This window comes from Poecilia mexicana, unplaced genomic scaffold (assembly GCF_051168715.1).
Source record: "Poecilia mexicana isolate PSO_F unplaced genomic scaffold, ASM5116871v1 scaffold_13, whole genome shotgun sequence".
In the NCBI taxonomy this organism is placed as follows: domain Eukaryota; kingdom Metazoa; phylum Chordata; class Actinopteri; order Cyprinodontiformes; family Poeciliidae; genus Poecilia; species Poecilia mexicana.
The window spans coordinates 19,416,743-19,472,747 of record NW_028263382.1 but is presented as its reverse complement, the minus strand read 5'-3'; the positions used below and the strand labels follow the sequence as shown (position 1 = coordinate 19,472,747).

General features: G+C 40.1%; 2 protein-coding genes and 1 long non-coding RNA gene across 3 annotated transcripts; 1 reads left to right on the top strand and 2 right to left on the bottom strand.

The window, feature by feature from the left end:
* Positions 1–9,077: 9,077 nt before the first annotated feature.
* LOC148155808 (uncharacterized) lies at positions 9,078–10,347 on the bottom strand. Its single transcript, XR_015764974.1, has 2 exons — positions 9,701–10,347; positions 9,078–9,549 (listed from the first exon to the last, which is right to left on the bottom strand). It is a non-coding gene; the product is annotated as an uncharacterized LOC148155808 (long non-coding RNA).
* A 15,773-nt stretch (positions 10,348–26,120) lies between these two features.
* ssr3 (signal sequence receptor, gamma) lies at positions 26,121–28,724 on the top strand. Its single transcript, XM_014974762.2, has 5 exons — positions 26,121–26,346; positions 27,517–27,643; positions 27,810–27,908; positions 28,072–28,203; positions 28,476–28,724. Exons 1-5 carry the CDS (start codon positions 26,214–26,216, stop codon positions 28,540–28,542), a joined length of 558 nt encoding a protein of 185 aa, XP_014830248.1. The 5' UTR covers positions 26,121–26,213; the 3' UTR covers positions 28,543–28,724.
* Positions 28,725–29,392: 668 nt separating this feature from the next.
* Positions 29,393–54,722, bottom strand: kcnab1a (potassium voltage-gated channel subfamily A regulatory beta subunit 1a). The gene is made up of 12 exons (XM_014974760.2): positions 54,366–54,722; positions 49,790–49,869; positions 46,171–46,215; positions 43,956–44,000; positions 42,667–42,710; positions 42,459–42,545; positions 39,442–39,527; positions 36,440–36,560; positions 35,564–35,658; positions 35,219–35,339; positions 34,809–34,897; positions 29,393–33,705 (listed from the first exon to the last, which is right to left on the bottom strand). Exons 1-12 carry the CDS (start codon positions 54,435–54,437, stop codon positions 33,616–33,618), a joined length of 975 nt encoding a protein of 324 aa, XP_014830246.1. The 5' UTR covers positions 54,438–54,722; the 3' UTR covers positions 29,393–33,615.
* Positions 54,723–56,005: the final 1,283 nt, after the last annotated feature.

Sequence of the window (56,005 nt, the reverse complement as noted above, 5' to 3'; positions counted from 1 at the left end):
TTATTGCTGACCTTAGATGCCAGGAAATTTAAGACATCTTATCCGTCCTCTTCAGGATCCCTGTGTGACTCATTTTGCAGGAAATTGACAACACCTTTTTGACAAACAGTGAACTCAACAAAGCAGTTCCAGCGAGGCTCATTTACTGGTACCTTCCACGTTCGCTGCTGAAAACACTTGGCTGCTGACGTATGTGAGAGTAATTGCCTGATTGCATACCGATGAATGGTGAGCATTCCTCCCGGCCTGACAAGCAAAACGAAGTCCTATTGTTCAAGTCATGACTAGCTTCAGAGGACGCCCTTTAAAAAGGGAGACCTGTCTGCCAAATCCGGCTAGTTTGTTGTCTCACTAAAGGCTGTACGGGATGGCAGCACATGAAACAACAAGTACTGCAAAGATCCTTTAATCCATGTGAGAAGGAGTGCCCTAATTAAAGCTGGTACAAAGCCGTAACCCAACGAAACATTACAAGACTATTATATCATTAGAGATGAAACAAGGAATGTAATGTGCTTTAGAGATCTGGGAGCATAATGAAAAGATCTATTTGCCAAAGCTCAGTTATGCACACACTTTTACAATCTTTCTCTTGCTCAGGCACTTGCATTCGGGCTAAACCGGTCTCTGCAGGTAAAGCTCTTGCTTCCTTTTTTTTTTTTTTTAAGAAAAAGGAGGTGAAAGGTCAGGAAAGGCATGTGAGAGTGATCACATTCAGAAATACAAACCTAGGTATTGTTTTATTTAGAAAGTCAAACTATTTGACTGTGAAGAACTTCAAAAGTTTTGTTTGAGTCTTATCAGTTTATATGTCAGAATATTATAGAATTACTGTGGCAAATCAGTGACAGGCCTTCAGTGTTGACACGCCTGTCTCACAAAACCAATCCAGGGCAGGGACACATAAACGCACATCTTTATGGATCTAATTGGCTCTGGAAATGTTTTATGAAAAATCGTTGCCACTTTGACTCAGGTGTTGTGGATCCTATGTTTAACAACCTGTTTTAAATGATAATGACCCGCTTAATAACGGATTAGCCCCTCAGAAATACTAGTAACATAGGGACAAGTTTAATCTTTGTCAGTATGGATTATTGTTTTGTGTTACAGCAGATGTGGCAGAAATGCTCTAAAATCCATGATGGAAACATTTTCGAAATAACGGCACAAACGTGAGTCCCATATAAAAACCGTTGGTCCTGGTTTATGTGGCATTTGGTGAAAAGTTTTCATTTTCATGACTAGCTCCTTGGTAAGCCTCAGGTGAAAATCACGATTTGGGCTGTCACTCAGGTGAACACTATGCATGGATATTATTACTGTTTGTCAATCAGGTGGTTGCTGCCTGGTGTTCAGAACATTTGTTACCACATCCGTTCAGCCCTGGTACTTTCTGTACCACTGACACATAGTTTCAGCACACTGTGTGTCCTAGATAACCTGATAGACATTACAAAGAAGGGGATGGCCACTTCATTGACATCTGTAGTTAGTGTGCTACTTATGAGACTTTTTAGTGACACTGAAAAAGGAAAAATAGTTGCTTTCAACCCGACTGCCAATGTCGTGTTTTAAGTTTTGTTTTATTTTAGTTAAGTATCTTCACATAAACTTCATAAATTACCTAAAATTAGAATGAATAAAATTGCCTATATAAGAAATCGTTTAAAAGTTTGAAAATAATCAGTCTTGATAAATTACATTGGGTTACTACAGTTTCTACATAGGCTGCAAAGTGATTCTGTCATCCCATTCTTAAGTTTTACAGTTGTTTTTTTTCAATGAGATATCTGACGAGGAGTGGAGTGACCAAAGATTTATGTGGCTTAAGCTGACTGAGAGCTGCCCCTCCCTGGCAGGTTGCTGTGGACTGCCAGCCAACTGACTGAAAGAAGGTAACTCGATTTGGCTGTTTGGAAATACTGCACGTCACGAAAACCAGGGACAGGCACAGTCCTATTAAGTGTCGGTTAAAACCAGCTTTGGGAAGGGCTTTCTTTCCTGGGAGATTGCCTGACTAATTAACCAGCTAATATAAGCGTGGTATACTTCGGTTACTCCAAGCAAATAGGATGCACCCTTTTTGCTGTCACTTTGTAAAGCAAAATCACTGGTTGGGCAAGTGGGGGTATTTTCCTACTGTTTTAAGGATACAAAAGATAATAATGATTCTTTAATCACTGCTAAGCTTTGCTGGTATGACAGAAAGCACCGTGAATGACCTGCGACTGTTTGCTTTTTATGACTAATGCTGCAGATATGTGTAAGCTCCAACGCCCAGAGCAGGTGTGCTGCTTTGTGATTCAGCTCCTGTCATTGTCAGACTGAAACTGCTTCTGCTTGTCTCTTAAACCTGCTTTTGGATCAGATTTTCTGTATGTCTAATAGTTTTCGTCTTCACACAGAATAAAAGTGAAAATAAAAGCTCTTGGATTAACATCTGACTCTTTTTAAACAATTGCGGTAACAAAACACTGGATGGAAACTTTATATTTTCCACCACAAAGTGCCTTTAAGATAATAATAATAAGAACCTGTTCACAAAATGCATTTCTTAGACAGCCTGCTTCCTTATTCCTGAGTACAATAAAACCTATTCATTTTGCAGTTATATCTATAACTCATTTACACACAATAAAAAGTAATGGCTTTTGAATGCAAGTAGAGCAAGCAGGGCAGGAACACTTCTCTTCAGCATTTCCAACAAACCTGCGTGTTTCTATTAAGACAACAGCTAAAATGTCCTTACAGGGAACCTCTAATTATATGAACACATTCAGAGGTAATTTTAGAGCAATTATGTAAAACAGTATTTGATCTTGTCTTTGGGTAGCTGTTGTGTAACATACAGTCTTGGTTTTCTGGTTTCAGTCACAATCTCTTTGTCTTTTGTTAGTTCCTGCCAGTTTTGATAGGCTCTCCCCCTGCATGTTGAATCTTGTTTGCCTTCCCTGGTAGCCTGCCCTGTAATTGTCTGATTGTTTTCACCTGTAGCTTGTATGTTGTCAGCCCTGATGTGTATTTATAGTTCCTGTTCTCCCTTCCCACATTGATTGTGCATCTGTTTTTTATTTTTCCCTTCCGCGTCCTCGGTTTTGCATCAACTTCCCAGATAGATGAAAATCTTTCGCTCTTCTTTTATTTTTTGCCTCTCGTGCCCCGTTTTTAGGTCCTCATTCAACCCTCCATTTACCACACCCAGAGGGAAGTTATTTTATCTTCTGCTCTGTCAGAGCCAGTGGCCGCTAGGGGGGACTAGGCTGGCAAATCAGCAGATTAGGTCATCCCTCCATAAGAAATTCAGTCACAAGTACTCCTTTTTGGATCAGTATTTTCACTCAAAGCATGCAGACCTACTGAGTCAAATCCCTGCTTGTGTCTTCTTTCAGAACATGCAGCTGGGATTGTGTAGTTAAAGGATCGTCACCTAGACGTCAGTGACTTCTGGTCACTGGATTCTTCTGACGGCGTATCCACAGGGCTGTGTGTAGGTTGTTTGCGCTTTGCCTCCTTCTAAACAACATTCATGTGTGTGAAATTTGAATCTTCTGATTTTCAGTCAATAAACAAATAGGAATCCTTACAAAAAATTGTAAATTCTCATTAAAATCTGATTATTTGCTGGCAACAAAGTTAAAATATAGAAACCAAACTAATGATTTGCATTTCTGTAATGCTAAACTCATTGCGTCAGTCACAAATATGGTAGTAAATGTTGTCTGAATACTTGAAATGCAGACAAAGGCTTTATTGGCTTGTATTGCTAAAAATAGCCTAGCTACGTAGAACAATAACTAGCAAATCAAACTGGTTTTCAAAGTGCAGCATGCGTAAACGGAATGTGTTATGTCCAGATAACTGTCATAGTGAATGCTTATGCTTATTTGCTGTCGTGGCACAGCTGTTCAGATTGGTTCTCCACATCAGATGAGTAGATGATTACCTGTATTTATTTTATCGCAAGTCGATACGCTTGATTTTTCTTTTTTTTTTTTTTTTTGATTGAACCCAAAAGTTCATCGTTTTAGTTTTAAAATAAATCCTCAAAATGCAAGTGGGACACTGCATGGCTCAATGGAGACATGTTACTGAAACAAAACTAGTTCAGCAGCTTTATTTGTGGATTGAAGTCGCTACAATGTTTATGAAAGCTCATTCATTCTCATTGCAGGCGATACAATATGTGAACTTTCATCTGTTATTTGCTAAATATCAAGCCTGTATTTACCATGAAACATTTAGTGTGTTCTGTAGTTCGGTTCTTTACAATAATGATCACTGTCAGTTAATATGGAAAGATATATAGATTTGATTAGTTTGATTAGTGACAGTGAGAATGTATATAAGATAACCTTAGATCTTAATACATTAATTGCTATTAAGTTTAAGTTTAACTTTGAAAGACAAACTGGAAAGAGGAGAGAAGGCAATAAGTCAGATAATGGTTTAATAAGTTCAGTTCAGTCGGCTGCTGACGGCTCCATAGTGCTCAAGGGAACGCAGGTGCTGTGACCCATTATGGTGTTTCCTTCCCTGGTGAAGCTCAGTGACACCAGGAATTTCTCTCATCTGCTGAGGCTCCTTTAAGCATGTCTTAAGATCACTCCTCACACTAATTGTATTACACATACCTCACTCTTAAACACAAAGCATAATGCTCCACATGACGCCAGCGGCCAGGTTAGCTCTAAATGTTTCACACTCTTTGTCTTCGACGGTGCTGGAAAATGCGACCTGAAATAGCTTACAGGGCGATGACATGAACTCACCTTTAAAGGGACTTAGTGAGATCTTATAGTACCAGCTGTACTTCTAAAGTTTATTTTGTCCGTGCGTGCGCGTGCGTGTGCGTTTAGGTAATTAGCTGTGTACATACATTCCTGACTACAGACCTGCAATTGCTCAGGGATAGATGCTAACTTTCTTGCACAGTGAGATGTGGGGACCTAAACATTTTGAGAGCTAGAACACTTGTGGCAGCATGTGGATCTTTTTTTGTTGTTGTTGTTGTTGTTCTTGAAATTTCATCACTGTTTTGTTTTTCTTTAATCAAGTGAAGAATTTAAAAAAAATGGACAAATCAAAGGTTTGGCCAGAGAGTGGTGATTAAATGTAATGATATCCAAAGTAACAATGAAGTGCAACAGCTATTTAATATGTTATAAATGTCAGTTGTACATCTAATTGTTTAGATATCCTGAGCCAGTCACAACTCTGGGTCATTTAGAGTAATTAGTGTGTTCATCCCATTTGGAGCCAAACTGTAGAACAACTTTTCGTGGCAACTACAGATGAAAGTATGCATGGGGATGTAAAATTAAACAACATTGTCACAAAATAACACATTTCCAGAAGTACAACATTTCCAAAAATATCCAATCCTTCAAAGAATAACTGGATGTACACTGAACTTTGCATAGTGATTTACGCATCTACCAAGTACATATTTTCTGATAGCAGATGGTTGCAGTGTAAAGGGATCTTGATACAAAAGCACACCACAGATTTATTTGTGGAAATATTTGCCATTTACTCTTGATGTATCGCTCTAAAGGCCAATATAATACATTAAGGTTCAAGTTGTCTGCATAAATGTTTTTGCGAGGCTCACCGCTACAGTTATATAAAAGTAAAAGTTTCAAAGAATTGTTCCAAAATCACATTTAATCTTTGCGAATCCTCTTAAGGTGAGAATAACTCTCTTTCTCATAGGTTCAAAGCATGGTTTCAGGGCTATCTGCTGCCAAAAAGCAGGAATGCGTGTGTGTGTGTGGGTGTGTGCGTGTTTGCATGAGTGTGTGCTCTGGTGGTCGCTTTGATGATCAGTCCCAAGAGTTTGGCATTAGTGTATGTTTGAGGTTCAAGGAGAAAGAGGAATAAAGGACAAGAAAAAAATAAAGAGAAAATGGAGAGGAAAGGGAGACAGGGAGGGGGAGAGACGAGGCTGAGGGTCAGCCAGACAAAAGGCTCCTTTGGCTGCAGTTCCCTGGGTCAGGGCTTAGAGGGCAGGAAGTAGCGGAACAATATCCGGCACTTCAGGTTAGGACCTCACACCCCCAGCAGACTTCAGACTCTCCCCCTCACACACATGCGCTTGCAGGCACACAAGTCACCCAGTGTGCCTTGACAATGTATTTTGATCAAAGGCAGACTCTATTCTGAGGTGGGGGAGAAGTGAGGGAGATTAGCCACGGAGGGAGTTATGTGTGTGTGTGTGTGTGTGTGTGTGTGCGTGTGTGTGTGTGTGTGTGTGTGTGTGTGTGTGTGTGTGTGTGTGTGTGTGTGCTGTGGGTCAGCTGGTCTTGGGTTATTTCACCAAAGCCTCCCATTTGTGAATGCCTCAGATCAGCAGGTCACATCTATGATTATCCACATCTCTTTCTAAAAGCTTTAGATGAAGGTACAGTTGCATATTTATTATAGCTGCTGATTTACTCTGATTAGATGAGATCCAAAGTTTAAGCTTGGGATCTAATTAATCCAAAGCTATTAAGTGTTTGCATTAAAGAAATTAAAAATTGAAGATATTTATGTTGGGTGTTTATCTTATGACAAAAGATTTGTCATGTGAGCTGATCCACTTTAGTTTGCCCAAAGTTTACCTTAAGGCAATTTGTAAAAAAATAAAAAATAAAAATTTCAACACCAAGCAGGGAGTGTAAAAAATAACATTGGTGCATTGTTTTATGTTTTCTAAATTTCGTGAACGTCTAAATGTGCAGAAAGGAATGTTAATGAGAACTGAACACCCGCTGCACATCAAGCCCGCTACATCGCTCTCTAAAGGACACATCCTTCCTCTCTACAACACAATAATATTCAGAGCATTCTCGTCCCAGAAACTACAGGACACCCTAAGATTAATTTAGCGTCAAAATGGACCCTTACGATACTGGGCAGGGATTTTAGCTGTTTGTTGTTCGTCTTTAAAAACAGCAGGTTACTGTGTGTTCTACAAAACAGCTTGCAATAAATTTGATTTGTAGTTTTCTATGGTTTGTGTCTTTTAAGATTAAAAAAAAAAACCAAACACTTTGTTTCACAAGGCTTTGTCTGTATATTTCAAACTTGAAAGCATGACACAATGCTTCTAGGTTAGCTCCTAGAAACAAACAGTCCAGCTGCAACAGCAGCTTTTGACATCTTATATGTTAAGATGTGGAGATTTTCTTTGATTTTTTTTTTCCCATATTTTGTTTAGTAATTTTGTTTTTAGATCATGAATCAGTGTGTTTTAAATGAAGGAAACTGAATTGGTAACACTTTATTTGGCGGGGTGGGCGTAAGACTGACATGACACTGTCATAAACATGACATAACATCTGTCATGAACATGAAGAAGTCTATGAATGCTTATGACAGTTGTCATGAAGTGTCATTCGGTAAATAATGACACTTTTAATGCAAAGTTGCTCTAAAAGTTGCATTAAAAGTCCATTAAAAGTGCCAACTTTGCATGATTTTCTAAATTATGATAATTTAATGCAAAGTTGGCATTTTTAATGGACCTTTAATGCAACTTTTAGAGCAACTTTGCATTGAAAGTGTCATTTACCGAATGACACTTCATGACAACTGTCATAAACATTCATAAAGACTTCTTTATGTTCATGACAGTGTCATGTCAGTCTTATGCACACCCCTTCAAATAAAGTGTTACCACTGAATTTGATAGGAGGGTCAAGGTCAATTGCAAAGACATAAGGAAACTGTAATCATATGATGGTAATAAAAGCACCAGGAAACAAAGAGCAAATCCCAGAATTGAGGGAGAGCAACAAGGAGATGAGTAGGGCTGAAACGATTCCTTGAATGACCTCGATTACTAAAATTCCTCGAGGAAAATTTACCTGCCTCGAAGCTTCGTTAATTTATGTTTTATTAGTTAGCGCACCGTGTTCCGGCCGGGACTTCATTTGCGTTGCGCGGAGCTCTCACTTCCGCCTCTGAGTTGTTGACAAAAGCTAAGTCTCAGCGGCATAAAGTCCAATCTTCAAGATTGGCCCGTGGGGATTTTATTGATTGATGATAATGCCCGACTTTTTATCGTTTTTGGGGAACCAATAAGCATCCTTAAAATGACTGGGGGAATGCCTGGAGTACGGCAGCATTTCTCCTCCGGGGCTGCTGGTTGAAAGCGAACGGCGGGAAGAGCGCTGAGGTGAGCGGATAGACTGAACAGGGCGGGCGGCTGAGTAGCTGATGCTTACCGTGTAAATGTAGCTTTACCGACGAACCGCACAATAAATTTCATATCCCGGTCTGAAGAAACGGGTGGCGGAGCGCATCGTACATGGCTGGTAGATGAGTTTCTGAGTGTGACCAGTGAAGGTGTCGTAAATATCCCGTATTGCTTCCCCCCGTGTTCGTCCCCCGGTCTAACGGTTCGTCAGTCCGCTGGTCCATTTCCTCCCCATCTTACGTTCGTTCATTCGCCCTCTCCTCCCACTCCAGGCGGCATTTCCCGTATTTTCAAACCCAAAGCGTGACAGGTTAGGTGGCAAGGTGAGTTTAATTAATATATTAAACTCACTGAAGATGAATACATAAACTAAAAGCTGGATTGTAGACATTTTTTATAAGCATATTTGTGAGCCTGCCTCTTTGTTATTAAATTCAATATAATTTCAGATTTTTCTATAACTTTTCTTCTGGTTAACTTAGAAAGTGAGCTATTATTGTTACAGATTAGTTTTCTAAACTACAAAAAAGCAACTGTTAGGGATGCTCAAATATGAAAAATTGGACTGATATTGATATCTGATAGTAACACCGGTATTATGCCAGATTTACCAATATTTCATTTTATAATTTTTTTTTAATCCGATTACTCGATTAATCGTAAGAATAATCGATAGATTACTCGATTACTAAAATATTCGTTTACAACAGCCCTAGAGATGAGTGCAAACAATGTAATGGGAAGAACTTGCAAGAAAGGGTTGAATAAAAAAATGGTTTCCACTCCCCCATAAAGGCCTGATGTGATATGCAGAAGTGCACAACTAATTATCCTGATGACAGATTCTCCCACCTGAGCTATGCACTTGTGCAGCTCCTTCAGAGTTTCCTCCTTCTTTTATTTTTGCTCTTTTTGTCAAGTCTGACATTGGTCCATCCGCCTCTTGTTTCAGATGATGAAATCAAAAGCGCTGCATGAGATCTCCAATTGCTTTATAGCAATATTCATAACCCTGCTTTAAACTTTCCTGCGACTTAATCCTTGGACCTCTCTGGTGTGCTGTATGGTCGTTGTGATCCTGTTTGTTCACTGATGTTATCTCATGTTCTTCTCTTACAGAACAGCTATGCTGACATTAAATTGCACACAGGTAGATTCTGATTACCATTTACTGAAAGCAAGTTGTTGTGTAGGATTTGATTACAGAGATTTCAGAGTAAACATGGTCATTTTCCTTCTATTTCACAATTAAGGCCTAACTTCCTCATGTTGTGTTGCAACAGAGAGTCTTCAATCAGTGTTTGCAGTCATCTTTGGAAACTTCATTTATCTTGTCATTTAAATCCACTTTATCTGCGGCTCAGCTGTTTTTAGAAAAAAAAATATTGTGTGGGTGACGGTTAAAATTGAAGACCTGACTCTGTTTATGGTGACGAGTGTTTTTTGTTGTGGTTATTGTTGTAGGCAAAACAAACTTAACAAGAGTTGAGGAGTTGAGCCAGGTTTGACGTTTACCTTGTTTGCCTCATGATCTCTGATTTGAACCAAAGTGACGCTCCTGAGGACCCTGCCAAGCAAGATCTGCTGGGGAAAGAGAAAAAAAGACACAGAGTGAGAGGAAAATGAGCCGGAAGAAAAAAAAAAAGGACGTTTTGATGAAAAGAAGACAAAAACAAGGGATGACTGTCTGGATGTGTGCTGTCAAGGATGAATTATCGTATCAAATCTGTGCACATAAAAATACAAGTGAAGGGAAGAAATGACTTGGGCAGGAACAATGCAGGCTGAAAGAAATCCGCAGAAAAGTTTCAGAGAAATTAATCTTGTGGATTCAAAGAGACAGCAGCGTGCTCTGCAGCAGGGAGATAAGAGACATGGAGAGAGAAGGTAGACAAGAGGGAGGTGGACATGAGCCAGCATGTCGCTCGGGGCAGAAACCATGGCATTGGAGAGGAGAGGAAGAATTTTAATGACCCAGAAACCAGCCCAGCAGGTTTGGAGGGGTGGAATGTCGCAAGCACCTCCCTGGTCCTCCTCTTCCTCCTCCTCCTCCTTCACCCTCACAGGCTCACACTGGGAGACGGAGCCCCCCCACCCCCCTTCCACCACTTCTCAAACCCTCTCTGCTTATCCCTTGTATCATTTACAGGGAACATAAAGTGCCTCGCACACCTATTACCTTTATTCTGATCCGCTGTATTTAAACTGCTACTTTTTATAGTTCTGCTTCCTCGTATGCGGCTTTCATGTGACATCAAACCCCCAAATGCCCGTCTTCTCGTCAATAAGATGAGACAGTAGATAATTCCTTATGGTTTCTGTTTACGAGGCCCCATGTGTTTCCCTTTCCTTTCCCTTTGCGTAAGATACCTCGCTTCACAGCAACCCTTCCCCTCCTGTGGCGTGACTCTGCTGTTTTCCTTACCCCGTCAGGTCCTGCATCACGCCTTCCTCATTCTAATCACTAAATGACAGACTGTCCTGCTGTAATTTTCCTGGCAGAGCTGACTGCAGCAGCGTTGTGCACGTGTCCGGTGAGTGTGTTTGTTTACGTGGGGTTAGGAACGGGGTGAGTGGGGAGAGGTGCTGTTTTGGTTTCATTCTCTGACTCTGCTTTGGTATGAGATGAAGCCGCAGCAGGTTGCACAAGCTTTCTGAATACTTGGGTTTAGATAATTTATTTACCTTTAAGCTATCCTGTAAATTATACTGCAATGATAATCGATGCCTTGTAAAAATGCAAAAATAATACTGCTGGTGGTATTTTTGTGCCTATAGAGAATATTCTAAGAAACGAGAAAAATATCCGGTGAGCAGCAGTTGTATGGATGAAAACGCCTGGCTACGTTAGAGGTTGGTAGCGAATGAACAGACTGGTTCAAGATGTTACAAAGGTAACAGTAGATCACATAATTGCCTGCTGCACCCAACACTCACTAAATGTCAAACTCATGTCAGGCATTGAAGCAAATAGGCTTCAGCAGCAGAAAACCACAACAGAAGAAAGAAAGACACAATTCACACAGGAAAACCGGACAAGAACAGAAAGGAAAACTTTGCCGAGTCAGGTGAATTTTGATTTTCAGGTGCAACACACAGTTGACGAGGCCTGACTTTGGAGCAATGGATCCACCCTGCCTTGTATGAGCGTTTCAGGTTGGAAGTGGCGGGATAGGCTCTTTTCTTGGCTCATTTTGAACTCTGACCTTTTGAATACACTTGAGTATTGTCGCTTATTAACTGACACCTCATCAACTCAGTTCAACTAAGGATTAAGGAAGCTCTAAAAGTTTAAAGTCCAACTTTGCATTAGCAAAATGTTCCTAATAAAATGTCTGGTGAGTATATTTCACCATGCTACATCTCCTCGTAAATGTGTAAATAGTTTCATTTTCTTGGCACAGTTTTCATCACCTGCTTCCTAATATCTGAAACAGTACATTATGCAGGTCTCAGTTGAAGCTAGGATGCTAATTTTTTTTTTGGAGCATCAATTTCTGTCAATAACCTAAACATAGTTTATGAGAGGTCCCAAATGGTTTTAAGCTGAATTAATCAGTACTTAGCTTGGAGCGTATTAGATGGAGCCCAGCGACAACCTGGACTTGCTTTGTGTGGGTGAATTTTCACCAGTGCAGACAGAGAGTCTGCATAACATGGGATGAGATCAAGTAATGTTATTGTTGTAACAGTTGAGTAACACTTTTTATGTAAAGCATTGCTTAAAGTACAGATGAACTGCATTGCTCACGATTCAGAAACTGGGTATGCGGATTCTGTTCTTGTGGATACCTACATATTTTCCTTTTAAACACTAAAACTTTAACAGAATAATTTGAAAAGTATTGTATGAAATAGAGAAATACATATCTTCCTTTTGTTTTAAATGAAAGGTCTTATAATGATTAACAATGGCCTAGAAATACTTATGTTATCTCATAACTCGGAACGGCATTTTCAGCACAAAGGGGGCAAATCCACTCATTTATCCACTCCATTCATATCGTTACTGCGCAGCCTCTTGAGGAAATGCACCACATTTTGAAACCTCAAAGGCTTTTTTTTTTTTAACAATAAACAGGTAAAAAATTAAACCACACAAGGGGAGTGTTGTTGAGGTGAAATAAAAGTGGAAATTACCAAATATTTCTTCTTTTTACTTGTCTCAAAACAAGTTTTCCATTGCAGTTTTTTCTTGACTACTGACAGACTGACTGAAGATGGGCTTCACCATCTTCACCGTCAGTCTTAGGGAAACATATTCTGAATTTCCCCACAGAGGGACAAAGATTTCTTCTATTCTAGTTTTCAAAACAACCACCATGAAACAGTTCAGACAGTGTTTATGGCCCTCAGAAGAATAAACCCAGCTGTTCATTAGATTGGATCAGTCTTGTTTTGTCATTTCTTGGTCCTGTGATCAGCTACCACAGAAACTAATGGGCAAGTAATCATAATTTTTTACAAGGGATACATACTCAAGTCTTCTCTGTAATGAACCACCAATGAAACTTTACCAAATAAATCTCAGCGCCTAGATGGCAGACTAAGCATTCTTCTGAAGTCTTGAAAAGTCTGCAAATCTATGAAAATTGCTCGTATAATTTCACTGGTCTGTGTAATCCCAGAAAAAGGTTTAGGATGCCTCTCATTATTATTTTTGTTCCATCGCCTAAAAGGTACAATTCTGAATTTAAAAAATGAATTAAAAGTCCTTTACTTTACATATATACAGCATACTTTGATTTATGACAGCAGAAGTGAGTTTTTCTCAAGCATGGTCCGTTTTTAGGGTTTTTGAATGAAGGACTGAAAACTCACAGATTAATAGAGACAAGTTCAAAAATCCAAAAACAGGGTCAGTTTAGAAAATGTTCAAAATTTTCCTTTAGGATTTAAACTGGACATGCAGATATGAAAAACTGAAGCATCATCTTTTCTCATGTTTCACAAAGGTATCACACTACAACCACAAAATGTATTTTAAAAACATAAATTTAGTAATGGATCCAGATTTGTCAGGCTACTAACTTTGAAGTACAGCTGATTTGAGCTAATAAAGTTCCCGGAAAACTGTTGAATTTGAACCCAGCTTTGTTGTTACACAGTCAAAGATTACTCAACCTTTGCTATTCTTTGTATAATTAAATATTCCAGAAAGACGCAGGATGTGTAAGAACTGTAAGAATTTCCCCGATCAAAAACATCTCAAGTAAGACCTTATATCCTGGGAGAGATAAACCAGCCAAGGAGAAACTATTTGAATACTATTTTACTGTGTATTTTATGACATTTTTTTTACATTAATGATGCTTAAAGCTGTTCCAAACAGAATAGCCCATAGAACGAGGCGACAGTGATTCTACTGTTCAAACTTCAGTCCAGTTTGATTACTGATCAAACTGGAGCTTGACAGTTTTATGTCAGTTTTCTCTTATCTTTCTTGTCACTAAGCTACATAAAATGGTCCTAAAATGAGCTAAATACCCCATTTTTTATAAAACTAAACAGCAGCTAAGTTAAAGGTACTAAGGGCTGCAAACATAGCTGTTTCCCTGCTTGTGCAGTCAGTCACTACAAGACTGACTGCACAAGCATCTTGTTGATGATTATGCTCATCAACAAGAGATTGTTTAAAAATGTCAGCCTCTTTCTGTCGGTTTAAGCAGCCATTTTGTGAGCATAATGGCTGCACACTAAACACACTAAATCTGCCATCTTAGTAATCCAAAATGTAAAACTAAGTTAATCACTTCAGTGACTGATCAATTATCCAGTTCATTTCAAATTCATCAAATTAAAGAAACGTTTTTTTGTTTTGTTTTTTTGTTGTTGTTTTTTTATAAAATTTTGTTTTAACCTCTGCTTTGCATTGTGAACTGGCTGGCTGAAAGTCGGAACACAAATCCCTGTTTTTTTCTCTACATCACAATTCATGCTAATCTGTTACATCGTTCCACCACTTTTTGGTTCTATTGTTATTTTAATATCTTACTCTTTTACTTTGAGTAGCTTAATTTTCATAATTCTTTCATCTTCTTCTGAGCGATTAGCTCAGTGAGGGTTGATTAGCGTTTTAAGCGACAGCAGCTCTGATAGGAACACACTGTTGTTGCTAAACAGCGTCAAAGCAATGAAGGGATTTACCGAACAGTAACTAAAACACAACATTTTGGTTCCTGACACGGTCAACTTGAACACAACAGAGCAAATGCCAGCGTCATAAAGTTGTGACGTTTTAATACAAATCAATTTAAGTCAAATGAGTGAGGTTGTTACTGACTTCCTGTGAATAAATAAAAACAACTTACTTCGCTCCTTCTGACTGAGAGACTGCAGTTTAGATTTAAAGCATGAAACATTACACACAGAGAGCAGGTGGGAATTACTGCCTTACCCAAGGACACTTCAGCAGGGAGTGTGTTTATCCTGAGAAGGTCATGAACTGCCCGACTGAGGACAGTATGTTGTTCATTAGACCACCCTACCACACGCACTCTGTCATGAAAAGATTACCGACAGTTTTTTCCCCCTTCTGTTGTTGTTGCCCTGGTGGTCCTCCTGTCCTCTCTGCTCTTCTGCCACCCTGTCCTCTTACTGGGAAATGAGCTGATTGATTCAGTTTCAAACCCTCCTTCAAAAACAAAGGCAACTGCTGTGCACAGGCTTCCTGAGCAGAATCTACAGGGAATAAAGTTCAGGTGCTCTGTGAGTCAGCTTTCCAACAAATACACAAACAAACAGTGGGCGAAACATGCTCAGAGTGCTGCCTTAGAAACAAGAGCACATGTGCATAAACACACACTCAAGCCTTCACCTCTAGCTCCAGCTCTTGTTTTAGATAGAACATATTGCTGCTTTATTGAATACCTGCTGTGGTTGCCATGCACAAAAACACACACACACACACACACACACACACGCACACGCACACACACACACACACACACACACAGAGCATGTGTGGATGGTTTTATGCCCTGTGTTGCAGGGACAGAGGGGAAGCCATAAATGAATAACCCATCCTGGCAACAAACTGTTTTTCTGTCAACATTGTTAAAACATGCATGTGTTTGTCTGACTGACTGTTGTGTCAAACTGTATTGTTTTCTTTTATTGTTTCAGGGAGAAAAGTGTCATTCTGTCACCCTCCTCCACTCCTCTGGGCTGTTTAGTCAGTAAAGGTGAAATGTCAACTCAAACCGTCTCGTCGTCCCTCACTGATCATTTTTCCGTGCTTTTCCACCTCTGTGATGTGTCTGTGTATTTGTCACGGATACCAATGCATATTCGGTGACACGGGAGGACAAGCAAAAATGACAGGGTGAGTAGAAGAAGAAGAAAGGGGGAAATATAAGGAGGGATGACAGAGTGAAAAACAGGAGTGGAAACTATGGCAGACAGGGGAGTGGTTGAATTTCAAATAAGAGAGAAGAGAAAGGCAGATGTGATTAAATGATAAGGTTTCAGAGTTATATTCAGTAATTTGACAAGAACTGGGAATCAGAAGGGGACAAAAATCCACTCTGCCTTGTAAAAGCATTAATCTCCATTGAACCTTTTCACCTTTTGTCTTTTTAAAACCATAAGACTGAATGTGCTTTTGGGATTCTTTGTGATAAACCAACACTAAGTAGTTTTAATAACTGTGGAAGAAAACTAAAACTGTAACTGTTTTACAAATAAAAACCAAATGCGACCAATATGCTAACCCTCCTATGCTCTGAAAGTCCCTTATTTAGTAAATGTAGTACAAGGTGTTCAATAACGAAGGGAGTTTCTGTGTGGAGAACTTTTATTCAATTCACTTTACATAACACTACAGACCTACAATTTACAAAAACTTAATATCACTCTTTCCATCTAAAAAATGGAAAGAGTGATATTACTCCCCAGCCAAGAGGCACATGGTGCACTGCAACTCTAACGGAGCCACAGAAATCCACAGTTTCAGGAAGTGAAATCTGAAGAAAGGATTAGTAGTCCAGAAGAAGAAGTCATGATTTTTTTTGGGGGGGGGGGGTTTGCTCCAAAGATGTGTAGAGCACGCAACAAACATGTGATGGCGGCAGCATCATGCTGTGGGAATGTTTCATTCTATTGTCTTCAGCAGGAACAAGAAAATGATTCAGAGTTGACATGAAGATGCATAGATGTGAATACAGAGCAACAGTGCAAGAAAAAGTGCTGCAAAAGACTTAAAACCGTCGCAGAGTGTAGCCTTCCAGCAGCAGCACCAGTAGAACGGTTCATATCAAAGCATATTCACTTATTAGAAGGGGTTAGTTAAAGTTCAACCCTTAATCGTACAAAAAAAATTACAAAAACTTAAAATTACTTAGCAATTAGGGCAGCCAAAATCTTGGTTTGTTCATAAAACAACACAACGGTGACCCATATACAGAGCTTCTATAATCCCTGTCTGTATCTTCATTCAAGAAAATATTATGTTGCAAAACTGTTTTTAAGACCTTGTCATCCAGATCACCGTGTTAGCACACAATGAAATGCATCTGCCCACACTGATAGATTTAAAAACTACTTGTGTTTTGAAAAAAAACAAAAAAACCCTCAAAAAACCAGTCGTCTGTAAAATTAGGTTATTATGATAAAAGCCAGACGTTAACTGCACAGGAGCTGCAAACATGGACATCAAGGTCGGCAGTGCCTGAGAGTCAGCGTTCATGTTGAATTAATCACTGCTGACGATGTCTGTATTTTCCTCTTCAAAAGGGTCAGCAGATAAGGTTCATTAGAATCAGGTCAAAACATGAAGTGTGTGATAAAACCCAATGAGAACACGTCTGTGTGTCCTTGGGGAAATCTTTCCATGTTTTCACATGAACTCATCGGAACTGATGGGTGATGGAAAACATCAGGAAAAGTATTTTAAACCAGAAAATGCATTTGTACCCCTCTCGATAATATGTCGCTTCTAAAACTTATTTGCTATCTTTATCTAACAACACCCAGTTTAATTTAGCCAGGGCACACACTGAGCTTGTGTACAATATTTTCCAAAGCACACTCGCACGCATGGTTACACTCAAGCACGCCATTGTTATTCCGATATTACTTCCTGGTGCATGTCAGGGAGGCTCTGTTGTAAGACCCTGGTGTCTCCCCCTCACGCCAGCAGCTTCATGACCTCATGCCTAGCGTGCCTCTGTCTGCATGCATGCCTGCGTGAGTGTCTGGAAGCTCCAGGATCGCCAGCTGTATTATCAGCATACCAAAGGAAAGCCTGACCCGCAGGAGAGAGGAGACAAAGAGGAGCTTTGACCTGCCTCTTTTACACGTTCATTCCACATGCATGTGTATTTACACAGACATAAGGAGGACATGGGAGTGTGTGTGTGTGTGTGTGTGTGTGTGTGTGTGTGTGTGTGTGTGTGTGTGTGTGTGTGTGTGTGTGTGTGAGACAATGGGACAAAGGACAAAAACATGATTCACTATGGATATGAGTTGGCAAAGGTGACTTGAAGGGTTTTCACATTTCATTAGAGCTCCTGCTGGAAGCACGCATACATCTCACACACTCGCCTGCCACGTCCATTCTTCATTTAGCATCTGATTCAGTAACGTGTTTGCTCCCGCACGCTCACATACAGGCACGCACATGAGAAGAGTGCCGAGACCTTTAGCTCCTGTCTCTGCTGGAAGCTCACAAAGACGCTACACACAAAAACGGACATTACAGGTGACACAGATTCACACACACACACCGTGTAGTCAAAGTGGAATGTCGTTGACAAACTGTATTTGTGTACTCATATTTTACTTTACATGTTCAAAAAAGTGTGCTTTGTTCAGCTCAGACAATATTAGAGCTAAGCTAATTTGCTAGCTTGGCTCGTGGTCAGGATACTGCAAGTTACAAAATCAGGTTTTTATGGCCTTTAAAACATCTGCTTTATAACCCAAAATATTTAAATGCACATTACTGGATTTTACTCATCAGTACATTTCCATCAGGTATTTGCTCTGTAGTCACAATTAGCATGTTCCATCTTTGCAATTTTAGTTTCACATTACACATTACTCTAAATAATCCTAGATTTCATGTTGTCTAACCATCTAAAAGAGAAATAAAGAAGCATTTGCGTGATGACATTGAACTCCCTGGTGACTTTTAAATTCAAAGTAACACAAAGAAACAGGAAACAAATAAAAAGGAAACTGGGGTCTTAAGTACTAAGCAGCAAGTGAACACAACAACAAGAAACGCAGCTAATTTAAAACCAGAGAAACGTGACAAATCAAGTGCTAACGATTTCAGAGAAATTTAAGAGAACAACCCTAAAACTATGAAACCAGATGACAATCAATCCCACTTCTACATAAAATCTTGAGAAGTGGTTAAAAGGAACAAAATAAGAAAAACTGATATCATTCACTGAGTTTATATCAGAAAGTTATAAAACACGGTTAGATCAAGAGAGCTGAAACGGACGGTATGACTCAGTAGCATGGTGTGCAGCGGCATAGCTTTGAACCTGGATCCTAATATGTAACACAGTCGGTCCAGGAGGAATCCTTGTTATCTCACACATGTGCTGCAGCCACATGTCCAATCATTTATGCTCTGGTGTGCCGTGCACAAACACATTAGAGATATTCTCTGCAACATGTCTGTTCGTGTCAAAGATGTTTATTGCATGCCTTTTCCTTTCATTAAGGGCTTAATAAAAATAAAACTCTCTGCTCAACTCCACTTCTCTATTTTTACTACATGGATTCCACCTTAGTGTGACCTTTCTAAACATGGTCCTCATCATTACCTATTTCAAGACAAATGTTTTCAGTGAGAAGAAAAGGTCAGGATCTGTTTTGTTTTTTTTTTGTTTTTTTTTTAATATCTTTTCCAGGAGCTGACCTCCAGTTTCAAAGAGCTTGACTTGAAGCCAGGAAGTGTCACACACCACGTCTGTAAAGTTGGATTGAACTTAGAGTTTCCACACTTCAGCCACGTTTTCATTGCGAAGTACGTTTGTCTTTTACAGATCAATAAAACAGTGTGACAGCATGAGCCAAGCTCTGTTTATACATGTATTATCTTTGAAACTGTGCAAAGCTTGTGAATAGTGACATCATTAGAGTGGAATTCAAGTCTATTAAAATAAATGAGGCTTTGTTCTTGATCTTGAGCTCTCCGACTACTAGGCTGCAGAGCGCTTATTCCACGGCAGACCAGGACAGAAGCTACTACGAGTGGGAGGTAACGTGTTTTGGATGCTGCTTATCTTAGCTGCTTCCACAACACCAGATCATCTGTCAAGATTTCTTGGCAGCCTTGCCTTGAAAAAAAAAAAAATTAAAATACATTTGAATCAGGCATTCCTAACATCCGCACAGAAGCCTGCAGTCGATTAACTAAATATTTCTGAAGCATATCACAAAAACGACCTTGTTCTCAGTTGCTTTAATTCAGTTGGTCTTTATAGAGAAAAGTTCATCCTGATTTCATCTCGTCTCAACAGTAAAATGTTCGGTGCTTGTCCCGACATCAACTCAGTTTGAACCGAATGTGCAAGAGTTGTGCTAGCAAAGGCAACCATTTTTTTGGTTTGTTTTGGTAAAAATAATAATAATAATAATAATAATAATAATAATAATAATTGTCAAAAGAGCTGGATTAATGTCTAGTTTGATGTCTACTGGCAGATATTTACTTTGTTTATTTTGATGTATAATTGGTCTCTTTTTATTTTATCAAGAGTCAGGTGTCAACCCCTCCTATCCCAGAGAAAAATCTGCAGTCTTTGTTTAGCCCCATTTAACATAAAATGAATGCAGTAAAATTATTCCCCACATCTGAACCTGTAAACACCCTCAAAGCAAGAATGTGTGAATGCCATGTGTGTGTTTGGTGAAAGCGGTGATGGTGGCGGTGAAGGGGTGGTGGGGGGGGGTGGATTCCTGCTACTCTGTTTGCGCTATGCCCAACACTTCCAGCATCTTTTGCTTGTAGTCCTCCTCTGCTCTTTTCACATGGAATTGATGAAAAAGGCAGCCACATTAAGCGCATCGCTTTTGGCGGTCACGGAGGCACAAATACATGCGGTTGGGCGCACACTGCGCTCTAAAATGCGCTGCAGTGACCTTTCAGATGCAGATGGAGCAGCAGATTCCCTCCACTGAGAAAATGTCAACATCTTCTGCACTCACTCTGCTTTTTAGAACAACCAAGTTGGCAGCAGGTTAGCCTTCGTGTCTTTCCACATGGGCTCACCATAAATGCACACACTGTTCTGGGCTAAGTGTTCACATTTTTTTAATTTTTTTTTTTATTTGGGGCTATAAATTCCTATGTCATTTAGTCAAAAACAAACAGTGTTGTAAAGAGACAACCACTGGGACACAACTCACTCCCGATGTGTGTGTGTCCACACATCAGAGCACAGCAGAGCGCTCTTATCTGCATGTTTCTGTGTGGTTACACTGTAAAATCTGGGCCATATTAAGAGTGAAGGAATGGATGCATGTGAGCATTTGCTTTGGGACTGAGGTCTGTCTGAAAGGGCCACCATAACGCTACCAGCTCTGGAAGGAAAAATCATCCCAGTCCGGATAGCTTCGAGTTGTCACGCCTGGGCCTGGCTGATCTGATAAATAACTGTCTGTCTTACTCCAGCGCTGCACTTCAACACCTACTATATGACTCACAGTTCGTCACTCCTCTTTATCGGTTTATAAACAGAGCGAGCCATAAATCCAATCACCCCGAGAAAAATTCAAACTTTGATGCTTCAGATGCATAATTGCGTCTGCCTCTGTGGATTCCAAGAATTTTCCAGAAATTTGCTTCTGTAATAAAAGATGAAAGCAGATCCAGAAATGATTTTCAGAGAAGCAGTGGCCCGATGGAAACAAACACAGCCGACAGACGGTTAGTGACGATTTCATGACTATTTGTAGAAAACTAATTTTTTATTCTTTTAATCAAGAACTTCTTGAAAATGTTATGACATACGAGATTGCATTTTTGTTTTGTTGTTTGTGTCAGTGCATTTTTATGAACTAAAAAAATCTTTACATCAAAAAAAGTAATTCTCATTAATAAAAAAAAAAAAAGAGAAAACAAATTGGTGAACCCAACAAACTTTCCACGCTCCTTTTGACTCAGTCACACAGTCACATGAAGGTTAACATGCAAGCGCACAACCCCCAGGCTTAGGAAACTATTTATGGTAAAAGTGGGCAGAAAGTGTAAACACATGTCTGGCATCCTTTGAAAAGACAAATGTTTTACTCCATTTTATCCTCCTCTCTACACTAAAGAAGAATCCGCTCACCTCCCCGTTCCGTACCAACTTCCACCACAACACATTTCACTCTGGGCTTTGGAGCTAAACGGGAGAGAGTAAAATAGAAGAAGCATCAAATGGAGCTGGATGTCCATGAGAGGGGAGGCATATGGGTGGGTGTGCTTGGCTGCCGGCCACATTTGAAGGAGTGGGTGGATGTTTTTTCTAGGCCCTAATGAACAATCAAAGCTATGTCACACCAGGAAGTGACAGATTGAAGTCGCTACTAGCAGTAATATGTACATAAGTAAAGTGAACTTTTAGTTAGATCGTGAACGCTCTCTGAAGATCAGGGACCACAGAGTTTATCGAGTGGTTGTCAATATCTTTATAGAGTGTCTCACATTTTTCTATTTTTGGCATAATGAAAACAACGACTGAATGGGGGTTTGAACCAGCAACCCACCAGTTACAGGATGACCTCCTACCACCAAGGAAGTGGATTTACAATAAACCTCCTGAACTGTATACTTTTTAAATTGACCTTTCGCTGCAAGTTTTTTATGTTTTGCACATCTTGACTGAATTTTTTTTAATACCAATTAGTCTTTGCAAAATACCCCTCTTAAATAATTTCTTTTACTACAATTGGAGGCTTTTAAGGGAAACTGGTTGGACTGGCTTATTCACTGGTATCAAAGTAAAGGGGGCAGAACACAGATCTATCCCAGACTTTTATAATTTTTACTTGAAAAACTTTGAAAACCACACTTAATTTTTTTTTTTTTTTTACCATGTCAGTATTATTTCTCATTATTCTTTCTAATAAAACCTCTGTAAAATATTCTGATGTTGGTTTTGAACCTAGCACAAGTGTGAAAAAGTTCAAAGGATATAAATCCTTGTGCGTGGTTCTATAAACTTGGGTGACGTGTTTTACACACATTAATAATAAACAGATATATTTATATATTTATTAAGGGGAAACGTAATAACCAAAGCTTCTGAGAAATGGAGAAAATTTTTGAAATTACTCTCCAAAGCCTCCAACTTGGGACCTTTAATGACATATGTTTGTGATAAAAGATTCAAAAGCCTTTCTTTCTCTTTTACCCCGCAGAAGCCAGAGGATGTCGCCTGACCACATGCCAGCTCATAAATGCTGTTTACCATTTGTTAGATGGTACATGCAGGGAACTGCCATGGAACCCAAAGCTTTGGAAAAGTAATTAGCTTTTATATTAAAGAGCATAACTATTTCATATTTAAACCCATTGGTCATACGCAATAAATTTTAATGTTTATTTCTGTTCTCTATATTTATCCGACTGGATTGTTGCTTTGCTGTTTATGCTTGTTCTGAATAGCTGTAAATAACGTGACCAAAATAACATGGATTAGTTATGTAAAATTTTTATTTTAAAGATTTTAATACTCTTATGCTTTTTTTAATACTTTCTTACATGACCTTTCAGTAGTCTGTTGGGACAAAATTGTATGTATTTCAACTGTAGAGGAAGTGTGGACTCTTTCTGATATCCTGATATTTCTCTTATTAATAAGCATACCTTAGTAAAATGCATAAATGTATAAAAATCAAATCAGCCCCTTCTTGTCCCAAGACCTGGTATTTTACTGCTGCAGCAACAATAATGTTGCCTGCTGCAAAGACAGAAGATCTGGAATAGAAAGTGACAATTTCTATTTGAAAATAGCAAAGCAGTTGGAAAATAAATGATCAAGCGCACCATTATCTAACACATCAGATAATATTGTTGCATTTCACAAAGTCAGGACATTCTGACATGTTCACAAGCTTAGATACCAATGCTGGACTCATCTGATTTACCTGTTGCATCTCAAAGACTTGCACCAAAAGCTTTTAGTGCAAAATAAGTTAAAGTTGAATGTCTCTCGTCAGATCTTAAAAAAAGCTGGGACAGATGGTTTTGCTCATTTCTTTTCTGAACTGCAGCTTCCATCCAGTCTGTCCATACTGGTGAAATACCAGCTGACCGGAAATCTGGTACAGCTCCTCTTCAAAACTGGTGGTCATTCTGTTTTGAACAGTTGCAGGCCGGTTTATATCTTACCTTGTGAACTTCAAGTTGTGCAGAGACTTGTTAATAAACAGTCAATCTGGTATCTTGAGGTCAACAGCTTGTTATCTCCGGCCCAGTCTGGTTTCTGTTCTGGTCGTGGATGTGTCACAACAGTTTGAAAGGTTGCAGATGATACAGCCTCTGCTCTGGACTCCAGACAGTAATGTGCTGCAATTTTCATACAGTGAATCATTCTGTTTTAATCAAACGACTTAGCCACATTGGAATTCCCCATCCATTTTTATTATGGTTTTCTAGCTACCTGTGTGACGGAGCAGCCGGTGAATACACACTCTGGATATTGTGTTTCTTTGTGTTTCCAAAGGTGTGGTCCATTCTTGGATCCACTCCGCTCTCTATTTAAATTAATAATATTCCACAAGCTGCTAGTAAAGGTGCTGTACATTTATACCATTTTGTATCCGTTTAGTTCATCCCCTGAATCAATCTTTCAGCATCTAAAACAAAACTTCTTGGATGAATTATCCCTGAATGATAAGAAAACAAAAAATCATACGGTTTAAATGTAAAAGACTACAAACTTTCCCCCAACCCCCGAAATCTTGTTGTCGCTGCAGACGAAACAATCTGTCAGCAGGTTGCAGAGAGGTCCGGCCAAAGTTCAGACCCAAATCCCATTGAGAATCTCCTTTAATGTTGATATCCACAAACACTCTCCATCTAAACTGAGAGAGCTTGTTATTTGTGTGCAATATTTCCCTCTATAGTGTAGATGTGCAATGCTGGCAGAGACACAAAGCCAAGCTACAACTGTCTGATTTATATATTTATATAGTTTAACATTTTGCAGAAGCGATAAGTCCTTTCCTTTTCTCTTATGTATTAAGTACCACTGTATATGTAATTATACAATCCATGTTAGCTTTAGGTATTCGGAGACTAAATCCGACGGGTAATATGTCACAAATTCACAAATAATAAAAATGTCATCAGGGTGCCTGGTCTGCAAAAACCAGACTTGACTGTGTCTTCTCCTTGTTTCCTGCAGTTTGGTCTAGGCAGTACAGTATGTTTTTTGCCCTTTGGTGATTATGTCTGTGGTGTCACCAAAGCCAAAGCAATCAGGCTGACAAACACGAGGAAAAAGGGATCACCACTCTTGCCAGGCAGAATGTTGGCACCGTTATTGGCATATCCCTCATCCCCCTGCCCCACCTCAGCCCTCCTTCCTGCACCCCTGAAGTGAACAGATAATCCCTAAGCCCTATCCCCATTTAAAGACAGGCACATCACGCAAACCTGCCCTCCCTGCAATGCACTCTGCCACTCACACAAATGCACTCACTCAGTCGCACATGCATGCAGCTTGCTCTCATGGAAGCAAGAGGAAAATAGCTCAGCGGGGGGTTAAGCAGTGTGTCAGCCACAGCAGCAGAACACATTTCTGCCCGTTTCTTTACTGTCTTCCTTCCACAGTACTGAAACATCCCCGGTGGCAGGCATGTGACAGACTTTGACGATGAGATAAGGAGTGGAAGGGACTTTTGAGGAGGCTCATATTTAACAGGTTAGCTTTTATGACGCCACTCAGACACACACCGTGGAATGTGACGCGTTTGTCAGAAGAGAATGTGTTGAAGAGAACTTTGAAATAGTGCACCAGATATGTGTGACCTCTGCTGAGATCTGCTGGGGTTAAGATAAAACACACTTTATTTACCAAAGACTTTACTTGTTATCATTTTATTGGAGGTGGTGCAGTTTACTTATCCGTTTGTATCTCCCAAAAGGTCATACCAACTTTTTGATATAGATCTGATAGTTGAGTCAGTAATGAATAAATCAGTGCAGCCATTGGGATCGTAGTGTTCTTCTGATTTGCAGGATCTGAAAACACAGCTTGTATTTCTAGTTAGCCTGAACTTTCTGATGTGTCACGGTCAAACTGTCGATACATTGCAGGACTGTAGTCCAAGTATGAGTAGAAGTTGACCTCTAGTGGTCAAAGTGTGAACCTTGCAAGGTAAAAATCACTGTGACTGTGCCTCTTTCAGCCAGTAAAATGACCACCACCAGCAGACACACACATCACCATCTTGAATGGGCCAGGGTCCTTGTGGTGGACAAGGAACCAGCAGGGCTCTTTGTTGGTTACCGTCAAAAATAGGTTGACTCTGAACAGAGAGCATGGCTGCCATTGCAATTAGCCTACATTGTCTCTAGCATGTGAAGATAAAGCTGGGGTTCAACTATTGTTGCACCACCCATTTACAAAACTGATATTCCCACATTTTTTAACCTGTTTGCTTTCTATGAGACTATTTGTTTGCATGTAAGAATGCTGATGACGTCCTGAAAAGAGTTTATACTAAGCATTTAGAGTTTTATGAATAAGACGGATCTTAAATAGAAAAGTATGTAACCTCAGGTTTGAAGAATCCTTATGCATCAAACAAACAAGAGCACAACAAAAACAGATAGTACATTTTGCGGTGGTTTTCAATCTTACCTTCAGCAAACCACAACACTAAGTACAACAATGCCTTTATCTTCCAGCAGGGGGCAGCACTCAGCAACTGCTCCTTGTTTCACAGAGGAAGTGAGTCGATGTAGTTCCAGGTTTGTGCTGACGCGTCCCTCATCCTCTCATTCACCGACGTGTCAGTCCTCTTCAGTCTGCTTCTGAGTAGCTTCCATACCGGCCTCTCTGCCAGAAAAATGCCCCCGAAAGGCAGCAACAAGCAGCAGTCCGAAGAGGACCTTCTCTTGCAGGACTTCAGCAGAAATCTGTCGGCAAAGTCAACGGCTTTGTTTTACGGGAATGCCCTCATCGTCTCAGCCATTCCTATCTGTGAGTACAAGAAAAAAAAAAAAAGCCGCTGCTAACTGCTAAAGCTAACACTGAAGGACTGGAAAAGTATAAACAAAAACAAAAAAATGAGGAGAGTTTGAGAAAGTAACGCCGCGTAATGGATTAATGATTTAAACAAACGGTAATGATACAAATGGCTAAAGTTGTGCTACGTTTGATGAGAACTCCGTTTCTCATCAAGAACATTGTGTTCACGCACCTTGAAGTTTTCCAAATATCTTACTACCACACACTTTTTAGTATTTTTGGGGGGGGATGTTGTGATAAACCATCACAAAGTTGTGCACAGTTGTGTAGTGGAGCTGTAAAGATAACAATTAGTGCTGACTTTATGAGAGTAGCAAAGGGAGAGTCACTTTTATAAGTCATTTGCAGTTTATTTGATGTCATGTCAGAGACCCAGCAAACACGTGGAAGAGGGTAGTCTGCAAAACATTGTGTGGCTAAAAACTAACTAAAAATATCCTCCTGAACACATCATCACCATGGTGAAACATGGTGGCAGCATCAGGGAATCTGCTCAAATCTGACTGGATGATGTGTGGAGATAAATAAAGGACTGAACCATCCGACACCATAAACATACTTGAGGCTGGGGATGAGGTTCCCCCATCCAGCAGTACAACGACCCAAAACATATCACCAGATCTACAATTACATGGTTTAGTTGAAAGCATATTCATATACTAGAATGACTCAAAAACAGGATCTGAATCCACCCAAGAATCTGTTTTAAAGCTTAAACTGAAGTTCAGATGCTCTCCATCCAGCCTGAGTTGTTTTAAAAAGAACTGGTATGTTTTTACATCTGTATTTGCAGCAGGTAGACGTACCGAAAAGACTTTGAAATAGTAATTGCAGGGTTTTCCCCAGTATATTATAAGCCTGGCGGGCCACCAGGCTTTACTTGTGCCCCCACCAGGCTTAGCATTGCTTAGTCTTTTTAAAATGTTTGCATTTTTTAAGACTTTATAGTTGGTGTTAGCTACATGTACATTAACAAGCACATTGAAGTTTAAGGTGGTGATGAAGCTTTTTCAAGATATGTTCCCGTTTAAGTCTTTATCACGCAAAGGCTAAAAATACAATAAATACAATACAATAAAATTGTATTTCTGATTTTTGTTTTCTTTGTATGTGTCCTCGCAGGGTTGTTCTGGAGGATCTGGCACATGGACCTGGTCCAGTCTGCGGTACTGTACGCTGTCATGACCCTGGTCAGCACATACCTGGTTGCGTTCGCCTACAAGAACGTCAAGTTTGTTCTGAAACACAAGTAAGAGTAATGAAAAGAGCAGCTCAGTCGATCATAGTGACAAAATAGGAAAATGTTGGCGGAAAGTTGTATGCAAATTTGCACAATTTCTCGATTTTTGTTTGGCAAGTTAATTCTTTGAAATAGAGATTTAATGAATTCACTGTTTTCTTTGTTTTTGTTTCAGAGTGGCTCAGAAACGAGAGGACGCCGTTTCCAAAGAGGTCACCAGGAAGCTGTCTGAAGCAGACAATCGCAAGATGTCTCGCAAAGAGAAGGATGAAAGGTGAGACTTTTTTCCCCTCCTTTTGTTTTAAAAGTTGATAAATTAAGCCAAACTGAATATTGTATTTGTCTTTTTGAAAAGGAAATAAAACCAAAGCTTCACTGCACTTTATCTGAACATCATCAGTGAGAAAGAGATCGACTCAGTTTTTCCTTTTCTCCAGGATCCTGTGGAAGAAGAACGAGGTGGCCGACTATGAAGCCACCACCTTCTCCATCTTTTACAACAACACCCTCTTCCTGGTGCTCGTCATCGTCGCTTCCTTCTTCTTGCTCAAGAACTTCAACCCCACTGTGTATCCTTTCAGGCAAATTACTTTTCAGTGTTGACTATATGGGAGATTTGTGGTCAGAGTTTAAATACATTGCACATCTTATTAGAAATTTCTTTTAGAACCACTGCCTTGATCCGAAATTTCATTTATCCATTCTCGATATCTACTTGGCTCAAGCTCTAGATCTTTAATTTGCCTTCCCCCTATTTGTGGAGAGAGGGACATTGTCGATATGAAAGTTAGTTGTTGTTTTGTAGAGGTGCATTTTTTCTCCTTGACCTTTTGCTCCCTAGCAACTACATTCTGTCCATCAGTGCCTCTTCAGGACTCATTGCTCTTCTGTCCACCGGCTCCAAGTGAACCAAGAAGAAAATGGACAAGGAGTTGGAGGGATTATTTGATGGGTGGGACTGGGTGAGGATGGAGGATTAAGAAAAAGACACAGGATCTAATTTTTTACAGGTTAGGCATGTGGTTTTGGTGTGGATGCAGAGTTCACTTTCATGAAATCGTTTTTGTAACAAATAAAGCAACCAGCTATACTTGCTTGTGTGTTTCATTCACACCCCTTTAATATATTTTTTAAATATGTGCAATATTCAGAGCATTGATTTAAAAACATATTTCAGAAACAGACTTCTGAACATGCCCTTAAATCTATTTCAAACGCCGGGGTCAACTCTGTTCCTCAAGGGCTGATGTCCCAACTTAGTGTTTTTTTTTTCTGCTTCAAGATACCTGAATCCAAAAGTTCGGGTGTCGACAGGTAGAAGTGTCAAACAAAAACACATGGTGTATTAACACGAGCCTGTAAGAGCAGCTGTCGGGCACAGTGTGGGGGCAGAAGGGCTGCTGCCGGAGCACCGCGGCACTTTGTAGTCATTTGCCACTTTCAAATCATGTTCTGCAATAAACAGAGTAAAAGGAGAGACACTGAATGGCCATAAACTCCCTGCACACCAAACTTCTCCAGAGTCAACAGATGAAGCTGTGCAGGACAATGATGGCAAAGCCAGAATGGCTGCAAACTAAAGGAAGTGAGGTTAATCCAGTCACGGCCCTCGATAATTAGGGAGAATAACTCTTTAAAATAATCTACCTGAAGTTGTTTCTACAAGATTTTAAATGATTTATTCCCATAACTGAATCAAAAGCGGATTTTTCCACATGGCTGTGTTTTACCTTGTTTAGCATAAAATCAAAGACACTGTTTTCATAGGCAATGCATGTATTTATTATCACACATTCATATAGAGTATTTACAGAGAGAGCACTCGTCAGCAAAGAGACAGTACACTGTTGCTTAGAACGGCACATGGGGGAAAACAATGACTGGAACAGTATTGGGGGATTTCTGTATCGTATTTTACTAAATTAGAATTAGATTACTGACCAATTTCCTTGTGTTCTTTGTTGTTGCATAGCTGCTAATGAATTAAATATTTTTGCTCTTGCAGCCAGTGAGTCTACCTGTTATATTGCCCATATCAGCTCTTTTAAATGGCTTTACTGCTTTGAAATCCAGGTTGCTGGAACTAGATGGTTTTCACTTTTTGGTGGATAAAACTAAGCCAGTCATAAAACTATTTGCACCAATTACATTGCATTTCATATTATTCAACCTTACTCTTTTTTTTATTGTTCTAGTATTTCCCCTGTACCATGTATATTCCATTTAACTGTGCACTCGCCTTCACGCATACGCCTCCAACAATACGGAGCTCAGGGACAAGAAGCAAATCTATTTAAACTGGAATAAAAATTCAGGCTACAATTTTCTGCTATGTTAACGGACAAAATACAAGCTAAGGTTTGCGGTTAATCTTTACTTTCAGAGGGTTTCTGCCTTAGAACTGCAGTTTTGATTCTGAGTATTCTTTGTTGAAATAAACCTCATTTAAGTATATAGACATTATACTGAATGCTAAGTAATTTTCCAACATGTCTTAGATGAACACCTATGCACCATGCACCAACTTTATAATGAAAGACATCCCTGAATGTATTTCTTAGGACCCGGGTGAAGGCACTCTACCAGGCAGCCGCAGCCTAACGGACTGATGAGCAAAGTGACGACTTGAGCACAGACACTTAAAACCAGCCAGAATTTATTTCTCACTTAATTCCAGTGATGGAGATTTTTTTTTGTAGTGTAGATTAAGAGATCTTGAAACTTTCTGAAGGTCTTTTTGTTGGATGTTTTCACACATTTGGTCTGACTATGAATAAATGAATCTTATTGTGTCATTTAAAAAAAAAAAAAGGGAAATGGAAAGGTGGAGATAAAAGTAAGAGATGAAAAACAATTACGAGCAGATTAAATGCGTCACCCTTTAGCTGATCGTCGACTGTCTTAGAAGTATTACTGCCTTTTTAAGAGTTACCTTGTTGGGAGCTAAAAGAGATACTTTTTATTTGTTCAAATACTTTTTCAGTGGTATTTTTGTAAAAAAAAAAAAAAAAAAAAAAAACGGAAACCAGCAAAATACCTAAAGATTCAGTTTGTCCAATTTGATCAAATGTGTTGACAAAACCAGTTCTTATCTTTTACTTAGGAGTTTTTTGTTTGTTTTTTTAATATATCAATACCTGAAAGTGGATTAGAATTCAGTTTCAGGTTTTGAGCCGACAATGTGTAGAAAAGCAACTAAAGTAAAAAGAAAAGAAAAAAGAAAACTTTGTAAATGAAGGCATTCGGAAAACTGAATCAAATATTGATCAAGACCAGTGCAAAGATGACCAGAAAGTCTGTCTCCTTGGATTAATATGTAGAGAAAAGAGGTTTGCCTCCAATCATTTAAACACAAGCCTGGTATGATGAAAGTTTCATGATGACCGCTTGTGCTTTTCACAAATTTCAAAACAGCTACATTTGTCTATCTTGTAAATTAGGGAAAAGCACAGGATCCTTTATTTAGACAGCTGATCACCAACGAGTTGGGGAGGGGCAGCACCAGGTTGATTCCCGTCACGCCATCATTTTCTCTGGGATCCCATCCAAAAGACATTAAACCACAGGATCAATGTGACAAATTTTGTTACAGGTTTTACAATTTTTGAGCCTTTTTGAAACCTCTCTATACTTTAAAAATGGTAACTACTACAAAACAAAACAAAAAAAAATGCACTATATATTTTCAGCAAATTCCCAGTTCTTTTCTTCCTAAAACAGTTTCGTTTTGAAACGTTTGCGAGGTCCAGGGTTCGTAATCCTTCTGAGGCAGACGTCTCAAAGTAAGCCGTAAGACAAAAGCTGCTCTTCATTTCTCCTCGGAGCGTGGAACCGTCTGGCAAGAACAAAAACAGTTCGCTACTGAGATTTAGAGGCCGACTGTGCCGCAAGTCAACACATGGACACCAAGGACAAAGACTGTGACTCGGCTGAAACCTGGCCAACATCTCTCTCTCTCTCTCTCTGCTCATCTCAACGATGGCTTATTTTCCAGATGAAACAGAACTAAGGGAGTACATAAAAGGGCAACTGCCACAAACTACCGAAAAGTCAGAATATAAAAGATTACCACAGGAGTTTGGTGTTTATCATCAAACCTAAGTAAAAGCTGATTCAGGTCAGTTCATAGTTTACTTCACAAATAGGGAACGATCCGAACTACATTTGGATTTCCTTGAGGAGAGAAAAGTGAAGACTTTGCGGCTGTCGAATCACTCTGAGCGAGGACGATGAAATCTCAGTGATGTGCAGTGAGCAATAAAATATCTCTATTTACATCTCATGTTATAGATTTCTCATACAGTACAGGAAAGCCCTCATATGCAAGACAGGCTTCTTGTAGTTTGCCTATGTAACAAGATTAGCCTTAAACCTCTATATATACATGTAACATCCTCAAACAAGCTATTCTTTTTTTCAAATGTCAAAATAGATTTTTAGATTCTATGAGCAGTTTAGAACAATTATTTCCCACACATGACAAACTTATTCCATCATGTTGTGGTTTAGACCAGTGTTTTCCCCCTCAAATATCTTAAATAGTTTCCATTAATACAGTCAAAGCTCTTTGAAGAAATCAGTGATGCTGCTTCAGTTCACAAGTAAATACTTTTTTTCTTCTTCTGTGACTTTAAGCTGAGCAATCCGCATGTTTTACTTGTCTCCGTTTTGTGGAAGATGTCTGCAGTTCCTTAAAATTTTCACACGAGGGCGCCATACTTCACGTTTACCCTTTTCTACTCAACTCCAGTTCTTTTTTCTTTTTTTTTCGTTTTCTTTCTGGTACCACAATCCTCTTGCTTCATTAAAGTCACACAGCAGACAAGCTTGCAGCATTTCTGATCAAAAACTTATCAAAAAGAAGAAGGAGGCACACTGTAGCAGAGAAACATGCATCTGGTTGTTGCTATACTCAGGGATCTGCAGCCAGAAATATCTACTCGTTAGCCTACTGTAAATATAGGGATCGGTTGCGTTTAGAAGGCATTTTAAAGACGAGTCGAGCCGATGAGTGTCGAGGTCCTATCTATATTCATAAAGCTCGTTTTTGCAGGAAGTGTGAGGGAGTCACCTTGTTGTTGGTAAAGACTGGAAGATGTTTCATCCCAGACTTTAGTAGGCACCTCTGACAAAGGAGGTGAGAGTTTGAAGCGCTTATGGTAATTTATTTTGCTACGCTGCTCGGCATATTAATAAAAGGTCTGAATAAGGGATTTGTTCAGCATGCATCTGAGGTCTCTACTCATTTGAGGTTTGTCTAATTTCTATACATAAGGTGCCTCTACTGGAGTACTTTGCTGCGAAACAATATGAATTTTGTGCTTAAATGAGTTGTTATTACAAGCCTCATATGTTTTCTGATGAGTTATGAAGGTGCACTTAAAAAAGGCACTTTAATTTTAAATAGCTCTGCAATGCCTCTTTGTCTTCATGAAACAGCTGGAGTTAATGACGAGTCTAGTATCTCTAAAAATGAGATGTAGCAGTGAACATGTTAAAGTCTCGACATAAATGTGTATCAGAACTTTAACCTTTTCTAACAGCGGGTCTAGTGGTTCAATAATTTAAGCATGCGGTTGGATCTGAGCTACTCTGATCTCTGCATAGTTCTATTTCTGTATCTTTGCACGCTAGCCGAGTAGCAAATGCCTCTGATTGGTGGCGGAAAGTTTTGATCGACTAAGCTGCGGTTGAGGCCATGGAAAGTCTGAGCTTTTCTTGGCTGAGCTGGACTGCACCTGAGATGAACGCGGTAGAGCTGATCGAACCGTAAGTCTCGACTGAAGATAGTTACAGAATGCAATGCTCGGATGTAGCAAGGTTGGCCATTTCCGGCTAGAGTGGTCTGTGGCTGGTTAGGCACATCCAAGGAGAGAGCTGTGGATCTGAACTCTGAACCAAGGAGGGTTCAAGGTGTAGCTGAAGTTGGGTAGTCGTCAGTAGACCTCTTGTCGGTCCATCAGCCCTGCACCTTGTCGTCTCTAAGAGCGGTAGTCCTTCTTACTGTATGGTCTGTTGCCAAGGATGTGGTCAATGTCCGACACGATGTGAGAGGTCATCTTAGGGAGGACCTGGACAAAACAGAGAGTTTTTACACGAGGATAAAGCAGGAAATGAAGGGAGGCAAACAGAACCAAAGGTTATATTTTGAGTATAGTGCAAAAGATGTAAAGATGAAAAAATGGCCATTTTCATCCATCTGGGTTTTTTTAAGTTCCCACATTTAAAGTCTGCCCACAGTCAAAATACTCACTATAAATAGGACTTAACCATTTGTATTTATACTTTTAAAAAAATGGCAATCAATACATAAATAAGGAAGACGAACTCTAGAATTGTGAGAAAAATATGAACTTTTGACATTGCAGATCTGTAGGAAACGTTTTGGTTTGATGTTTTACTGATCCTCTAAAACTAATCCTGAACATGGTTAACTAGTGATGAGACGTTCACAAACAATCTGATTCTTTTGAACGACTCTTTACCACGAACTATAGGACTCGATTCAGTTAGAGCCATTCTTTGATTTCTACATCTTTTGCTTGCTGCACTGCACACAATGCAGTAACTATTATTCTTTTTAATTTAAAATTATAATTATTTAAAAGACAAATAAATAAAGTAAAACAAATGGCTGGACATATAACATCATGGTGGCAGATGTACAGTGATACGCAGCTCTGTGCATGACACTGACAGTGTGTTGCCTTAATTGTTACATTTAATGATTCAGAAAAAGATTTTTGTTTCTGCCAAAGCAACTCAAGTCCACACACTCTACTGTTTGCTACATTTTCCTTTTTTATTACAAATAACACTAAAATGTTACTAATGCGCACAACACTTGCAGAAAAGCTACATGGGATAAGGATAAAATGGGTTGTTCTTAGCAAAATGAACTTTTTAAAACATTTATCATTTGAACTGCTCTTTGAAGCGAACGAATCCTGGAAAGAGCCACGAAGTCCCATCCCTAATTCTAATCACCCACAGTAAAACCAGGGTTTTCAAAATCACAAGTGATGCATGAACGAAATAATTACCAAAAAATAATTAATTAGTAATTAATTAGAACTGAGCACAACATGGCATTATCCCCACGTGTAACGACCCAGATGCATGTGAAACGAGGCGGGTGAAGACAGAAAAGTGGGTTTGTGTTTGTGTTTTGTACCTGGATGGCGCCGAGGTTCTCCGTAAGCTGCTCAGGGTTGGATGTTCCCAGAAGGACTGAGCTCACTCCTTCGTTTCTTAAACACCATGCTGGAGAAAATCACAATGAGTACCCCCTCCCCGGTGACTAAGCACTGAATATTATTAACAGGAGAAAGGTCAACATTCAGTCTGTCCTTCAAACGCATGCAGGATTCTCAGTGGAGTTTAGTTTTGTTTTTAACTTTAGTGTTCTGTAATAATCCTGTCCAAAACAAGAATGAGTATGACATGTCTGCACTTTAGTGTAACAGGCAGTCAAGAAAAAAAAAATAAAATAAAAGCACTTTGATGATGACTTTTGAAGGTTAACATTACTGTCAAGATGCAGAGTAAGATGCTCCTTCAGCAGAATGTGCCACTCAGCCTTACCCACAGCCAGCTGAGGCAGCGTGCAGCCCAGCTTCTCTGCAATGTGGTTTAGCTCCTTCAGCTTAGCTTGCTGCTTTCTTCCATCCTCGCTTACTATTTTCTCCTTCAGCCACTGATACGACTGGCAGGAGATGCGAGACAGACGGAATGAGCGATCAGAAGAACAAGAAGACATTTCAAGAGAAGAGAGTGAGAACAAAAACAAGGCTTAAAAAAAAAAGGAGGAAAATTTTGCCGTTTCAGTCATAGAGCTGAAAGCTTTAGGCATCACACAACAAAGGCTCTATTTAAATTCTTCGACCTGCTCTAGTAAATGTTGTGCAGGTGACCTTTGGGTGTACTGACCTTCATTGAGGCCCTTGATGATTCCGGGATGCCGTTCTCATATTTTCCCGTAATGATGCCACACGCTAGCGGTGACCAAGTCATCGCTCCGACTCCTGTGACGACGGAATTCAAAACGTGAGTTAAAACATGGAGCTGGCGTCTCCAGCTGAGCTTCTGCCTCGCAGGGAACCGCTCCCCCGCTCGGGTCCTCTAGACTAGCGGCAGCAGCACATAGCAAACAGCTGCTGGAATCTGCTGATTATACAAACTACTGCTCAGCTCAGCGCTCTGCAGTTGTAAACGGCATCATGGAGGAGCGCTGCTGTGATGGCATGCTGATGGGGGAAAGAGTGAGAGCTTTTTAAAGAGACAGAGGCCAATTTCAAGATATTAACTGCAAAGTCAGGTTTTTCTTTCAAGTTGTTTTCGCCGTATGCAGCATTTTTATAAGAACTGAAGGCAACACGGTTACTTTGTTATGCTAGAAAATGGCACTATATGCTCCTTTTAATGAAATCATAATTTTAAAACCATAATTTGTATTAGGCTAGATTATATTTTCCTGGTATTAAAATTTATCTGAGAGGGACGAAAAAGTAAAAAAAAAAAAAAAAACATCTTCTTATCACACATGTAGATATTCATGTTTTAGGCAACATGTCAGAACATTACAGTAGATTTCCTAACCAGGTTGAGTTTGTGTTGAATCAGTACTTTTAGCCTGTCCTGCAAAAACGTCTACTGGACAAATTAGATTAAGGTTGAGGAAATGACTTGTCGGTGCTGGTGTACATGCAGTGAATGAAAAAGTGTCTTTTTTTTTTTTTTAATCAGCAGTCTGGTCAGCCTAGCAAAAAGACATTTACAATGCACATTAACATAAAGAATACTTGCCTATTTTGTGATAAAGTTCAGGGAGTTGCACCTCCACTTTCTCTCTCTGAAAGAGGTGATATTCTGCCTGTTCGCACACCGGAGGGATCAAATTAAACTGCCGTGCCACCGAATACGCCTCCTGGTAATTTACGAGAATATGAAAAAAAGGAAAATGAATAGTTATTGTAATAATGTAGTCTAATTATAAAGTGATTTTCATACTATCTCATTCTCGTTCAGATATATATATGCCTGCAGGAGCAAGGCCAAACTGGTAAAGCACAGCTCGGAGTCAGATAATCAATCTTCTGTACTGATTCCCTGAGACGCCACACTTAAAGCTTTTCATATACCTGGAAGTGTTTCATCATATCTATTCTTTCCTGTGTATTTTAAGAGCAAAATACCGAAGCAAGCACACAAACGCATGTTTTTTCTCCTTGTTTTTTTCTATAAAGTGTCACAACACAGCACAGCTGATCCCGATATAAACCCAATTCTAGTTATAACCCTGAAAACCTTGAAAAACGTCAAAATGTGTAGGTTTCAGTGAACTCCCAGTCTTCAGGCATCAGAAAGTTAGACAAGCGACTCCCTCTGCCCAAACGCTCACAATGAGACGGTTGATTATTTAAACCATCGTTTATTTGTTTGTCTCCTGCCCTCATCCAGCCCAACAATTACCAGCCACCCTCATGCGCTGCAGTCTGTGACATGTGGCTCCGGCCTGATCATGTGGGCCAGAGCGCACATACAGCAAAGAGCTGCCTTGTCACGTACGCTTCAACGCCCCCTTTTAGCCCCCCTCGTTACCGAAGCTGTCTAAATAACAGAGCCGTCACTGGGGCTTGAACTATTCAAGGATATAAACGCCCTTTCAGCGAGATCACAGGGAGAGAAGATGGATGCAGATTGCAGCGTGTCTACAAAGGGCGTGAAGAGGAGGATTTAAGATGGGTGTTTTGTTCACCGCTGTTAGTTTGTGCTCCCAGTCTCAGATCTTCAGGGAAGCACAGGATTGTCTTAGCCCTAATTACAAGCTCATGTAGGCGCATCATGAGTTATGTGACCAGGGGTCACTGGTCGTTTTATTTCATTCAGCATCAAGCACTCTTACCCGGGTGTCTGAATCAAGAGTGACCAAGCTCTGACTCGTCTCTCACCACCTTTGTGTTTTGATTCAAAACTTCATTTTAGTGATCAGCATCAGTGATCGTTCCTCTTTCGGTTCTGTCAAACTGCTCCTGACCCAGCTGGACCATAAACCTTGATGACACCAGAACCACAACAGGCCCGGATTTAACATTGCTGCACTATGTGAGAATATTTCTCTCCAGGTTGATCTTAGGCAGCCAGTTGTGAGCAACAATAACCAAAGGTTCAAATGTTTATTTTGTGCTGCTGCACATAAACAATCTTCCATTGTTTCTTCAACCTGCTGGTTTCTTGCCCTTCTCCATCCCTGCCTGCTGTAAAATACTTGGATAGAAGCTACTTTTGCTGATCGAGAGGCCTGTTATTCCACTTCCTGTGGTCTTTACGAAGGCTACAATCTCATTAGTGCAACATTTTCTATTACCAAAGAATCCAGAAATGTCTCCAACAGTCCAAAGCCAAGGAGATGTTCTAACAGCCAGTAGCTGTGATGGTGCTTAGGCTACGAGGAAGGTCCCCCAAACTGTGCAGAAAGAGGGCAGCTTGAAATATTTAGGAGGACGCGGTAAAAGAGCAGTGGGCCTGAGGATTCACACCACGATGCCATTCTCATAAATTCAGACCTTAAGTTGTCCACCACTACGTGCCAGGGCTCTACGTCTTTATTTCCTGACATTTGGCTCTGTTCCTCAAAGATCTGTTGGCGACCTGTTCCAGGTGAAAAACTGGCTCCTCAATTATTGATGGGACGGAATTAGGATTCCTCCTCTGGAGAAAATTATCTCGTCTGTTTTCCTCACTTCGCTCAGAAGTAAGAAATGTGTTCACGCAGGAGATCTTTGTGTTCAGGTCCAGATTTTTGGTCCGTTTGATTTTGTTTTTTAGTGTGGTCGTTTAAATGCGAGTCAAATGCTCTAAAGTAACCTGCATGTGTGTGATAAGGCATAACGTCACATGCAGTTCATGATGTAGTTTAGTGAAGTAAATGTCATTGCTACATGTGTGTATCAGACTAGCAATAATGCTATGATAAAACTTATTTTACAGGAGACTGGATCAAACAACAGAAAGTGACATCTTGGTGTAAATGCCTTGTAAGTAGCCTTGTTCAGCATAGATTATGAATACAAAGCCATGCAGTTTTCACACAGAGCAGCAGTCACATTATGCATGTGCTGTGAATAGTTTGTCTGTTGTTCATGTTTTACTTCCTGCTGTCAAACTCTTCCTGAGCAGAATCGTGGGTCTGACGTGAAAGCAGCGTGATCGTTCAGAACGAGGTCGCCGTGGAAATTTTCTAAATTTTAGGACCACTGATGACAATTTGGCTTTTAGTCTTTTAAAACAAACAAACAAACAAACAAACAAACAAACAAACAAACAAACAAACAAACAAACAAAAAAATCAGAGTCCAGAGCTCAATAAACACAACAGAAGAGCGATCCAGAGCTTCGTATGTGGCACAAGCAGCCAGTCCAAGAGACGCATGCTCAGTGTCGGCTGATGTTTGCCTACTGGAGCACTTAAGGTAACCAAAAAATGTTTTTTAAATCCTTCGTATTGCAGCTGAAATTGTGTAAAACCACTGTAATCCTGATGAAGGACGCTGATTTTATATGGAATAAATAATACTTCTAGCGTCAAAGTACAGGCAGTGTTACATTTTAATAATACTGGGATGTGACTTTATAACAAGTTTAGACTGAACATTTAGACTTAGCACTCAGGAGGACGACGTGTACTGGTTTTACTTTCCTAAAATGTTCCACACCGCGTTGAATTATTTCACATGCTTTCCTCTTTTATTTTAGTTACTCCAAGAGAGTGTGCTAAAGACACTTAAGAAAAGCTGAGAGGAACTCACCATGATCTCCATGGCTGTCCACCGAGACGTCCCCCAGTACATGGCCATGCCTTGGTTTATCACATAGGTCATCGCTCGAACAATTTCTGCAGAAAAAGCACATTTTAAATAATATCCGCTGGACAGGCAGTAAGCAACTTGTTGATTTAATTCACTAAATGAGCAACATCTAAATGTTAAAAAATACGTAAACACCGTCGATCCTTTTCTGGGATTAAAAAGGCATTAAATAATTGCTTCCAATTAGTTTCGGTCATAAAAGGGGAAAATAAGTATTTTCTACTTCTATGACCGCTACAAGTTTGGTTTGTGTATTTTTCTTCCCCAAGAATACATAAAAGAGAAGAACATATTCTGGGACTGAAACAATTAATCAAATGAGTTATGATTTATCAATTTCAACCAATCTGTAATTTCAGTATGCATGCTGTGAAACATGCCATTTGCTGAAAGAACACTCAGAGCAGATATGCCAAAACTGTACAAAGAATGTATACATTAAGATAAAAAAACATTCTTTGTAAATATATTTTACCCAGAACTCCTCTAGTTTTACCAAGTTAAAATTCTGTAAATGTAAAAAAGTAAAAAAATCTCTTAAGCACCTTTGCTATGTAATCATTAATTAGTTGACTGAAAAACTAGTCAAAACCTTTCCTGTATTGATCCCAAGTCAAGCGGAAAGGGCTGAACTTTTCACATGTTGATTGTTAGAAATAGTTTTAGCTGCAAATGATCAAGCGTATAGTGGAGGGATGCTTTGTTAATGCATTTTTAGTAATGAGATATTTAATTTTTTTATTTAAAAAAGGAAAATCAACAATTTGCTTGTTTTCATTTCCCTTTGTACTTCTAATATTGCACAAAATAATCCTAAGAGATCAGTAGAAAAATCTGCAAAACGCGCTACTTGTTTTATCAGATTACTCAATCGTAAGAATAATCCACAGAATAATCGATTACTAAATTAATGGTTAGCTGCAGACCTGATATCTTCAACGAACATTTGGTTAATCAGCGACAGCCGTCAGATACTGTGAGACCGAGCCAAACAGAGAAGAAGAAATGTTTTATTTGTGTAAACTTTCCAGTCTAGAATAAACGATTGAATATAGAATGACTGAGAAAAGATCAAATCAGTGTGAAAATACCATCCCTGGAGGACAGGAGTTCATCTAATTAGTTCTATTTTCATAAAAATAGAAAAAACGCTACCTGTAAATTGGTTTGTCCCAAACTGTTAAAACTCGGGGATTTTCTAACAAGCTCACATACTCAAAGCCCCTGTGACCACGTTCAATCTGCTGCATTTTTAACGGAGCAATTAAAACTCAAACACTGCTGACTGGGCGAGCCCGGAGCAGTCAGGGCCAACAAAAACTCAAATTAGGACCGTCATTATGGTGATTCATCATCACAATACGCTCACTCCAGTTATAGCGCCATACGTCACTGTGGCGGGACTCTTATTTTTTCCACTTCGCACAAGTAGTTCTCGGCAAGGCAGCAGATAATGTGTAGTAATAAAACAAATAATGGGAAAACAAATAGTGGCAACAGAGATCTAGTGCGGATGGAGAAAACGTGCAAACGCTGACGAGCATAAAAGCAAAGTCCTACAGATCCAGCAGAACTTAAAGAAAAGCTTTTCTTTTTCCTTTTTCATTCAGCAAGAGATAATTAACAACCTGTCGTTCTGAACTGCCTCCTGGCAAAGGAAATAACATGCTGCAATAAAACAACAAAATGTCAATTTCTTTGTTCCTGCTGTTTGTTTCCAACCCTCATCCTGCCCTCCTGACATTTTGTCTTTGTTTTCCCACCATGCTGGGTTCACATTTAAATGCAACCTGACACAGTTTCCGGACCATGTAGTGGGAGTGAGCACAAAGCGAGTCTGCGGAAAGCAGGACAACATTTCTGATGCTTGAAGGAGGAAGTGACCAGCGGGGATTCGTGTAGGGGGGGGGGGGGGGGGACGAGCAGGACAAAAGCAATCAATAAGAAGCCGCTGGGATGAGAAAAGAGAGAAGTCTTTATTGTTTGTTTTTTCTTCAGAACCACAGTTCACACCGCTAAACCAGAAAAGGAAACGAGGTTTCCACAATAAGATGCTCAGATCCAAACATCATATCAATTTCCAGCACATTTTCAAACGAACTGAAAACAATTAATTATATTTAAACTACCAAATAAGACTAAATATACTTTATCAGCTACATTTTAGACCTTTTAGAGGAACAAATAAGGAGTTAAGTTAAATTCATCAGCATCAGTAAAAGCCAGTCATTAAAGCTGCCGTCACTCTTGTTCTTATTTAGTGTGTGTTGTTTTCTCTAAAAACCTATTTTATGTGGATCTAGCTGTGAAGAAATAAGCACATTTGGTGAAGCATTGAGCTGTCTCTCGTATGTGGAGTATATGTGCAGCTTAAAATGTATTTCATGTATTTTGGGATAAAGGGTTAAAATGTACAGGGTGAATTTTTCTGTGATCTCACTGACTGACTTTTTACATTTTCAAAAAAACAAAGTGTAAATGCGTTACTGTATGTATGCTCTATAAGCTCCTCTCTAATGGTCACATTTGTATTCCCAGAAAAAAAAAAACAGAATTACAAAAATACAAAAACTCCTTCTAAGCTTTTAATTTGGAGGTTGGGGCTAAAAAAACATATCAACTCTACATAAAGACAAGACTTTAATCTATTTTTCCCCAGATAATTTCTCCAATCTGAAACAGGCTGCAGTTTCAGGACTTTAATTACCTTATTAAATTGTTTTGGTAAAGAAAAAAGACAACTTAAGAACAGTTCTTTGTCATTATGTTGCGGCTCCTTCCTTGCAGCTGCGCATCGGTTTGTATCAAGAAGATTGCAATTTGCAAGAGCTAAAATGTTAATAGGATGAGAAGCCAATCATGGTTCGCAGCAGAACAGCTGAGGTTCCACAGTGTTTCTTTGTGAAACAGACGTTTCATGATTCCCCTGACAGATGAATATGGATAAGACGACTCACCCTCCATAGGAGTGTTGCTGTCTGGGCGGTTGGCAAAAACCACGTCTACGTACTCCATCTGCATCCTTTGTAGGGAACCTTTCAGACCTGAGAGACAAATAAAAAAATAAATAAAGCTAAATAGAAGGTTTCAAAGTATGTTTAGAAGAGATTGTTTTGTTTTTGAGCTTATAATAAACTCAAGGTAACCAAAAAATAAAAGCTTCACCTTCGATAATGTGTTTTCTCGACAATCCTCTTTCTGTCTCGGCTCTGACAAAACAAAACAAACCAAGACAAAAAGCTGAATCAGTCGTCAGATTTAACAGTAAGAAAAAGCTAAAATCAAGAAACTTCCAGTGCGCTGAGGGTTACAGCAAAAAAGTAAATAAATAAATAAAATCCATCTGTCAATCATCTGTGGGTCACTCAGACATATAGTAACTAAAATGAACATTTCAGGATGTTTTATGTGAAAGGATAAGTGTGATTTAACATCATAGGGGATTTCCAGCTCGGCAGGAGTAGACGGAGGTTTGAATCTTCCCTGCAGGAATGTAAAAAATGTTCTTCAACCTCCTGAGAATAGTTTTCTCCTTATCGCCAGACCCAGACGACAGGGTCTTCCAAGCAGCCTGATATCCTCTGAGTGTTAGAAAACAGGTTTCTTTTTCATCTCTCTTCAAATTGTTAACAGAGGAAAAGCTACAGATTGCACAAAAAACTAAACTTGTCTCAGAAAATGACAGACATTACTCATTGATTAAAATAATAGGGTGTAATCCCCTTTTTAAATACACCATGTCTGATTCAAACATACAAAAAAAGAAATAGTTGAATTATTAAGTCTGTTGCTTGCCTAATGCAGTACAGTCTTTAATATGATGCAGCCGAGAATCAGCTGAGATTCTCGGGTTGCAAAGACTTTAAGTAAAAATACCAGTCTGAGCGTATTTAAAATTTAATTATAGAAAAAAAAATTGCACTGTATCACGTCATTGAGCTTAATGGAACAGTTATCACAGCTGCTGCAAAAATATAATTCTATTGAATTTTACTGTTATAATAATTTAATCACTTATCAAATTTACATTTTGATAAATTTTCATAAGCAAGAAAGCAGAATGAGAAAAAAAATTATCCTCTCAGTATGTAATATTATAAGCTTTACTCATCATACTTTGTAGAAAGTAACCAACATCAAAGAGTTTGGAACTAGCTGGGTAATTTGTGAGGTTTTCTGTTCAATGGTTCATTTTAAGGCGTTAACATATTAAAAGTTTGACGTCTAAAGACAAATGAAACACAGGCTCTTTGAGAACATCCTCATTTTTTGCACCTGTGCACTTATGCTATTTTTAATCGTCTTTGGTGACAAAGACGACTTACTCCGGTAACAAATGCTTGATCACAAAAATGACAAAAAAATGTATTTCACCAATGATTTATGTTAAAATAATTTCCAATCAGAATCAATCGGAGACATGTATCTGATGAGAAGTGAATTGTTTTACTTACTTTCCTCCCCAGTAAAGCTTAGTTGTGATCACCAAGCTGGACCGCCTGAAACGATGGAGGGAAAGAAACAGATAACAGGAGCGACATGACCTGGGGACACCAGAGTGGTTCGCTGTGCTCGCTACTAAGACAAAATGGACTCTGCTGCAGCCTCTCCACATTGCGTTAAGTGACTGAGAGGTTCCCTTGTCCGACGTTGTGAACACATCCTGCTGTCCATTCATCAACGTGGGATTATTTGCTGTTCAGAACAAGACATCAGGGTCTCTATGGAAGCAGACCTGATCTGTTTGACGGGCGAAGTTGACCGTTTAAATTAATTCATGATGTGCTACTGCTCTTAAGAGACCATTTAAAACTATCAGTTTCTCTGAATTTACTCTTTATAGGTTTGAGTAAAATGAACATTGTTCTTTTATTATATGAACTACTGACAGCATGTCTCTGAAATTCCAAGCAAATATTTAGTATTTATTTGCAGAAAATGAGAAATGGTCAAAATAACATAAAACGCTTTCAGACCTCAAATAATGCAAAGAAAATAATTTCATATTCATTTATAAACAACAATACTGATGTTTTAACTCAGGAAGAGTTCAGAAATCGATACTTGGTGGAAAAAAATATGAGGTTTTCAATGGGGTTCAGTGAAGTGGTCTCTTTTTTTTCCAAAGCTGTATTTTATTTTATGATTAAATAATATAATTTTTCAAATTAAAGCAATAAATGTAGTTGAGGCACATTACTATTTAAATTATTCCTGTGTTAATTTCCAGCTTTCAAAATTAATCACACATTTAAATGAGTATTTCATAAGTTATTTATTATATTCATTGTAATTTGGCACTATTTACTCTCCATACAAGCAGCTTTTGCTGCTGTATCTGCCAGAGTTGAATCCCAGGATAAGTCGAAGGTTTAGAGTAAATTTTGGCCTAAAAATTGATTCCATGATTTTTTTTATTAACTCCATAAAAATATTATTTGTAATACGCTTCTGTGAAATCAGACATCAAATTGTATAATTTTCCATTAAAAGACAAAAAAAAAAATTGGGGTGTTAAAAATAAATTTAAATAAACATTATCTTGAGTTTAATTGCATGCAGCATAGAAAATGAATATTTAGTGTTTTCTTTTTCTTCCCTTGTTGGAAAACAGTGAAAACCAGTTTCAATTTTCTATCTGTAAAACATTTTGGGTCAGAAAGTTTGTCCAGTTCATGAACAATGTCTTGTTGGGTGTTTTGGACTATGTTGGAGTTTCAGTCGGTTGCTTTAGATTTATATTAAGTGTCTCTTTAGTATGCATGCAGAATCATTTTTATCATGATGTATTTTTTTATATTGATTAAAATTTTCAAAGACACAGACTTCAGTATCACGGGACAAATGACTGCACATATTATAGCTCTGTGTTGTATTATTGACACAGACATAATGCAGACTGATAACAGCCTTACTCAGCTGCCATTTTTTTTTCTGCACCACTAAATCTCCTCTCTGCACATTCATGAGGACACTCAGTCTGAAATGTCAGGTTCAGTGAGTCTTAACTGTAGCCGCATCAAAACGCCCACCGGTGTAATGTAGTCAGCCCAGTACATGACACCACAGCGAGCGGCATAATGACGGAGCCAAATCAGAACAAAGTGGCAGCGGCTAAATGTTCCCACGTTTACTGCAGTGTGTGTATGTCACACAGAAACACGCTTGTTTTCAGAATGCAATAATGGAAACGTTGAAACAATGTGGAAAATGTGACTCAGCTTACACATCCATGATTACCTGCTTTTGCATAATTTGAATAAAAATGTAATTATTGTAACTTGGGAGGTGATCCCATAAACTCGTACAACTTCCCCTTTGCAGTCCCTGACAGAGTTTATCAATAATATTAAAAATAACCAGACATTCTTAAATAAATCCTTAAAATTATAAAATTAATATTTGAAATGGATAGAAAATGAAAATGCCTGCAGGCGAAAGCTCATACATTGAATATTTTATGTTGCAGTTCTGATAAACGTGTGAATATATGGCAGATTTAAGATCTAGCTTTAAATTACAACACAAAAACATAGCAAGGATCACGTTTGCTGTACTCTGAACATTCATGCTTTACGCATAAAACCTCATGCATGTCGTCTTTCTACGTACGTGTCTCTTTACACACTGAACTATTAACTCAATACGATACATTAATGTCTTCATTACCTCCAGCATTTCTTCTTGATGATGTTTCCTAGAATGATTTCGGCCCTGCAAGGCAACACAAATGAGGCGGGGCTATTAAGCTGCATTTTAAAGTCAGAACTCTTTCTAGTACAACATCAACAATACGATTTCCTGCTGTTAAAGCGGACAGGGCAACAACGTTTACAGTGTTAATGATTTTATGGAAACCCCATGTTACTCCATGTTCAACGCGCTTCAAAATAATTCATCCCCCGTTAACATTTTCGCATCAGTTACTTGTATTTATTTGGAAGTGAATGTGAAAGACCAGTACATAATTGTAAAGTGAAACATTTCCATTCAAATGTTTTAACAGATTCTGAATTGGATTTAGTCCTGGACTCTAAATGGGTCATTGCATTGTGTACAGAGTCGTTGCCCTCCTGGAAAGTGAACTTCTGCCCCAGTTTTAGGCATTTTGCATCCTGTTCCCGATGAAGAAAGAATAGCATGATGCTGCCAACACCGTGTTTTACTGGCTCCTCTGCAGGGCTTCATACTGTAAAACATGACTTCTTATGTTAACATGAATTTTTCCATCCATGTCTAAATGTCCTAAAGTTTGTGTCTGGAATGTGACTGCTGTTAGGTTCCGTGTTTCTGTGTGTTTATTTTTGAGTTTTTCTGTGTTCAGCCCTGTTTCCTGTGAGTCTCTGTCCTGTCCTCCCCGTCGATTGCTCCCCAGGTGTGTCTCATTCCCTTAATTACCCCGTGTGTATTTTAACCCACCTGTTGTCTGTGTTCTTCGTCGGGTCCTTGTCGTTTGTTCTCACGTCTAGTGTTCTCGTCAGTAGAACTGTTAAGTCCTGGTTTGTGTATGCTTCCGTCTCACTCGCCAGTAGAACTGTAAAGTCCTGGTTTGTGTTTGTTTCGTCTAGTCTGTTTTTGACAGTTGCTACCGGTATCTAGCTGCGTGCTTGTTCCTGCCGTGCTGCCTGCCTCGGACTGTTTGTGTGCTTTTTCATCATTAAATATCATCACCACCATAACCTGGGTCTCAGCGTCTCTCCTCACCACCGACAACCACACCTCACGACAGAAGGACCCGACCACGACCGGTGAGGACCGCAACATCATGGACCCAGCAGACCGTCGTTCCCTCCTGAGGGAGATCAGGAGGTACGACGTGGATATGGCCAAGCCCGACGCGCCGTTCAGCCGGCTAAACGCCGCCACCCGTATGGCCATTCAGTTGGACAGGTGGATCCCGCTTCTGCCTCAACTGGGCTTGGTGGACTTTTTTAGAGAGGTGGAGCGGGAGTTGCAGACGGTAAAGGCGGAGCTGACTGCAAGACTTAAGCCAGCTCCAGCTACGGCACAAGTCTGCCCGTCTCCAGCTGCGTTCCCGCTCCCCGAGCCCGCTGCTGCCGGAGCGCAGCCGCCCGAGCTCCCCGAGCCCGCTGCTGCCGGAGCGCAGCCGCCCGAGCTCCCCGAGCCCGCTGCTGCCGGAGCGCAGCCGCCCGAGCTCCCCGAGCCCGCTGCTGCCGGAGCGCAGCCGCCCGAGCTCCCCGAGTCCGCTGCTGCCGGAGCGCAGCCGCCCGAGCTCCCCGAGCCCGCTGCTGCCGGAGCGCAGCCGCCCGAGCTCCCCGAGCCCGCTGCTGCCGGAGCGCAGCCGCCCGAGCTCCCCGAGCCTGCTGCCGGAGCGCAGCCGCCCGAGCTCCCCGAGCCTGCTGCCGGAGCGCAGCCGCCCGAGCTCCCCGAGTCTGCTGCCGGAGCGCAGCCGCCCGAGCTCCCCGAGTCTGCTGCCGGAGCGCAGCCGCCCGAGCTCCCCGAGTCTGCTCCCCCCGAGTTTCCAGAGTCTGCTCCCCCCGAGTTTCCAGAGTCTGCTCCCCCCGAGTTTCCAGAGTCTGCTCCCCCCGAGTTTCCAGAGCCTGCTCCCCCCGAGTTTCCAGAGCCTGCTCCCCCCGAGTTTCCAGAGCCTGCTCCGCCCGAGTTTCCAGAGCCTGCTCCGCCCGAGTTTCCAGAGCCTGCTCCGCCCGAGTTTCCAGAGCCTGCTCCGCCCGAGTTTCCAGAGCCTGCTCCGCCCGAGTTTCCAGAGCCTGCTCCGCCCGAGTCTCCAGAGCCTGCTCCGCCCGAGTCTCCAGAGCCTGCTCCGCCCGAGTCTCCAGAGCCTGCTCCGCCCGAGTCTCCAGAGCCTGCTCCGCCCGAGTCTCCAGAGCCTGCTCCGCCCGAGTCTCCAGAGCCTGCTCCGCCCGAGTCTCCAGAGCCTGCTCCGCCCGAGTCTCCAGAGCCTGCTCCTGCGCAGCCCGCTGCCGGTGCGCAGCACCCCGAGCTCCTCGAGCCAGCTCCGTCCGAGCCTCCTGCCGGCTGGCCCCTCTGCCGGCCTTCTAGGGCCTCCAGCCGGCCCCACGGGCCAGAGGGCCTCCTGCTGCGGTGGCGGGAACGACCGCCGGACCCGGCTCCACGTCTCTGGTTCCTGCGCCGGCGGAAGAGACCACCGGACCCGGCTCCACGTCTCTGGTTCCTGCGCTGGCGTCGCCCGCCGGACCCGCCTCCGGGACTCCGCTTCCTGCGCCGGCGACGCCCGCCGGATCCGCCCCTCCGCCCACCAGTTGGGTTGCTTTTCTTTGTTGTTTTCTGGACACTTGCCCTCCGGCCATCGCCCCTCCGCCCACCCAGTTGGGTTGTTTTTTGTTGAACTGTTTTTTGTGGGCGTCTGGTATCCGCCCTTGAGGGGGGGGTACTGTTAGGTTCCGTGTTTCTGTGTGTTTATTTTTGAGTTTTTCTGTGTTCAGCCCTGTTTCCTGTGAGTCTCTGTCCTGTCCTCCCCGTCGATTGCTCCCCAGGTGTGTCTCATTCCCTTAATTACCCCGTGTGTATTTTAACCCACCTGTTGTCTGTGTTCTTCGTCGGGTCCTTGTCGTTTGTTCTCACGTCTAGTGTTCTCGCCAGTAGAACTGTTAAGTCCTGGTTTGTGTATGCTTCCGTCTCACTCGCCAGTAGAACTGTAAAGTCCTGGTTTGTGTTTGTTTCGTCTAGTCTGTTTTTGACAGTTGCTACCGGTATCTAGCTGCGTGCTTGTTCCTGCCGTGCTGCCTGCCTCGGACTGTTTGTGTGCTTTTTCATCATTAAATATCATCACCACCATAACCTGGGTCTCAGCGTCTCTCCTCACCACCGACAACCACACCTCACGACAACTGCATTAAAAAATGTTTAAAACATGCTATTAGAAACAAACTGCGACGTTTGTTCCAGCTCGCCTGAACTGTGCACGCTGCAGTGTGAGCATAGTGGATGAGTATATTATCTCAAGTTATGGTCTTTTTCCATTTTTTGACCAAAAGTAATTTTATCAGTTTAAGCTTCAAAGCTAAACAGTGTCCTTACTTAAGCTATCAAAGTTAAAATGACTGTAAATAAACATTTCACAAGGAACAGAAAGCCACTTGCTAAAGTGTATTATGAGTGTATTATATGTGAGTCCCCCCCCCCCAGAAATCAGAAACTCTCTTATGTGTGCGTCTAAAACCTACAGCCAATTTCAAATTAAAATAAAAAAGATAACCTCCAATCCACAGTCACACATCAGTAAGTAAAATATTTAACTGCTGTTTGCTCGGCTTCATTCAAACTCTGAGGTTCACCCAACACCCACCTGCCGCCTGCGTAAACCTCGGCTGTGTCAAACAAGTTGACTCCGCTCTCATAGGCGATGGTCATTAGCTGCTCTGCAACCTGCCAAGATGTCAGATCGCGCAGAGGAGAGAAATGAGAATATGAAGTCAGTTTATTAACCAGTTTTAATATACTTCCACCTATTAATCTTTTGTTTAATCATTTAGATGTTTCTTAATAAAAAAAATTCTTCCAGAGAGAGAATTAAACATTGATAAAACCTTGAAAACTAGGACAACTAATAAAAGCCTGGCACAGTAGATTTTATCTAAACATTAGTGGTGCATTTAAGCTGGGAGGCTTCTGCAGGGCATGAATACTCTTTAAAGTAACTAATTTATGCAACTTGGATCCTCAGCATAAATACAGAGTTTAGTAACAGAGCTTCGCCCTCCCAACAGCAGCTGGAAACGCACGAACGCACTTCAGGAAATAATGATTCCTCAAACAGAAATGCAACATGCTCTTATAATAAGGTTTTGCTGCTTGTTGCCCAACTTGTGAAGTTGCTGCAACTTAAATTTAATTGAGTTACCAAAAGTGGGGGGAAAAAATATCGGTCATGGAAAATAAAGAGGTGTCATCGCTATTAACAGGGTAATATAAGAAAACTAAGAACCAATCGTTTTAACAAGTTTTAGAAACAATGAATTCATGTAGTTGTTTCCTGTAGGAATTTTTCAGCTTTGCTATGGATTAATTTTGGTCAACTTTTTTTTTTCCCCCCAACATCACTTCAAATCTACAGATTTAGGAACTTTACCAGAAGCTCATGTCTGGCTATCAATCGCATTTGCTAGACATCACAACAGCAATGAAGGATCTACTAGGTGCTTGACATTAAGAGGTTGTGTAATTTTGTGTTGAATTGGGAGAAACTCCACTTTAATTTGTTTTGTTGAGCTGCTTTAATTATTCCTGTTTGATTTGTTTTTGGCTAACAGCAGCTAGCTTGCACATTTTGCTTAAAAAACTTAATTTGCAGTGGGGATTTGAATCAGTAAGTAGTAAGGGTTACAACATTATACAAATCTATGACCAGCTCAATGATCCATAACTTCTTTTTTTTTAAGTAACATTAAGTATGACCACTGCTTTCAAAGTCCATCCATATGCAGGAACTGCCTGAGTATCAATGGAAGTGTAGCACTTTCAGGGAAAGTTGAGAAAACCGTACACCGTACTCTGGGTACCGGAGAGCGATCGTTACTACAGGGAAGGAACAGCTCTTCTTTTCACAAAGGTCCAATGTTAGAAGGTAATTTAAAAGTTAGTGAGATGATGGAAGTTAAATGAAGCAAACAAAAAAAATAGAAGAGAAGTGCACAAGACGCAAAAAGGTATTAAAGGTGTCAACTTGATAAATGTGAAGACTTAATAAGAAACAAAGGCTGAGACAATGACTAGAATCACTCTCCAAAGGGCAACTTGTCCTTCATGTGACTAAAAGGCCAAACACTTTTGGAAACAGTAAAAAATATGCCTGGAGAGCCAGAGGGTTTTTACTATAGCGTAGTACATTTACATTTTTGTACAAATTGATGCTCTCAGCTAAATGCATGAGCTGAAAAGCCATGCTTTTCCACTCTCATTGGTAAATAAGTGAGTCATTAAAGTTTCAGAGATATTATGTTGGTAACACCTCAGGCTTCTTGTTTTTCCTGGTCCACAAAGGTTTATGGAAAACAAAAGGTTGACAGACAGAGGGAGAACAATGAAAACCAACGTTTTTATTCTTCTCTCTCAACCCCAGATTCAAGGCCGCCACGGCTTCCCACATCCTACCCACACAGCAGCGAGAGAAGACTTTATGACGGAGCTGCTTCCTCACCTCCAAACTCCAGGCTGCAGCAGAATCAGAGCTGCAGCACCAAGGCTTTCTAAAACTCACTATGCGATTTATAGATCTGGTTTTGACCTTTTTGAATGAGTAAGCAATGTATACTTGCTTACCCACACACTCTTGAACTTTCTGTCTGGAAACCAGGAATATTAAAATAGAACTATACTTAAATACACACACACACACACACCCCCCCCCCCCCACACACACACACACACACAAAAAAAAGACTTTAAAAACTATGAGTAATGACTTTTAGGTGAAGTACTTTTTAAATATTAACTGCAAGTTATTTATTTATTTATTTATAAGAGGTTTACACACCCTGCTAATGACATACAGTGTAATTTATGGGACGTGGCATTAATGATATTTAACTATGCAATGTGTGGGACTACATGACCCAACCGAATGCCATGCAGTTCTTCTTTGGATTCATCAAGTCTTCCACAAACAATCACATCAATTCCTTTTTTAAATTTAGATTTTGTTGCTTTAGGTTGATCAGACGTAACACAGGGGCCACTTCTTCAACGCAATGAGAACTTTTTATTAACTTCCTACTGAAGCTGAATGTTTTACAGACATTTATAACGGCAGATTAGTGACAGTTTTTCATCCCAATTCGGCAAACTTGGAACCCCAGTGAAGTAATTCTTTAAAAAAAAAGAGAGAGAGAGACTGGTGACATGAAAACGTTTCTGGTCAAGTCACACAGAGGAAAAAGACCGTAACTCTACTATGACAGAGATTAATTAATTTTAGAGGTTGTTATTGTACTAAGGTTGTCAACAGTTCTGTAAAAACTCCTGTTTCTTGATCTAATATTTTTTTGATCTAGGATGAAGTGCGTTTTCGGCTCTATCGAAACAGTTGTATTTTACAAAACTGCGATGGAAATACTTTTTTCCTCATGTGAATCTCACTAGTTTGTAGCTACACTGATCTCCTTGGACAAGAGTTAAGATTAACAAAGGTTAAGTGTGTCATTCAAAAAAAAATTTGAATCCAGCTCTTCTGCAAAATTGCCAACTAAAGTTTTCCAAAAACGCTGCACGCGCAGCCACTCCTAACAATAAGGGGCTTGTTGCTGCAACGCCTCATTAAGACGCCAACATAAATGATGACCAATAGTGCCGTGGCTCTCATGTAAATATATCTCATCTCATTTCTTAATTATGATTTTAATTGCATTCCTTAATCAAAACACCACAATTGTAAAATTGTTTGCTCGCATTTGTAATAGAAACGGAGCAAATGTTTACTTGCATACAGATCTTCTGTCAGCTGCACTAAAAAGAAAATCTGGATATGCTTTTTTCAGATTTTTATTTTTTTTATTTTTCCAGATGTGCACTGTAGTATTAAACCCGATTCGGTGTGCGTTAACAAGCTTTTCCCTCATAACTCTCTGCTGTTCGCGTCGCCTGAAGTCACTGAGAAATATGAGTGACACTGGCGTTGGCACCAGGGACATACAGAATAATGGAGTGAAAAAGGATGCAGCATTTCAAGGGTCATCATGTAACTAGACGGCACTCAGCCCTTAGGTAGGAAAAATGACTCGGTTACATAAGCATTTTCTTTCTCTGTCCTCTGGGATCAGCTCTGCTCTCTTTTCTGTCACTATGTGTACGAGGATCTGATGACCAGGGCCAGGAACCTGAACCCGACATCAAATAATATTAATGTAAATCAGCAAAGAGCGTGAAGGGGACCTGTGTTCACATATGTACATATATAATGTGTGTCCTTTGCCTCTAAAAGCACAGTGGTGTTTTGAAAGTTTCCACGTTATGCAACGACCAAACTTTGACTTTGTACACATGCATTTCTCATTTAAAAATGAATTATCTTGATCTGAATGAATGATGGTCACGTCACCGATTTCTCTATATTCCTATAAGTTTATTTTTGAACTTCTGTCATTGTTCACAAATGTAGGAAGTGGCAATAAGACAGGAAATGTTTCGTCGGACTTAATTTCAGACGAATAAAAGGTTTTCTGAAGATTTTGTGGTTGTGTTCAACGTGTGACGGCAGTCGGCTGTATTCTCCTCATGTGCGGTCCAACAAGAATCCTTTTCTTTAAAAGCGGCCAAACTCTTTCAGACCTTGGAAAACAAACTTGAACTTTCAGGCGACTCATCCAAAAGGTAAGCCATGAAATAAAAACCGATCCAAGCATCATCATACCCACAGTAAATGATGGTAGCAGAAGCATTATGCTGTGGGGTTGAACTGTTTATTTTCAAAGGTTGATGGATTTAAATAGGTAGTTTTGATTGCCACGTGTCTGAAACATGAAAAGAGATTTAATTTTTCATTAACAAATTACTACTAAGTCCAAGGTTGTACTTAAAGTAGCAACAGAAAGGAGTTTGTGAATTTAAAGACGTGTAATACCCGCAGATTTAATGAGACGCTGGGATTTTTATTAGATTCAAGATTATTTCATCACTTTTTTAAATTAATGGCCTAAGTATCTTTTTTCCAAAAGTGATTTTATTTAGTTTAAATCACATTTTGGCCAAAAGAAAGAAAGAAAAAAAGAAAAGCGTATGCCACCAGTTTAGAAACTCAACAATTTGGAAGGTTTTTTTGTTTTGCTGAAATTTTAATTTTTTATTTTATTTATGTCAGATTGAAGGTGGAAACCCCTGAAGAAGAAATGCACACAAACGGAAATAAAACGTGGGAATGTTTTTCATACCTCGTCTGTTATCTGTCCTCCAAATGTCACCCATGTACCTGCAGGAGAGGGAAAAAAACAGAGACTTCTCATCACTTGGGAATTTCATCACCGTTTCTCCACCGTCAGTCGTTTTGTCAGTGCTGCTCTGTGTTTGCCTCTGACATCCTGCAGTAAACACAACTAATCCCTGCATTGTCACACCAGCCGATGGAGGCTGTCAGGCTCCCGAGAGAAGAATGTGTCCTGTTCAGCGCCGCCTCTCAGGGCTGAGGGATCACCTTGTGCGAACGCCCGTTAGTCACTCTGTCTTTACGGGTGACTGTTTCTGTTTGCCGCTGTTGCGCATATTTAGAGGACCTTGTCTCCCCTGTCCTTATGTCCATTTTCTGACTGTGTGCCTATCTGTGTGTGAAGAGCGCACATCTGGACAAAAGGTCCCCGAGGGCCTTGCAGACAAAAGGGAAGAGCCAGACAAAAGGGTGATCCTCCACTTTCAGGGGGAGGCAGTAAATCCTCAGTGCGCAGCTCCTTGGTGAATACAAACCTGGGAGAAAGTGGTTCCTATTCAGCTCATGTCAAAACAGGTTTGAAAACTGTCTCCAGAGGGAATCACAGAAATACACAAAGTGTTGGAAAGTGCAAAAATATTTATGCTGCCTGCAGAGAAAATTTTTAATTTTATAAAGAAACTCATAATATTGGACAATAATATATAATAGAGAATTGCTTATGGAACATTTATGGGTATTTTTTGGTTGAAAGGGAAATTATTATTTACAGATTTTGGCTTTCAATTATTCTTTTGAACAAATCTTTTACCGTCACCTTCCCAGACATTTCAAGAACCTACATTATCAATGAATATTCAAACTCTTTTAAGTCAGTATTATTCTGCAGCTGTGATGATAAATTACTTACACACCACGTTCTCCAAACATTTATTTTCCTAGTAGAGTCGGATATTGTCGCTGGGGAGAGAGAAATCTGTGTTTCCCTTGTGGACCTGTTACCTCTATAACATGATGTCAAAAAAAAGCCGAAGGTGACGGATGGGAGGACAGAAGGACAGATGATGGGAGATTATGATAATTTCAAAATACTGTCCAGCCCAATTGACCAAAAACAATTAAAAAAGTAAAATAAGCTAGATAAACTATTTCCTTTTTAGTGTCTGAATGGATTATTATGAAGATCATGAACTGTGACAGCATTTATGTTTGTAATCTCCTCCCAGACTCAGTTATTCTTTAAGAAATGCTTTAAAATATTCAAGAGTTAAGATCTCTAAGTAACTTAGTGAGACTTAACGGTGTCAGGCACACAACTGGAATCTGTTAAAAATGTGTTTAATAAGCTACATTCAGCTCCTGCAGACAACATTACTGTGGCATTTAGGCTTTTGATCAAACTATAAGTGTCTCATAAAACTTTTCCCCTTCATTTATTTACATTTTTATTCACATTTTGTTATTTGGGCTTCAATAGCATTACAATAAATAATAGTTTCATAACATTTCTTACAAATAAAAAAAATCTGTGTTGCATCTCAAGTGCATCAATCAAAGAAGCAGCTGCAGGAAACATGACAATGTAGATGCCAGGTCACATGTGGTACAAAGATCTTCTAAAAACCTGAGAAGGAAAATCTGTCCTGAACC

Excerpts from the sequence above, each read along its gene's own strand:
- ssr3 (XM_014974762.2), top strand. The coding sequence starts at position 26,214 with ATGCCCCCGAAAGGCAGCAACAAGCAGCAGTCCGAAGAGGACCTTCTC. Across the intron at positions 26,347-27,516 it reads CGTCTCAGCCATTCCTATCT|GGTTGTTCTGGAGGATCTGG; the intron begins GTGAGTACAAGA and ends GTGTCCTCGCAG. Across the intron at positions 27,644-27,809 it reads AAGTTTGTTCTGAAACACAA|AGTGGCTCAGAAACGAGAGG; the intron begins GTAAGAGTAATG and ends TTTTTGTTTCAG.
- kcnab1a (XM_014974760.2), bottom strand. The coding sequence starts at position 54,437 with ATGAGAAGTCTCTGTTTTTTTCCCTCTCCTGCAGGTACATGGGTGACA. Across the intron at positions 49,870-54,365 it reads GAGGACAGATAACAGACGAG|GTTGCAGAGCAGCTAATGAC; the intron begins GTATGAAAAACA and ends ACATCTTGGCAG. Across the intron at positions 46,216-49,789 it reads GAGGTTTACGCAGGCGGCAG|GGCCGAAATCATTCTAGGAA; the intron begins GTGGGTGTTGGG and ends GTTGCCTTGCAG.